General features: G+C 41.1%; 3 protein-coding genes across 6 annotated transcripts in view; 1 reads left to right on the forward strand and 2 right to left on the reverse strand.

Moving 5' to 3' along the window:
• Positions 1–6,615, reverse strand: part of LOC311305663 (cadherin-related family member 1a) — a 12,042-nt gene extending 5,427 nt beyond the window's left edge. The window contains exons 1-11 of one of the 3 annotated variants that reach the window (XM_084433476.1): positions 6,435–6,615; positions 5,939–6,034; positions 5,513–5,658; positions 5,353–5,403; positions 4,131–4,220; positions 3,963–4,049; positions 2,088–2,234; positions 1,771–1,914; positions 1,598–1,676; positions 1,314–1,414; positions 1,013–1,216 (exon numbers count right to left, since the gene is read on the reverse strand). In XM_084433476.1, coding sequence (XP_084289602.1) covers positions 1,013–1,216; positions 1,314–1,414; positions 1,598–1,676; positions 1,771–1,914; positions 2,088–2,234; positions 3,963–4,049; positions 4,131–4,220; positions 5,353–5,403; positions 5,513–5,658; positions 5,939–6,034; positions 6,435–6,486 — 1,197 coding nt within the window. In that variant the 5' untranslated portion in view covers positions 6,487–6,615. Of the gene's footprint in view, positions 1–1,012; positions 1,217–1,313; positions 1,415–1,597; positions 1,677–1,770; positions 1,915–2,087; positions 2,235–3,962; positions 4,050–4,130; positions 4,806–5,352; positions 5,404–5,512; positions 5,659–5,938; positions 6,035–6,434 lie in introns of those variants that run through there. The other 2 variants (XM_084433477.1, XM_084433478.1) reach the window with 2 other exon arrangements.
• A 20,658-nt stretch (positions 6,616–27,273) lies between these two features.
• ghitm (growth hormone inducible transmembrane protein) lies at positions 27,274–35,113 on the reverse strand. 2 transcript variants are annotated; one of them, XM_084433578.1, is made up of 10 exons: positions 34,992–35,106; positions 32,588–32,721; positions 32,394–32,496; positions 31,848–31,959; positions 31,134–31,275; positions 29,869–29,977; positions 28,081–28,269; positions 27,838–28,009; positions 27,602–27,730; positions 27,274–27,398 (listed from the first exon to the last, which is right to left on the reverse strand). In XM_084433578.1, the coding sequence occupies exons 2-9, from the start codon at positions 32,705–32,707 to the stop codon at positions 27,646–27,648; spliced, it is 1,032 nt and encodes a 343-aa protein (XP_084289704.1). In that variant the 5' UTR covers positions 32,708–32,721; positions 34,992–35,106; the 3' UTR covers positions 27,274–27,398; positions 27,602–27,645. The 2 variants fall into 2 exon arrangements, with proteins under 2 accessions (XP_084289704.1, XP_084289703.1); XM_084433577.1 differs by having other exon boundaries at positions 27,274–27,730; positions 34,992–35,113.
• A 756-nt stretch (positions 35,114–35,869) lies between these two features.
• chst3b (carbohydrate (chondroitin 6) sulfotransferase 3b) lies at positions 35,870–43,940 on the forward strand. Its single transcript, XM_084435239.1, has 3 exons — positions 35,870–36,140; positions 40,566–40,714; positions 41,154–43,940. The coding sequence occupies exons 2-3, from the start codon at positions 40,635–40,637 to the stop codon at positions 42,388–42,390; spliced, it is 1,317 nt and encodes a 438-aa protein (XP_084291365.1). The 5' UTR covers positions 35,870–36,140; positions 40,566–40,634; the 3' UTR covers positions 42,391–43,940.
• Positions 43,941–62,543: the final 18,603 nt, after the last annotated feature.

The following is a 62,543-nucleotide window of genomic DNA, read 5'->3' on the forward strand; positions in this document are numbered from 1 at the left end:
GATATTTAACATGGCTTCCCTGTCACGCGCTCAGACAGATGCGTGTGCTGTTTAATGTGTAATATGTTTCCTCAGAGCAAAACTTTCATTTTACGGTTATATATCCATATCTGTAAGTGTTACAAATTCATGCAAGTATTTCCATTTTGCACGAAGGCTCGTCCTGATAATCTGCGTTAAACTTCAGACTTTACTGAATGAGCGCCGGCGCGACAAACAGACGAAACATCATTACAACGCAGTGTAATGTCATTACAGAGGAAGACAATTAATATTCAGTGCATAAAATATAAATTTTGCTGAAATATCTGTTGTTGGATGTTAAATTTAGGTTTGAAAGTCAACGTGTAATTCAAGTATTTTATGAGAGTGGTAACTGTAAAGTGATGATAGTGTGTAATTGAATAAAAATGTAAGACGTTTCATACATGTAGAGGATAAAGAAAACACAGAAACATGTTAATGTGTCCGGAGTGAATGTGTGTGTTCCTGCAGAACATTCCTCTTATCTGTTAACAATGAGTTTGTGTTTTTCTTTTTCTTTATTATCTTAATTATTATCTTCTTTTTCAATGTAGGGATTTAAACTGTTCTTTTGCTTTATAGCTCTTTTGCATATAGCATATATATATATATAGATATATTCACTATATATGTTTTCATAGCGTTCAGTTGGCATGTTTGTTTGAAGGACAGCATTGGGCAGGATGTTGAATAGTGTGTTTTGTCAATTTGATAAAACAAAATAATTTTTATTTTTTTATTTTTTATTAATCCGATTAATTGAAGAAACAATCGGCCAACTAATTTATTATCAAAGTAATCGTGAGTTGCAGCCCTAAATCATTGCTCTGCACATATATCATCAAAATGTAGATTGGTATGCAGGGACGTTCTCTAACTGAATGGCATGTTTGTCTCTCGCCGCAGTGAATGGCTGCCGACCCCTAGTGAACGCAATGAAACTAATGTTTAATGTTGACTGTTTAACGTCTAACGTTGACTGTTGCACCTGGTCCGAGTCGTTGACCGTGATCTTCAGGCCTCGGAGAATCTCTCCCTCCGGCGGGTGTTCGTACATGGTCAGCTCAAACCGGTTCTGTGGCCCACTCTCGCCGTAGAAGGTGGGCGGGTGGTTATTCAGGTCCACCACACGAATCGTGACTGTGGTCTCGGCGAAGTCAACAAACCGACTGTCAGGTCCAATCTCTGAAGCCTTGATTTAACATGAAGAAAGTCTTATGTCATGCATGACACTACTTATAAATACATACTCAATCTTTACTGATATTCATTTTATAACTACAGCCAACCTGGACTTTTAACTCATATAACTCATTCCTCAGCTGTACTGGAAATGATGTCAGGCTGATACTCCCACTGGTGCTGTTGATGATGAAGAAGCCGTCGCTGCCTTTGGCCAACAGAAGAAGAGACAGACGTCGTACGATAGATTTAGATGAACTTTCAAAGTATTAGTGAAACTATGAAGCTCTGTAGCACAATCTAACATTATTAAGACAGAACTTGGTAGATAAATTGAACTAGATAACATGAATGCAGATGATCAAGCACTGAGGCAATAAACGCAGCTGACCATTGAGAATGGAATAATGGATGGGATTGGGGCTGTTCTGGTCCCCATCTTTGGCAAAAACAGTGAATATCTCTGAACCCTGGACACAACACAGACAAAAAGACAGAACATTGTCATAAAAGCTCAGGAATTGTAGAAATATATATGTATATATGAAATAGTGTCATACTTACTGGTACAGAGACTTCATAGACAAATCCAAAATACGGAGTCCCAACAAACAATGGAGGAGAATCCTGGGTATCAAGGACATTGATGGTTACGATGGCTGTCGAGGTCATAACCTGGTATTTCCCATGATATTTACCTCCTCCATCCTGAAACAGACATACAGAAACATACAGATGATCTGATACATACTCAATTAAATGGCCACATGGGAAACGACGTTCCGAGGAAATTCTTCTCATCTTTGAACTTCATTTTTACAACATAAAGGCATTTATGAAAGATCAAAGCAAACACCCCAAACTAGGATTTTGCTGCTCACCTTTGCAACAACAGTGACAAAATGAGTCCTGGCGAGTTCGTAATCCAGCGATTCACCAGGTCTGATGCGCAGAACACCACTGTGACCGTCGATGGTGAACTTACTGCTGGACTGCAAACGAAACGACAACTGATGAAGATTTCTTTCCTGAAATATATAACATGTCTCTCAAGATTACAGTCAGTTTGTGTTTAAACTCAACCGTTTCAGACCAATCTGTTCCGAAAGATGACTAAAACTCAAATGGCACACACTGAACCGCCACTACAAGCTGCTTGTCACGGTGTGCGTGTAGACAATCCAACAAGAATGAGATGTGTGTGACGCAGAATAAACTCTTTACAAGAAGCTTTAATGAACACACAGAGCTATAACCACTACAGCTATTAATGCAGGACACAGAACTGAGAAAACAGAAGGCGTAAATAACCAGCAGAACAGGGAACAGGTGCCAAACTAATTAGAAACCATGGCAACAAGCAAGAACTCAGGTGACAGTGACGATAAAAGTGACACAGGTGATATCTCACACAATATGATCATGAAGTATGCATGATGAAGAATCTGGTTTCTCAGAGAAACAATGATGCAATTTCTGCATTGTTTATATCCAAACATCTAGATTTTTAATCATGCAGAGGTTCTGACTGCCGCTATTAGTGTATTAGTAGTGTATGTGTAGTCTATGTGTAGTGTATTAGTAGTGTATGTGTAGTGTATCTGTAGTGTATGTGTAGTACATGAGTAGGTTATGAGTATTGTATCTGTAGTGTATGAGTAGTGTATGTGTAATACATGAGTAGTGTATCTGTAGTGCATGAGTAGTGCATGAGTAGTATATGAGTAGTGTATGAGTAGTGTATCTGTAGTGTATGAGTACATGGTAGGTGTAGTGCATGAGTAGTATATGAGTAGTGTATGTGTAGTGCATGAGTAGTGTATGAGTAGTGTATCTGTAGTGTATGAGTAGTGTATGTTTCACGAGTTCACATGTTAATGAAATCTGATGTAATATTATAATGCGTATTTGGCTTGCTGTCCGGGGGGAGGGCTCCGAGCTCGGAATTCGGCCCGACCCCAGAGTACTCCCCCCTGTGAATGTATAGATCATGGGTATCTATGAGCAGACCCATCTGAATGTGAGGTGATGGGGTGGTGGCGGGATGCTGAGAAATTTGTCATGAGACAGGAGGTAAGGCAAGGCTTTATTTATACTGGCTTCTTCTTGTGCTGATTGGATGATTACCTGAACATGCTCCTCCCGAACTTTGTTACATAAAACTTCATGTAGTGCATGAGTAGTGTATGTGTAGTGTATGAGTAGTGTATGTGTAGTGTATCTGTAGTGTATGAGTAGTGTATGTGTAGTGCATGAGTAGTGTATGAGTAGTGTATGAGTAGTGTATCTGTAGTGTATGAGTAGTGTATGATCAGCATATGTGTAGTGTATCTGTAGTATATGAGTAGTGTATGTGTAGTGTATGAGTAGTGTATCTGTAGTGTATGAGTAGTGTATGTGTAGTGTATGAGTAGTGTATCTGTAGTGTGTAGTTTCTAGTTTTTCCTCTGGGAAAGCAGCACTAGAGGCCAGACACTCGTGTGTGTGTGTGTGTGTGTGTGTGTGTGTGTGTGTGTGTGTGTGTGTGTGTGGGTGTAAGCCAGGCTAAGCCTCAACCTGCATAAATGTAATTGAAATTTAATCCAGTAGCAGCACATTTTCTGACAGCACTTTAGTGTCCCGGTCTGTTCAACAGTGTCCCACATGACTGTCCTCGACTCAGAGTTGAACCTCATCCTCAGTGGTCATTATTTTAAACTCGTTCCCCTGAGAACGGGAGAGTGACACTGACGCCACAGGAAGTAGTTTATCTTCACCTGCAGGAAGTAGGAAACACTTCCCCCGGAGCCGATGTCTCTGTCGACGGCCTGGACTCTGTAGAAGCTGCTGCCCGAGGGAATGTCCTTCAACACAGATCACAATCATGCAGACTGTGTTTTATAACACATATATATATTCATTTCCAAGCTGATTTTCACTCTTACCTCAGGGACGTCCACTATAAAGGGTCGATTTAAAAACTCAGGCTTTTCGTCATTAACATCTGTGATAAACACTCGAACATTTTCTACCACCTGGAGAAACGAGGTATAAAGTAAAATTGCATTTGCATAGTCAAAAATGTACATTACATTAGACTTCTATAATTCAATGTTAGGCTGCATAGATTAGGTCAGCCGGAACCGGGAACACTTCCCATAAATCCTGATGTACTCGTTACATCATAAGAAGAATGGCGTCTACGCTAATATTAGTCTCTCTGATTATCCCGAGGTTTGCCGCAGTCCGCCGGATCCGGGCCGATGAAGGACCTGTTTTAAGGCCAGACAGGTGGTTTGTTGAGGGTTGATTTGTAGGGAGGGACTACACGCCTGCGCACATATATTCAAACGCGCATCCCTATAGACTGAACTCGTAATACGCATGTGCACGCCATCAGCGTTCCCCACTGGTTCGCGTTTTTGAAGTTTGCGCAGAGAGAACTTAAGAGTTGTCTGTTAGAACGGTGTTGTGTTAGCGGCCCCTAAGTTAATAACTAATGATCTTTGCGACGGAAGTGAATCAATCAAACTAACTTTAGCTGGACAATAACTTTATTCTAGATCTGCTGTAAAGCCAAAACACTTTACTCTAATTTCCTATTATCTATGTAAAACTGCTTTGGAACAATCTACATAGTTAAAAGCGCTATATAAATGAAGATGACTTGACTTGACCTCTTCAGGTCAGATGCGACCGGTCTGTACTCATGAAGTCAAACACACTGACAGTGTTTCACTCTTTACAGTCAAACTGACCAATGACTGACAACGACTGAAACTGAGACGCCACTGACAGCTGAACACACAAACAATGACACGCTTTCACTTTAAGAAGTTAGCCTGTAATTAAATCCAGCCCGTTCTCATCCCAAGGCGTCATATACTGACGATTTTGACATTTCGTCTACATCGAACGCACATGGCACCCTTTAGCGTCAATATGAGACGCAGATAGATATGGGCCAGAAGGCGCCTCCTAGCGGTCTAACCCTAACCCTACCCCAGACCTAAACCTACCCATAACCGAACAAAGCTCTGTGCGTGTCATATTGACGCTAAAGGGTGCCATGTGCGTTCGATGTAGACGGAATGTCAAAAGCGTCAGTATATGACGCCCTAGGATGAGAATGTGTTGTTAAATCTTATTGTAATGGAGTTTTTTCACCTTGTTTCTTCCATCTGTGATGGTCACACATGCAACGATCTCATCCTGAACCTTAACAATCAAAACAAGTTTAATTATTAACACAAATCTCAGACTTCAGCTGGTATTCTTCCTGATTTATGTCCTTATATTGTGCCGTTGTAATGACACACACACTCACCTCTCTGTCCAGACTTTCCACGAGCGTCACATTCCCTGATTTGGGCTCAACGCTGAAACACTCTTTGGATCCCTTATCAAAGGTCATGCCGTAGGTCACGGGTTCCCCTTCCGGGTCGGAGCCGTTCAGCGTGTACACATGAGTCCCTGTGGAGAACCAGTCCAGAAGTGTTCATACTGTGCGACCTAAACCCTAAACCCACTGTCACTCATATCGCATTACAATGAGCTAAATATCTGATTTCATGAAAATGATTTAGAGAAATGAATTTCTGCACACAAATATGAATTCAGCGTGATCAGAGATTTGTCTCATGATATCTCTGTTCTGTGGTTCTGTGTTCAGTCAGTGCGTATACAGCATTAGATGTTCTTCTGCTCTCAGTTATTCTCCTCTATCTGAGAAGTAAGGTGTTCGAACACTAACCCACAGCTGTGTCTTCAGCGAGACTAAACAGCGCCATGTTTCCGTTGTTGCTGCCAGATCCATTATCATAGAAATACGGTGCGAAATCAGATTTGCCTGAAAACACAGATACTTCAAACTCAGCATCTAATAACACAGAAATACACTTCAAATGTTAAACATCAGGATGTTCACACCAAAAACCTGAGACTGCGGTAAGAAATACAGTGTTGTGTGTCTTTGTTAGATTGGCACCAGCATTCAGTGAAATCACTGACACAGAATCATCATTTGGACCAATTCTACTGAAACTTAGTAAGTGAGAATTACATGCATTTTAGATAACTACTCTAAAAATAAAACAAAAGTTCCACAGTAAATTGTAATGTTTAAAGTTAAAGGTGTATATTAAAGGACAAGCTCTGCTCAGTCCATGATACTTAAAGGATTATTGAGACACTCAGAGATCTGGATCTGATTAAACTACAGTTTCTCACACAAACACTCAGTTACTTACCTGGACACACACACAGTGAGATGAGAAGAAGTAAAGTCTGTTTATTCCTCATTCTGTAGAGAGAGAGTGAAGAAGCAGCCGCTGCCCATCTGAAGACGTCTTTAGAGGCGCGCGCGTGTGTGTGTGAGTGTGTGTGTGTGTGTGTGTGTGAGAGAGAGCGCAGGAGAAGCAGACGCAGTAATCCTGTGACTCACTGCAGCTCATGACTGAGACCTGGAACAACACACACACACACACACACACATGTCTGACCCTAACACACACATACACACACACACACCCGTGGGTCTGAACCTAACACACACACACACACACACACACACACACACACACACACACACATGTCTGACCCTAACACACACACACACACACACACACACACACACCCACGGGTCTGACCCTAACACACACACACACACACACACACACACACACACACACACACACACACACACACACACATGTCTGACCCTAACACACACATACACACACACACCCGTGGGTCTGAACCTAACACACACACGCACACACACATGTCTGACCACACACACACACACACACACACACACACCCACGGGTCTGACCCTAACACACACACACACACACACACACACACACACACACATGTCTGACCCTAACACACACATACACACACACACACCCGTGGGTCTGAACCTAACACACACACACACACACACACACACACACACACACACATGTCTGACCCTAACACACACACACACACACACACACACACACACCCACGGGTCTGACCCTAACACACACACACACACACACACACACACACACACACACACACATGTCTGACCCTAACACACACATACACACACACCCGTGGGTCTGAACCTAACACACACACGCACACACACATGTCTGACCACACACACACACACACACACACACACACACACACACACACACACACACACACACACACACACACACACCCACGGGTCTGACCCTAACACACACACACACACACACACACACACACACACACACACACACCCACGGGTCTGACCCTAACACACACACACACACACACACACACACACACACACACACACACACACCCACGGGTCTGACCCTAACACACACACACACACACACACACCCACGGGTCTGACCCTAGACCCAGTTTTTCTCGATTGTTTACACACATTTTCTGAAAGCATGCCTCATATTCTCAGAACTCTACACACAAATAAAAAAACACACACACAATGGGCAAAACCCCTCAATTCTCCTGCAAAATGAAACTTTACATTCAAAACAATGTTATTTCTTCTCAAAATGGTATTTTGTTTTCAAATGACACACACAAACCATCACATGAATAGACATTTATAAGAACCAGTTGAAGACTGATGTTCTCAATGTAAAACACTGATGAATGTAAAACACTTCTTCTCCATTCATCATAATGACTTGGGCCTTTTTTTGTTCAGTGTTACACTTACTACAGACAGTACATACATAAGTGTGTTGTAAAATATTTGAGAATATTGTTTTTATACTCAGAACACACAAATACACGGTAACAAATATATTTTATTTTTCCCACAAAAACATTGTACACAGTGTACATCCCAACCAACACAAAGTTGTACATACAGTGGTCTGCATACAAAACAACAGGAGAATTTACTGTATACAGTTACAGTAAAAAAAAAAAAAAAAATCCAATGTTGGCATCCATTGCTCCATTGAAGAGCTCACCTGTTGAAGAGCTCACCTGTGGCCCTTTATGCTAAAGCTCTGATTGCTAATTGTAAAACTGTGTGACGGGTGTTTGCCCATGTGATGAGTCAGTGTGCATATCTGAATGGCAGTGTGTTCCTTGTGAAAACAAGAGATTTTCTGCATGAAAATTGTGCCAAAAGCAGAGAATTGTGTGTAGTGTTTTGAAAAAAGGTGTGTTTTAGAACTGCAGTTTGAGTGTAAAGCAGGAATTGTGCTTGTAGTTTAGCAGAACTGGTTCAGGGGGTTGGTGAATGAGTTACATGTTGTGGTCATTGTGTCTCAAGTACCAGTATTTGTGTGTAAACAATTGAGAAAACCTGTAACATTGAAATTACTCATTGAAGGCCAGGAACCACAACACCTGCTCTTCTCCTGGACAGGGTTAGGGTTAGGGTTAGGGTTAGGGTTAGGGTTAACCCTCTCCTGGACATATCACATGGTTCTGATTCAGAAAGTTTGTTCTGTAACTTCAGAACCGAATGAAATGGAAGAACAGAACCTTTAATACATCATTATTCTGCTATATGAACATTAGCATCGGCTCCTGATACACACATCTGTCACTGATCTATTCTAGGGTGAAGGTGACGTTCATCAGGGTTTGGTGTGTGTTCACACACACGTCACGCAGAACATCACGAGAATCGCTCCGCTATATAAAGACACAGAATCTTGTGCTTATAACGAAACATAACAGACGAACACAGACGAAACAAGTGTTGGACTGGTGGAGATGCTTTCTGATGCCCTAAAATATAAAATCATAAGCCTGCCTTTATTTACTATGATAGAATAATCAGGCCACAGTTTCTCTTCTCCGGATCATCCGAAGCTCACTTTATCTGATCAGTTTATATCCGTCTGTGTTCTTACACCCTTCCTTCTGCAGAATGAATATTTCTTTTTTAAACATGGCTCATGGTTTATTAAAATGGCAGAAACAGCTATTTAATAAAAGGCATCCTACTCAACATAACATTAATATTTGGAATAAACTGATCTTCTGCCTAGTAATATTATTCATTAACTGTGTTCATGTTTTTATCCAGTCAGAATTCAGAGGTGTAATAATCTGTAATGGAGTTAGGCTTATAGAGACTACATTACTCTGGTGTCGGACTACAAACCCCATCAGTCGAGACACTGTGAAGAGGAAACCAAACTCTTCAGGCTTTCTGAATTAAGAACCGCATTCTAACATACTATTCTTATCATCTTTGCCATAGAAATATATAGGAAAGAAAATAAGAGTAGTATGCTAGTATTGAGCAGTTTAACAGCAGTGACTGTGAGAGCTGCACGAAAGAGGCTCAGTTTTACTGTGTGTGTTTGCTGTCTTTAGGGCAGATTTCTTAATATTCAACATTATTATTGATCTGCACTGACACCATTATATGAGACTGAACTGAGCTGGACGATGACATCACGGTTTTCTCCAGCGCGGCGATATATATATATATATATAAATGAACTAAATGAATAACTAATGATTTTTACAACAGAAATGACCCATCACTGAAGTTAAGCTGGACTGACGCTGTCATCTTCTAGATCCGCTGTACAGCAGAAACACACTTTGTTGGATCATATTCCTGTTGTCTCTGTAAAGCTGCTGTGAAACACTCAGAGCTGTAGAAATAAAGCTTGGCTTGATCTAGGCAGGGTTATTTAATAATACAGGTACTGATTTTAATTAATTTACTGAAGCTTGTGAGATTTAAAAAAAATGATATTGTAATTTTTTTGTGTATTATTTTTTTTATATGGCAATTATGAATTGTATTAAATTATTATTATTATTATTCTTTTTTACAGATGCTGCATGATTGTCATTGACTTTTATTGAGACCATTGGTGTCTGAAGAGATGAATGTAATGTTTAATTGAGCCGTGTGTGTTGAAGTGGCAGCGTGACTGACGGTATTGTGTGTTTTGTTTTGTGTGTTTTCTCTTTGTTCTGTTTTCTTCTGGACTCATACGACAGTGGAGTTCCCATCTTCTTATATATGGTTAACTCCGTGGGGAACAATTTGTAATGGTTTTATTTTTGTGATCATCATGCTTTGGAGTTTGTAGTGAAATTTTGTTTGTTTTATTTGTGATTTGTGATTTCTTTTTTTTTTTTGTTGCCATTTCTAATTACCCTTTGTGCTACTTTTGTATTTGAACATTGTCTAATTAACTTTCTAAAGAAACACTAACAGTGTTAGCCATTACCCTTTCTTATCATACTCACCACTAGGGGCGCATGAGCGTTAGAACCTCTTGTATTTAAATTAGTAGTAGCATAGAAGAAGTCAGTTTGTTTGGAAGAGGGAAGCATGGTGGTTGCAAGTCGCCAATAAAAGAAGAAGAAGAAGAATTTTATCCTGATTTTATCCTGATTTTATCCAAGTACCTCCAGCAACACTCATTAGAGTCCTGATTGAGAAACGTTGTTTCCAGTTCAATCATGTAAGTTTTGTTTCTCCTTATGTTGTGCATTTGTTTTCATTTAATGTATATAATGTATGTGTGGGCTCTCTAGCTAATGCTTTTCTTTTCTTTTTGTAGATGTTTTCTCTTTAAATGTTACTTTATATTTTGTGTTGTTGAATCTGTATGAGTTGTTAAGGCTCTACTTATATAGTTCTCACTGCATTAGCTTGAGAGCACTGAGATGTCGAAAATATCACTCTTATAACATCGATGGTATATTTACCATGCAACTCATGTATAAACAGCTGGTCTTCTTTAATCCAGTCTAAATGTGCTCATAACTCGTTGTAAAACTCTTTGACCTCTGGGTGGAGCATTTTCAACGTTTTTATATCTCTCAAACACATCTGTGCCAAAATACATTATCAACTCGAATGCTTTCACACAATATTCCATCAATCCATCACTGTCATTATATTCTTCACTTTATCTAAACCATTCTTTACCTAGGTCTCCCATCTCAAAATCAGCTTTCTGTACAAATTACATTTTAAAGACAACTCATGCATTCATCACCTCTACTTGCAATCCAACACTTCTGATGTCTTAACAACAGTCGTCTTCCTGCTGTTTTTCTAAAGCCCTATAAATACATTATAGTCCAAAGTATATTGTTCCATTTCATAACTTCATATACTTCTTCTACTTCTCATTAATTACAATGTTCAATTGTTATTAATGAATAAAGTTATATTTTTCTAGATATAATAAATGTATGTTGCACATGCCATGTTCCTCCGGGCCTCTGAAAGGTCATGTAGAGGTCAGTCATGTAGAGGTCAGCCATGTAGAGGTCAGCCATGTAGAGGTCAGCCATGTAGAGGTCAGCCATGTAGAGATGTGCTGCTATCTCTAGTTCTCTGCGTCTGTTATTAGACACATGTTGCTTTGTACAGTCTCACAACACCAACTCTCTCAGATGAAGGTCTTACCGCACGAAAGTCAATGTCATAGGATTTATTCACGCCCCTTTTACACTTCTTTGACAATTTACATATTCCAGAAAAAATTATTCTGAAAATCCTTCCTAACCCAGACAGCTCAAGAATGATCACTATTGTGACTATATTTAATGTTATTCGAAAATGATTTACTATCTACTTCAGTGTTCAGTATGTGTGTGTGTTTTTCCCCTTTCAATTAGCAAAAGGGTTTTTCTAGCATCATCATTAAACAATGGCCACTTTCTTTTGATTTCTCCTTCTATACTCCTAATTTTCTCTGGCTCACCATTTTCCATTCTTTCCTTGATGTTTTCTAAGAATGGAAATGGTGGCATACAGTCACAATAGGGTCAGACAATAATCTGCTTATCCCTTGTTTATATCATTCCTTCTAATATTACTGTCCAATGTCTGATTCAAACATGCCCATCCTGCATATGTGCTTGAACTCATTCCTCCTAAATACTTTACAGTCCAGAACTTATTCAGATTGAACAATTCTTCATCCTCTGCCAAATTACTGCAAATCCTCTACTATTTTTTTCATTGTTTTTCACCTATCAATGATGATTCATTAGGTTCTAAATCAATTGTTTTTTTCTTTTAGATCCTCCATATCAATCTCTTTGTCTATCACAAAGGTTGCATCCATTTTGTAGTCAGGATCTATATATTAGGGTATGTCTTCCTTTTTTCCACAGTGTCTTGATTTATTATAGTCAAATTCTTATTAAAAATGTGACTACAACCCAGAACACCACCATGACTACTGCTATGTTTCTCAATGTTACCACAACACTTGACTTAAACAAGCCTTTCTCTTGTCATTGTGTTATTCTGGAACACCTCTGTTAGCCCAGCATCTCGAGTCAGACTCTATCTCCTGAAAAATATAAGTTGAGCTCTCTGTAAGACATCTCTTAGTCATTAATCATTCGGCTCCTTCTTAAACACTCTTACGTATTTGCTTCTGAAGTTCCAAGTTCTTGTTTTATGTGTTAGAAGATTTTTTCTCTACTAACACATATTCTGTCAAGGGTTTTCTTAATTTGTACTTACGGTGTTCGATATCCAAGCCATCGCCAACAAATTTACATTATTGGTTTACAGCCTCATTTACTTGCTCTGCCATGTCCAGTCTCATTTCATATTTAGCTTTGTATCATATATGACACGTTATTGAACACTTTTATTCACGTTCAACTTTGCTTATTTTGTTCTCTTTAACTTTGCTCCATCCAGAGACACGTTATCAGTAGTTTTATTACCTCATAAATCTGCATTCTTGCTGTCTCTCACACACACACACACACACACACACACACACACACGCACACGCACACGCACACAGACACAGACACACGCGCTAGAATGAGTTTGTTCTGTTCCATTCTAGGATCTTTAACGCAGTTATCACAAATATAGGTAAGAGACCTATTTCTTTATATCGTTTTACATTCTTTTTAAATAAAAGAGCATTTTAGAAGTAATTTATACTCCTTTTTTCTTTTTTTCTTGGTCTTTAATTAGTTTAAATTTTTTTTGGTAAGATACAATGTCTTTTTCTTAAAGGTAATTCTACCTTCCTTTCTTATTCCACTAAAATCTAATTCTTCTTACTCCAAAGCTAATTTTCTAATAACTATACTGTGTTTATCAACTTTTTAAAAATACTTTACCTTTCTTAGTAATTAAATCCTTAAAAGGTTTAGTAATGTTTAATTTACATTGCGCCTTTCCCAAGCTCCACGACGCTTCTTAAAGGGACATTGTGTTGGAATTTCTCCCATCTAGTGGTGAAATTGTATTTTGCATTCAAACAAATAGCGCCTCGCTTTTTCTAATGCGTGTTGCATCTACGCTAGCCGTTATGTACCAAAAAGCTATGACAGGATGTCTTATAATAGCACTTCATCGAGTTTTCCTTCGGGTGAACTGGTTTGTTATTTCAAACAAACTGAAACTTGACACAATGAACAAACGAATGTTACAGTTTTGAACAAACTTACAACCTTGTTTTTAGGGCCTTCTCTACTTTACTCAATAGCTGCTATTAATTCATCAAAGAGCCTGTTTAACTTTTAACTATAAATGTTCTACTGTCTATATAATAAAGTACACAACCAAGCAATGAAAAAAAGCTTGTAATTAAGACCGTAACATTGACTTACCTGTCGAGAAGAAAGCAGACAACTTTAGCAATCCCGACATTAACCCTTGTTTTTTGTAATCTCCGGTCACGTTTCCTTTTACGGTCTATGTTGGACTTTTTCGACGACGAGGACTCCTTATCCTGTGACTCAGCATATGTATGGACTGTATCCGCTTCTGCTGGCTTCAGTCACGTGACGCTGGCTCTGAACGAAAACGCGTTGTGGAAACACGTTGGCCTAGTACTTTTTGTCCCTCTCTGCTATTATAGTTTTTCAAGATGGCGGAACTACATGGAAGCCTCCGTGGACCTACCCGTCCCATGTATATAAAGATAATAAATTCTTCGTTTATGAGGATAAGTCAGATAATTAGCAGAGGTATTTGTACACCATTGAGGACATATTTATGAATAAAAATATAGATTTTAGATAATAAAATACTTAAAAACCTACACATTGTCCCTTTAATAACAGTAAAGAACAAACAATCAGTTCATCTTGGATGGACTATCTCTCTCTCTCTATATATATATATATATATATATATATATATATATATATATATATATATTTGCCCAGTGCAGAAACAAAAACAACACTATTTACAGTTATATTAGTAATACTATTAGTAACACTATTTAGTAATTTCTTATTATCCAATTTTATTTACACAACCTGACGTTTGTCATTATATTGTTTATTTTTCTCTTTATCTTTTTGATTTACATTAGTTACATTATTATAATTTAATGACTCCTCAATTGTTTCATCCCATCTTATGTCCTTATGATTTGCTCTAAAGAAACTTTTTAAAGTTCCTACTGCACATTTTCCAATTACATTACTTTCTGGTGCATATACCGCAAATCTGTGTGCAAAATAATTTGTTTTCCAGATAACTTTCCTCTGACAAAGTTAGTATGTTATATTATCAACCCTAATATTCTCGGGTCTAATGCTATCAGTAACTCCTCTATTGCTTTTATAAAGGGATTTACAATAGTGTCTTTTACGGTATTTGCCCAAAGACTATCCACTGCTACTAATATATATTTATTGTCCAACTTTGACCTAGGATTTAAAGGTCCAGCTATTTCCAGTCTACACCCTTGGACGACTCTTTCTGGTGTGATTCTAACATAATGACTTCTTATAATTTTACTCTTCCCCTTCTCACACAATTTCCACACCTTACTTGAACTTGTCTATATTTATTCCTCATATCAGGAATATGTATATAATTATGTACATAATTAATTATGTATATTAATGTACCCATTATATTAATTGGATATTATGGTTGTAGTTTATGTATCTCACTGAGTTTTTTATGAGCATATTCTTCACTAATCACTCTCTCTTCTTTCTCTTTCTCAGAATTTCTCTTAAAGCCCATAGTAATTCCTCTTTTAATTCTATAATTCTATAATTTTTATTCTTGTTCAATATTTACTTTTAATCTTTATTTCTTTAAGTCTCTTCCTGCATGTAAATTGTCTGCACCTTTTATCATTTTAATGCCAAATTTCTCTCCTACTCATTCTCTTTTCTTGTCTTAATAAACACATTATCTGTAAATTGCATTGGCTCTGTTGTTGAGGACACCTGAGCACCTTTGTCTAAAATAAATTCTATTCTTTCCATTAACAAAGGAGTTTCCATCTTTTTCGTATTATACCCTTTGTCACAAATGTTTCCCTTCAACAGGCCGAGCATTTTTCAATGTATCCTTTCCTCCTTTTTAACTATTGCTCTTTATATTCATCGAGCTGTATTTCTTTTTTAATGATGCTTTTATTTTGTTCAAGTCTTTCTATATTTGAGTTTTCTATTTTACGCATCACCTGACGACTTTGCTCTGGGGTCATCTTTCCCCATTTATCATATCAAATCTAACTTGTCTTTTGTATACTATTTTTATTTTCATCCTCACAAATTCCCGCATTATGTTCAGCCAGGCTTTTGTATTCTATTCTTCTGGTTTCAGTCAAGTCATCTTCATTTATATAGTGCTTTTAACAATGTAGATTGTTCCAAAGCGGCGTTACAGAGATAATAGGGAATTAAAGTATACTAAGTGTTTTAAGTATACTAAACTTATTTCCATCTGTCTCGCTTCAGAACGAGTATTATGTCCTTTCCTCATTCATCTTGACACTTTGTGCTATCAAAGGATTCATTTTTGTTTCTATATTAATTTATTCTGAGATTGCTTTTTCCTCACTATTCTCACATGCTGAGACATTAAATCATACTCAGCTATATTTTCCTCTTATTTGCTTTTTATTTACAGTATTCAGGATCGTTACTAATTTTATCCACTTGGGATTTTCCGACCTACTTCTCATAGTTACCTTACTCTTTGTTTTCTTTTTTGTAACTTTTTTTTTTTTTTACAATATTTCCATTCACAGATACAATTTATCCTTTTTTTCCCGAAATCAGCAAGCCACGTAAACAGACGCCAAAATAAAGGTCTTTAAATACTACAGGTGCTCCCACCTCATTGGTCTCCTACCCACCCTCTAATAAACCAATAAACGAGCTCCTTTACCCTGCCACACATGGTTTCCAGCCGATGCTCTGGAGGTAAAGAGGGGAAATTAGGGAAACGCTTAGCCCCAAAGTTGCGAGTTTGAAAATAGCGAAACAGATGAGTAACAGGGAGTTCATAGAGAGATGACAAATTGGTAAAACTCTACATATAAATCTCTAAATTGTGTAATACCCTTGTCATACCACAGTGAAAATGTCGAGTCCGAAAGTGATGGAGGAAATAAATGGTTGTTATTCATAGGACCCAAGGAAGATGCATCTACAAATTTAAAGTGTCGTCTAAATTGATACCAGATTTTGAGTGTGTTAAGAACCACTTGATTATCAGTATATAGAGAAGGTTTTGTAGGTAAAGAGGAATAAAGTAGAGCAGGTATAGAAGATCCCTTACAGGATGATAGTTCCAATTTACACCAAGAGGATCCAGGGGATTTTAACCAGTAGCAAAGTTTATGGATGTGAGCCGTCCAATAGTAAGTTAAAAAAATTAGGTAATGCAAGTCCCCCACTAAGTCTGCATCTCTGCAGTAGAGTTTTATAAATCCTAGGTGATTTTCCACCCCAAATAAAAGAACAAATTATCTTATCAAGCGAGTCCAAAAAATTTTTTGGCAGAAAAAGAGGAATTGACTGGAATAAAAAAAGACATTTTGGTAAAATATTTATTTTAACAACATTGATCTTGCTGATTAATGAAAGGGAGGTTACCCCATCGTTGAATATTGGATGTAATCTTAGAGATAAGGGGAGTGAAATTCGCAGATGCAAGGCTAGATAAAGAACGAGTCATGTTAACACCTAGGTATTTGAACCCTGATGGACTAAACCGAAAAGGCAAGTCTGACTGTTGCATATGACATTCAGCAGTATTAATGGGAAAACACTCACTTTTCTCCAAATTTAATTTATAACCTGAAAAGGAGCTGAAGTTCTCCAGAATACTTAAAACAGCAGGGATAGAAAGTGTAGGATCAGTCATATACAATAACAAATCATCCGCATAAAGCAATAGTTTATATTCAATTCCATTACGGGTGATTCCTTTGAATAATCTTAATGTAATTGACAGAGGCTCGATAGCAATAGCAAAGAGCAAAGGTGATAAAGGACAACCTTGGCGAGTTCCACATCCAAGGGCAAAATAATCAGAATAAACATCATTAGTATGAACACTGGCCTTAGGGGACGAATAAAGGAGGCGAATCCAAGAAATACATTTTTCACCAAATCCAATTTTTTTTTAAACTGCAAACAAGTACTCCCACTCTACCCTATCAAATGCCTTTTCGGCATCTAAAGAAATCACAAGCGCAGGAAGTTCAGCCGAGTGTATTGTTCATGGGAGTTCATGGGAGTTTGCCCAACCAATCCACATGTGCTTTGTGGATTTGGAGAAGGCATTCGACTGTGTTCCTCGTGGCGGCCTGTGGAGGGTGCTCCGGGAGTATGGGGTCCGGGGTCCTTTGCTAAGGGCTGTCCGGTCCCTGTACGACCGAAGCAGGAGCTTGGTTCGCATTGCCGGCAGTAAGTCAGACTTCTTCCCGGTGCATATTGGACTCCGGCAGGGCTGACCTTTGTCGCCGGTTCTGTTCATAATTTTTATGGACAGAATTTCTAGGCGCAGCCAGGGGCCGGAGGGTGTCAGGTTTGGGGACAACACGATTTCGTCTCTGCTCTTTGCGGATGATGTTGTCGTGTTGGCCCCTTCAGACCAGGAACTTCAGCATGCACTGGGACGGTTTGCAGCCGAGTGTGAAGCAGCTGGGATGAGAATCAGCACCTCCAAATCTGAGGCCATGGTCCTCAGTCGGAAAAAGGTGACTTGCCCACTTCAGGTTGGTGGAGAGTTCCTGCCTCAAGTGGAGGAGTTTAAGTATCTTGGGGTTTTGTTCACGAGTGAGGGAAGGATGGAACGGGAGATTGACAGACGGATCGGTGCAGCTTCTGCAGTAATGCGGTCGCTGTACCGGTCTGTCGTGGTGAAGAAAGAGCTGAGCCGCAAGGCGTAGCTCTCGATTTACCGGTCAATCTACGTTCCTACTCTCACCTATGGCCATGAGCTTTGGGTCATGACCGAAAGGACAAGATCCCGGATACAGGCGGCCGAAATGAGCTTTCTCCGCAGGGTGGCTGGGCGATCCCTTAGAGATAGGGTGAGAAGCTCGGTCACTCGGGAGGAGCTCAGAGTAGAGCTGCTGCTCCTCCACATCGAGAGGGGTCAGCTGAGGTGGCTCGGGCATCTGTTCTGGATGCCTCCTGGACGCCTTCCCGGGAAGGTGTTCCGGGCGCGTCCCACTGGGAGGAGACCCCGGGGAAGACCTAGGACACGCTGGAGAGACTGTCTCCCGGCTGGCCTGGGAACGCCTCGGTGTCCCCCCGGAAGGGCTAAAGGAAGTGGCTAGGGAGAGGGAAGTCTGGGCATCTCTGCTTAGACTGCTGCCCCTGAGACCCGGCCCCAGATAAGCGGAAGAAGATGAATGAATGAATGAATGAATGAATGAATGAATGTTTTAAAAAATTCTATCGAAAACAATAGAGTTTGAAATGAGTTCGCAGAATTCTTTGTCTGCCAAAAGGAGAGAGTTAAATCTCCAAAGTGGTGGGCTACGTTTATAGGTAGAAAGTTGAATATCTAATAATAAAGGTGAATGGTCAGATATTACAATACCTAAATAGTCTGAAGAATTTACACATGAATTAAGTGTACTGTCAATAAAAAAGTTATCAATCCTAGAATATGAATGGTGCACCTGGGAAAAGAAAGAGAATTTTTTAATAGAGGGGTTACGAGATCTCCATGGATCAATAAGACCATTCTGTTTCATAAATTCAGAGAATGTTTTAGACATAACAGATTTCGAGGATTAGACCGATCCAAGATTGGGTCAAAAACACAATTTAGATCCCCACCGAGGATCAGCAGGTGTGTTTTCAAGAAGGGGATGTTACTCAGCAATCTGTTAGCCAATTCAACATCATCGAAGTTCGGGGCATATACATTTACCAACAAAACCTTTTTTTACATCAGGGTACCAGAAACCATGAGGTATCTGCCATTCCTATCAGCAATAACATCAGTGGATGAGAACTGAACTTTTTTATTAATTAAAATGGCGACTCCCCTAGCTTTTGATTTAAAGTTTGAGTGGAAGACTTGACCTACCCAAGGGCACTGTAACCTACAATGATCTTTAACGCGAAGGTGAGTCTCCTGCAAAAATACTAAATCAGAGTTTAAACGTTTCAAGTGTGCAAAAATCTTAGATCTCTTAACAGGATTACCCATACCTCTGATATTCCAACTGATGAATCTGAGAGGTGTGCCTGACCCAGCAATGCTGGGATCTATATTGCCATTAACTATTTGAATAAATAAAAAAAAAAAAAAAATGTAAAATGGTCATATAGAGCCGAGGTGGGACACCCTCCCCCAACAGCAGATACACCTCTAAACACAAATACACACAAAGTCCCCATATAACCACAGAACAAAGGAGACAGCAGTGTTTCCCACAATAACCAAAAGTTGTCCACAATAGCGTTGAACAACCCGGAGACCATGCAGAACAAATAAAAGTAAGAGAGAAAAAACCTCCCGCCGATCTCAACACTATTTAAACATATACGCATGAATACAGTAAAGCACGTGAAAATACAAATGAACAATTAACAGTAGGCCCTCAGTCCTGTGCAAATAGATGCAGAAAGCATAAAATGAGGTAGTGCTGATCAGATCTGAAGTACAAAAATACAAAATATGGTATAGTCTTGTTAACAATATCCAGTAAGATTGAGGAAAAATAAAATAAAAATTACCTGCTATAACCAAGCAATAGTGACACTAACCTAGTAAGTGCAGCAAGCCAGAAAACCACCTAATACTGAACAAATAGAGAATTAAGTGAATCCACAACCTCTAAGGAATAATAGAACACAGATCCGAAAAGCTATTGGAGCTCACCTAGGAATCAAAGTTTTAACAAAGTCTCTGGCTTCCTCCGCAGAAACGAAGTCCTTCTCAACACCGTTGTATGTGATGCGAAGTCGCGCTGGATGAAACAGACCATATCGAGCACCGTCAATGCCCTGAAGTTGGCGTCTGACCTCGTTGAATGCAGCCCGAGCCCGAGCTATCTTGGCAGTGTGGTCAGGGAAGACTGAGACGGTCACGCCTCTGACTTTAATCTGTCGGAGCTCTCTAGCGTGGTGCAAAATGTCAACAGTCACTGTAATAATGAAATCTGCACACAATGACTCGTGGACGATCACCAGGCTTGGGTTTGGGTTGGAGGGTCCGGTGGGACCGGTCCAAAAGCATTGGGTTAGGGTTAGAACGCTTCCTTCAGTAAGGCGGCTACAGCAGCAGTGGGACAGGTGTCAGGACCCTCCGGTACTCCCACTATCCTAATCTTGTTACGCCGTGATCTGGACTCCAAGTCTTCACATTTATTTTCCAGCTTGGCTACGTTAGCTGTGAGGCGCTCGATAGTAGTTTTCATCTCTGCGATGTCATCGGAGCACTCGGTGAGTGCGTGCTCCATCTCTCCGACCGTACCTTTTAGCTTGGACATGGTAGCATCGGTAGCAGCTTTATCATTCGCCAGCTGAGACTTCACCGCTTGCAGGTCGAGCTTAATAGTAGGCAAAGCATCCCCGAGTGTATCCTGGAGTTCCGTTTTAAAAATATCAGCAATATCTTTCCTCACCGAGGCCAACAACTCGAGCTTGAGTGCAGCGATATCAAGGTTAGCATGCGTCGAGGCGACCTCGACCTCTGAAGCAACAGATGACCCACTCGAGGATGTGGTCGCGGTTTGAGGACTAGGCAGCAGTGGTGTCTGAATAGTTTTGCGAGTTTTAGATTTCTTTCCAGCCATCTTACGCAGTCCGGAGTTAGACTTCCTAGCAAAAAATACTGCGGAGTAAGACTATACTAAATATGTGACGAAAAAGCGCAAAAGAATTACAATATTAACCGAAATCGGCCGGAGCTTCCAAACTCACGTCCTACTCCATTAAATCTCCGCAGCGCCCCCCCCCCCCCCCCCCTCAGTTACCTTACTCTATCTGTTTATAGGTATTTCATCCTCTATTGATAACATTACACTTAATGGTGGAATTTGGTCTTTAGATGCATTATCTCCTTTCATTGCAAATATTTATCCTGTCCCTGTTAAACTCCTCACATTGTCAATAGCTTTTAGCTTTTGCTATAGCTATATCAACTTAATCGATGTTATAGCTTCTCAACCTAAATTCACATTTTTAGATGTTTTAATTATACGATCTGTATAAGTCTTCTCTTCTGTCTGTTTGCTGGCCTCATCTGTTAACTACGGCTCCAATAATTTTTCTCCTTCACTTTTCTTTGGGTTTCTGAACTCCAGCTGTCCGACTGGATTCCTCTCCTGAAGTCAAAGGTCCTCTTCTATCATCCTTTCTCTGCTTTGCCTCTACACTCTCCTAGTTCTCAAATATCTCTGAGTTTAAGAGCTTTTTATTGTTTCCAGCATTCTCTTTAGTCTCTATATGATATTTAATGTTTTTATTTTTATTTTTTACATTTCTCTCACTATTCTTCTCTTAAATTCATAACCTACATGATTGTTTCATATTATTCTGTTTTCCTGACTTTAACCATCCCTCTTTTCTTGAGCTATCTTTAAAGCAGGAGTGATCGTCTGTCTTCACTGCCCATAAGTCTCTGTCAGGAACTTTCTCCTTATCCCAGTTTCTTATCAGCTCTCTTTTCACGGCTAGGATTCCTATGTAGGTCCTTCTTTAACTTCTACTTTTGAATTTTAGTTATTCTTTTCAACTGCAATTTTTCTCCTTTTTTTATTTCGTAGTCTTTTTCATATCCCTAACTTTCACTTTCTGTATTTATTGATGAATATAACTCATCATTTTCCTGCTCTCCGTCTGAGCTGTTTCCAGAAGTCCCAGACCTGTGTCTGTCTCTCGATAACTTAGAGACTGCTGTTAGGGCAGTCATTGTTGTTACTTTTATTTTATTATACGTTTGCTTAAACTCCTCTCTATTTCTATTATTCAACAAGTTTATTTTAAAAGATTCCTCTTCTGAATTCTCTATTATTCCTGTTATTATTCCATTAATCCCATTAAGGTTAAATTCATTATTATAACCTTTCTACTAATTTCATTCTGAATTGAGGACTACATTATTATTTCAGCTTTTGACTCAGAGCATTTAGTAGTACATACTTTTGTTCTACAATCTGCCATCACCGCTTATGCTACACAGTTCCAGTGGGATGCACCAGAATTATTCTTACTGTCCCCAGGGATTACACTTTTAATCTCCCTTTTTCATTTTCTATCTCTTTTAACGCCTGTGCTCCTAACAGGTTAAAACTGCACTGCAGTTCCTTCAATAATCATTTGTTTGTTTCTATTAAAGACAACCATTCCCTGTATAGCCTCTACTTTAGACCATAACATTTATATTTCTACTTTTTCCAATTTGTAATCTATTATTTCTTGTTTTTACTTCATTGATTCTTCCTTCACTCTGTCTCTATTTTGGAAGAGCTCCTCTTAGTATTTTCAAAATTAATTATTTCTCCCTTATATTTCTTGATTTTTGTTTTGTTTTTTTCCTCCTCTGCCTGTTCTCCTGGTATTTTGTCTAATTTAGTATCGTATATTGTTATTGTTCCTACTTTTGGTATTTTTGACCCTCAACTTCTTTGTTTTTACACTGAATATATACAGTGCTATTTTTAAATTTTTACTTTCTGTGCCCACAGTATTTCTGCTGAGGCTATTGTTTCATTAAATTCTTCTATTCTCAATGGTCTCTGGATGGAAGCAAAAGTGCTAATAGATTACGTTCTGTCTCTCTCGAACTGATGTATTAACTCATATATCACTATTCTCCACTACAAGTACACGAGGATCACTCGTATTAGCTTGGATGAAGAGTCTGGCTCTGTGTCCCTGCCCTTCACAGAAGCCCTGTCTCTTCGGCTCTCCTAGCCTATCTGAGACCCGCCGTATGAGATTTATCTCATATCTTTATCGGCTAAATGAACCTTCACAGCCCTTTTTTGCTTTTACAGTTTATTATTTGTCATGCGCGCACTCAACCCTTTCTGGATCATTTCAATAATTCATCTTAGAATTATTCTTAGTCTAATCGAGTTTTATATCGAGTCCTTTCTCCTATTTAACCCTATACAGTATACACTCTTGTGACGTTTCTTGTATTTTGAGCAATTGGTCACTGATCCTGGCCAGAAATCAATGATCAATCCCCCCCGCCCCACGTTGGGCGCTATGTCGTATGGTGCGTAATTTTAAACTCCTACCTAACTTTACCTAACCTGAGAATAATTCAAATAAGTCAAATCTGTCCTAAATAATAAGCATTTGATTTTCCATACTTACAATATTTAGATCACAGAAGACTTCTCCGTGGTCAGTTCAGCCCAATCTTTTGTTTAACAGAGACTTATGGCAGGCGAGCTTCTTAATTTCAATTATAGATATATATATTTTTATTAAATACAGGTTAACTAGTTTACATAAATTGTACTAATATATAAAATAAAAATAAAAGTAAATCAAAACCAAATCATTTACAAGCTTTTAACTTCATGAGGCACAATGGCACGGCATCTAACACCGGAGACGTCCTCGGTGGATCTGCGTCTGATGGACATCTCGTTCCAGTCCTTTTAAAGTCCATCAACTTTCTGACATCTTCAGAAATCCCTCCTGGAAACGCCCTAGGACTCGGTCATTAAAGCCTTTCTCCTCTTCATTCTCCTCCGTCAGACGTCGTCGTCTTGCATTCTGTGTCTCGTCCGCAACACATAGACGGTAATGATTGCATTCTTCTTCTTTCTTTAGCAAAGCTCTTTCAAATACATTTTCAAATTCTCTCTACTCTGCCATTTGCTTAATAAATGCTTACAACATTTAGTGGGGTATGTTTTTCTTTATAAACTATTTTCTCAATAAATGATTTTACAAAAACTATTGCAGTGTTTTTCTTTATAAACCATCTTCTCAATAAATCAATTAACAACAACTTCTGGTGTCTTGCTTTATAACAACACTTTCATTATATAAGGTTACCATTATGGTTGACTCCAATACATAAGTGTTTCATACACAAAAAGGCATTTTTATAACTTTGCATATTCCATAACAACATGCTTTCAGAGAGATTACAAATATGAGTTGAAGACTTTGCATATGAACAAGCTCTAAGACTGGGTAACTTCAGAGCCGAGTTGAACTCTGACCCTTTCAGCACAACGCAGATGAGGGATAGTTTCGGTAACGAAGATTTGGTCAATATTTTTCAAAAATACAGATACTTTGTTTTCTTTTGCATATTCTGTCATACTGAGAAAACAACAACCCTGGGCATCTTTCTTCTGGTGTTCTTCACAGTCAGTGTCTTCTTATTGTCCGTATATTAAGAACTGTTTACCGCCAGTAAACGGTCGGTGTCTTAAGGACTGTTTCACAGGCGCATGTGCAATAATTGTTTATGGTTCATTGAACACGCATGAAAAAATATTGTCTAACCCATTAGGACAAAATTAGGGTTTTACTAAATTATCTTTAAAATACAGTAAGCTGAAAAAAGGGACATTTGAGTTTATATATGTGTATCTGTAGTGTGTGTGAGAACAGTGTGTGTGAGAGTAGAGCAGGATCTGTAGTGTGTGTGTGAGAGTAGTGTGTGTGAGAGTAGAGCAGGATCTGTAGTGTGTGTGTGAGAACAGTGTGTGTGAGAGTAGAGCAGGATCTGCAGTGTGTGTGAGAGTAGAGCAGGATCTGCAGTGTGTGTGAGAGAGCAGTGTGTGTGAGTAGAGCAGGATCTGCAGTGTGTGTGAGAGAGCAGTGTGTGTGAGTAGAGCAGGATCTGCAGTGTGTGTGAGAGCGTAGAGCAGGATCTGCAGTGTGTGTGAGAGAGCAGTGTGTGTGAGAGTAGAGCAGGATCTGCAGTGTGTGTGTGAGTAGTGTGTGTGAGAGTAGAGCAGGATCTGCAGTGTGTGTGAGAGAGCAGTGTGTGTGAGAGTAGAGCAGGATCTGCAGTGTGTGTGAGAGCGTAGAGCAGGATCTGCAGTGTGTGTGAGAGAGCAGTGTGTGTGAGAGTAGAGCAGGATCTGTAGTGTGTGTGTGAGTAGTGTGTGTGAGAGTAGAGCAGGATCTGCAGTGTGTGTGAGAGAGCAGTGTGTGTGAGAGTAGAGCAGGATCTGTAGTGTGTGTGTGAGAACAGTGTGTGTGAGAGTAGAGCAGGATCTGCAGTGTGTGTGAGAGTAGAGCAGGATCTGCAGTGTGTGTGAGAGAGCAGTGTGTGTGAGTAGAGCAGGATCTGCAGTGTGTGTGAGAGCGTAGAGCAGGATCTGCAGTGTGTGTGAGAGAGCAGTGTGTGTGAGTAGAGCAGGATCTGCAGTGTGTGTGAGAGAGCAGTGTGTGTGAGTAGAGCAGGATCTGCAGTGTGTGTGAGAGAGAGTAGAGCAGGATCTGCAGTGTGTGTGAGAGTAGAGCAGGATCTGCAGTGTGTGTGTGAGAGTAGAGCAGGATCTGCAGTGTGTGTGTGAGAGTAGAGCAGGATCTGCAGTGTGTGTGTGAGAACAGTGTGTGTGAGAGTAGAGCAGGATCTGCAGTGTGTGTGAGAGCAGTGTGTGTGAGAGTAGAGCAGGATCAGCAGTGTGTGTGAGAGTAGAGCAGGATCTGCAGTGTGTGTGAGAGTAGAGCAGGATCTGCAGTGTGTGTGAGAGGAGTGTGTGTTTCCTCTGAGCTTCAGCTGATATTGTCTAACTCCCTCTGCTGGTCTGTCACAGAAACTGCACGATCACATGAATCCACCAGCTTCTGTTTCTGAGGCTACTCCTTTTTTCTTTTTGCAGACCTGTGGATACTGACAATAACTTCATATTAATGGGGTTTAAGTGTTTTGGCAGTGATTGTGACTTGCAATCACTATTGAATATTTCCTAATCTTTTAGTTTTTTAAAGTAAGTGTCATCTGTAACCAGTGCTGATGTTCCCATCCGCTGGCGATGGCTCCTCTCAGGATTTAATCAGAACACAGATGGCGGAGGATTAATCGCTAATCTCACGGTCATCTGCCGCTGGTCAGAGAACAGATAAAACACGAATGTGTCGATGCGCAGATCCTCTCACAAACATCACTAACATGCCTTCACTATCACCGCTGTGCGGATCTGTCCCAAAAATACCATCATAATCTGGATTGTAGGTCATGGTCGATAGGTAAAATGATCAGAAAACACTGAATTTGTCTCAAAGAAACCAATGAAAGGGCAAGCTAACATGAGATTAGTGCTTGAAAGCATATCTGAAGTTTGGGGATTCAACATCATTCTGCTATAACGTTCAGTGATATTTCTAATGTCTTTAGATCTCACTAGGGGTGTAGCGATACCACACACACATCACGATGCTCAACTCATGCTACCGTATTATTGCGATACTCCAAAACATATGGTAAAAGTTAAAACACATACTGTTGTAATGTAATGTACTGCAAATTGATTAAAATGCTAAATTAAGTATTATATTGGGTGTGTAAATGAATAGGCTTAGAGTTGGTGCTGGAAACCCGATGACGACACCAGAATAGAAATATTGATGATTCTGAAGCCGAAACTACAGGATTATTATTCCTATAATCACTGACCAGATATTTCAACTGTCGGACACTTTTTACTGGTGACATCAGACATTTGGCATATCAGGGCCACAAATATTCACCCACTGGGTTATTATACATTATAATCACATTATATATGGTAGTTTAATGTAGTACTGACACTAAAACACTTGCATTTTCTGACAGAGACATTTTCATGGATAAATTTGTACACAAATTGTAAATTGTCTTATAAAGTGGCGCTTGATGTCTGTTGCAAAGCAATACACTGAACAATTAAGATGGAAAATGTAAATGCAAATAAAGTTTATTGAACCACGAGTGTCAAACTCTTAGAACACAAGAATCAGTGAGACGAGCGTTAGGGTTAGGGCTAGCTGACCCATTCTCTAGTCGGCTGTCAGCTAATCTGTAAAATAAATAGACACAAATATTTGTTGTTATAATTACACCAAATGTGGAACTGAGAAGATCTGCATTAACTCGCATCTGTGAAGAAACATTAGATCACTGTCCGACGCTTGACATGGAATTCATCTGAAAACAAGCCAAAGGTTTTCTTCTGCTTTTAAACAAATGAATGCAAAATAAATGATCAACACTTTTAGCTACATCATCTTCTCCAGGCCAATCTCATGTCGTCTTGTCTCGATGAACTACTTCCTTCTGTTTCCGCCGTTGGCCAGAATCATCACCATCCGCATGAAGATGTTGAGCGTGTCCATGTAAATGCCCATGCATCTGCAAGAGAAAAACACGTGAGCGTGACGTCGTTCACAGCGTGTGGACAGGCATGTGTGATGTCATGAAAGAGACGTTTTCTTCCACTTGTCCACAGACACACTCACGCATTAATGGGGTCGTATTTCTGAACGCCATAAAGAGGGTGCGTCTCGGCGCGCTTGATGACCTTCTGCGTGTCGTACAGCAGAAACATGCTGAACAGCAGCAGTCCTCCGTACACGGCCACGGAGTAGAGCCCGGCCCCGAGCGCAGAGCTGGGCGGCAGGAACATGGAGCCTGTGGAGAACAGCAGAGGTCAGATCCTGCGGGCTCATGGGAAACACCAGTCCAGCGCGAGAGAGCCGTACCCAGAGACGAGGCGAACACGAGCCCGAAGCCCACGGCCAGCGGCCCGCCCATGCTCAGGAACTTCTCGCTGGGAGCGCACATGGCCACCGTCGACAAACCTCCCACAATGCCTGCGGTGTACCAGGCGGCTCGCATCACCAGGGGTCCGCCCAGCAGAGTCAGCGGGGCCACGACGGCCCCCATCACTCCTGCAGACAGGGATACACTTCAGTACACTTCATTAGAGTCATGTGACACAGGGATACACTTCAGTACACTTCATTAGAGTCATGTGACACAGGGATACACTTCAGTACACTTCATTAGAGTCATGTGACACAGGGATACACTTCAGAACCGGTTCAGGAGCGTCATGTGACACACACACACAGGGATGCACTTCAGAACCGGTTCAGGAGCGTCATGTGACACACACACAGGGATGCACTTCAGAACCGGTTCAGGAGCGTCATGTGACACACACACAAGGATACACTTCAGAACCGGTTCAGGAGCGTCATGTGACACACACACAGGGATGCACTTCAGAACCGGTTCAGGAGCGTCATGTGACACACACACAGGGATGCACTTCAGAACCGGTTCAGGAGCGTCATGTGACACACACACAAGGATACACTTCAGAACCGGTTCATGTGACACACACAGGGATACACTTCAGAACCGGTTCAGGAGCGTCATGTGACACACAGGGATACACTTCAGAACCGGTTCAGAAGCGTCATGTGGCGCACACAGGGATACACTTCAGAACCGGTTCAGGAGCGTCATGTGACACACACAGGGATGCACTTCAGAACCGGTTCATGTGACGCACACAGGGATACACTTCAGAACCGGTTCAGGAGCGTCATGTGACACACACACAGGGATACACTTCAGAACCGGTTCAGGAGCGTCATGTGACACACACACAGGGATACACTTCAGAACCGGTTCAGGAGCGTCATGTGACACACACACAGGGATACACTTCAGAACCGGTTCAGGAGCGTCATGTGACACACACACAGGGATGCACTTCAGAACCGGTTCAGGAGCGTCATGTGACACACACAGGGATGCACTTCAGAACCGGTTCCTGCTCACACACAGGAATACACTTCATTAGAGTCATGTGACACACACACAGGAATACACTTCATTAGAGTCATGTGACACACACACAGGAATACACTTCATTAGAGTCATGTGACACACACACAGGGATGCACTTCAGAACCGGTTCAGGAGCGTCATGTGACACACACACAGGGATACACTTCAGAACCGGTTCAGGAGCGTCATGTGACACACACACAGGGATGCACTTCAGAACCGGTTCAGGAGCGTCATGTGACACACACACAGGGATGCACTTCAGAACCGGTTCAGGAGCGTCATGTGACACACACACAGGGATGCACTTCAGAACCGGTTCAGGAGCGTCATGTGACACACACAGGGATGCACTTCAGAACCGGTTCCTGCTCACACACAGGAATACACTTCATTAGAGTCATGTGACACACACACAGGAATACACTTCATTAGAGTCATGTGACACACACACAGGAATACACTTCATTAGAGTCATGTGACACACACAAGGAATACACTTCAATACCACTTCAGGAGGGTCATGTGACAAGAGCTGCGCTGTTTGTCCACACAGGAGTGAGGACTTCATGTGAGAGCTCATATTGAAATGTTCTGCAGTGCTCAACTAAAGGAAAGCATTGATCTGAACACAGACTACAGCGCCCTCTAGGGGTCAGTGAAGGCATCGCACGTTCTGCTCACTGTACCTGCATGCAGGGCCCAGGCCAGGTGTTTGGGCAGGGGACTGTTCTCGTACGAGATCGACCTCACCAACATTCCTGCGCCAATCATAGCAGCGAACGTCGCACCGATAGCCTGCGGACCATTAATGCGTTAGTCACAGCACTGATCAAGTAGTTCTAATCTATACATTCAGCAAAATACAGGAAACGCCACTTAAATGTTCAATATTCCTCTCAATATGAATATTAAACTACAAGCTGGCTCATTATAATACTTCAACAGGTACAGTATAATAAGAGTACGCCTGACAGTAAGAATTGATGTCATGTAAAATGTATTTAAGGGTCATTTTTCTGAGATGTGAACAGAGGTGTACAGGTTGCACATCACTGAAAACACAAAGCACTCATAAATGTTATCAATAAGTGGAAATTGGTTATTTTTGCGTTTTCCCAAGCAATTTTGTTCTTCCGGGTTGAAAAGCAAAGTCGAGGCGACGTCAGGGAATGTGAGGTAGAAGCGAGCCTTCGGAGCGTGTGATTGGCTGTGGCACGATTCTACCTCACATTCAGCCAATCACACGCTCCGAAGGTACTTCAGCTGACCCTCGAGATAACCTCTGCATTTATTCATGAGAAAGAGCTCGTTCAATCCAATCACTGCGCTGGATTACTGCCGCCATGAGTTCAACAGCGCTCATAATGCGGATCATATCGTTCATATCCGGACCGGAGCGAGCACGCTTCATATTTCATATACTCTAGTGCTCTAGACATGAACCAGCACCGTGTGTGTGCACGTCTTCATCAAGTGAGATATATGTGCAGATAAGGACACTGATACAGCCGTACGTCTGATCATGAACGCGCCGACACGGTGGGTTACTCTGATACACACAACACAATGATGTAGACGACAAACAAATAACTATACCTTTCTTCTTCTGTGTTAGACTGATGCGTGTTTGTTCAGAGACTGCTCGTAAATGTAATGAAAATATTATTATTAGACCTTTTAAATGATCTTCCGTTTCTCCTTGTTATATAGCGTTAGAGTTTTAACCCTCAACTCAGTTTTTTTCTTTCTCAGAGGTCATATTTTAATATCCATGTGTCTGTTGCAGATCTCTGTTTCATTGGTTGTTGTCTCCCCTCTACTCTCCCACTTTTCCACTTTTCTTGAGACTTTTTCCAACTCGGAGGTGTGAACAACCAGGCTAACACAGGGATTTCATGAAACTTTAAAAGGCAAAGAATAAAAAGTTGAATTGATAAGATCTGTTGCGTACCATCCAGGAGCCCCTCATCATGAGTCCCATGAGCGCCGGCGTTCTGCTGACGGCCACCGCGGACAGAGCCGTCAGACACACACTTCCAGAGAAATACATGTATGTGGAGTGGATCCTGTCCTTCACATACTGAGGCCAGATCCTGTAAACACAGCTTCAGTTCATCAGGAGAAGGGAAGATCTGTTCATGCTCTACCAATCAAACACCAGTCAGTGATTCAACGAGAACTCCATTCATCAAGTACAAGTTCATCAGATCTTTCTGCTGGCATAGCGAGATCACTTCTGGCCTTCGTGCCATTCAGGGGCCGTTTACGCGACATCATTTTCAACTAAAAACCGAAAACTTTCTATGTTATGTTCATGTTTTCTATTTTGGCCGCATAATCATTTACACGACAACGGCGTTTTGGGGCCTAAAAAAGCAAACTTTTGAAAACAGGATTCAAACTACAAGTTTTTGTAAATGATCCCATTATCGTCTCCATGTAAACTACAAAAACGGGAATTTGTGAAACCAGTGACATCATGTGTGTTACGCGTTCAGTCAATACAGCGTTTCGAGTCGTTTTTGCGGATCGGTCTGAACGGAGATCGTTTTGACAATATTGTCTCTGTACATGAAAAACACAAAGCAAATAACTTTAGCATTTTTACTCCATCGCTATCATGTAAACATGCCCTTATAGTGTCTGAATGTGAAAGTGACTTTACACTGCTTTCTCTATGGCTCCCATCTCGTTGGACATCCCGAAGCCGTAATAGCACAACGCTCCCAGTCCCACAGCGGCTCCTCCTGCCAGGATCACCCGGCCCATGTTGTGGACTGTGGAGGAGAGACACGCTAGCATCACTCGCATACACAGCTTTGAAGAATGCTTTCGTTAGGGTTAGGTTAACCTTTCGTTACAGAATGATCAGGGCCTTGTTTCTCAAAAGATGATCGTAGATTTATTAGTGGCAGTGCTTCTACGATCTACTTAGGCTTACGATGCTTTTGGGAAACGCAGCCCAGACTGGCATTAACATCCGTCTCAGCTGATCCGATCACAGCTCTATAAATACAGGAGTGAACTGTATCTGTAACTGTACAGGCGTCTCCTCTCTAACGAGCCTAACGACGAGAGGGTCATAATGTGTTAGAGTCCAGCTGTGATCAGATCTCCTGAGACAGATGTTTTATCCCAGGGCTGAACAACAGCAATAAAAACAAGTAAAAGTGGAGGAATTCTAATAGAAGAACAGGTGAACAGAATTCACTTTTAATAGCGGTGTCAGTAGCGGGTTCGAACGCCGCGTCCTGGAACTGCTCTCTGGAAGTCTTGCTCCGCCGGAACCCCAGTCTCGTCTTGGTGGAATAACCCTGATTGGGAACAACACAAAATTTAAAACAGATCCCACATGACTGGCTGTGTGTGTGTGTGTGTGTGTGTCAGTCTCGGTGAGGACAGTACCTGTGTGGGTCTCATCAGGGGCCGGCAGGAGCTGCGCAGGGCGAACGGAGTCTGACCAAGGGCTGACCGGAGCCCAGCCACAGGGACCGAGCGCAGGCATGACAGCCGTGAGACCAGCATCACTGTCCGCTAACCTGTTTTAAACACGCAGACATCAGGCCCGGGTTAAACACGCAGACATCAGGCTCAGGGTTAAACGCGCAGACATCAGGCTCAGGGTTAAACACGCAGACATCAGGCTCAGGGTTAAACGCGCAGACATCAGGCCCGGGTTAAACGCGCAGACATCAGGCCCGGGTTAAACGCGCAGACATCAGGCCCGGGTTAAACGCGCAGACATCAGGCCCGGGTTAAACGCGCAGACATCAGGCCCGGGTTAAACGCGCAGACATCAGGCCCGGGTTAAACGCGCAGACATCAGGCCCGGGTTAAACGCGCAGACATCAGGCCCGGGTTAAACGCGCAGACATCAGGCCCGGGTTAAACACGCAGACATCAGGCCCGGGTTAAACGCGCAGACATCAGGCCCGGGTTAAACGCGCAGACATCAGGCTCAGGGTTAAACGCGCAGACATCAGGCCCGGGTTAAACGCGCAGACATCAGGCCCGGGTTAAACGCGCAGACATCAGGCCCGGGTTAAACGCGCAGACATCAGGCTCAGGGTTAAACACGCAGACATCAGGCCCGGGTTTAACACGCAGACATCAGGCCCGGGTTAAACGCGCAGACATCAGGCCCGGGTTAAACGCGCAGACATCAGGCCCGGGTTAAACGTGCAGACATCAGGCCGGGGTTAAACGCGCAGACATCAGGCCCGGGTTAAACACGCAGACATCAGGCTCAGGGTTAAACACGCAGACATCAGGCCCGGGTTAAACGCGCAGACATCAGGCCCGGGTTAAACGCGCAAACATCAGGCTCGGGGTTAAACGCGCAGACATCAGGCTCAGGGTTAAACGCGCAGACATCAGGCCCGGGTTAAACGCGCAGACATCAGGCCCGGGTTAAACGCGCAGACATCAGGCCCGGGTTAAACGCGCAGACATCAGGCTCAGGGTTAAACGCGCAGACATCAAGCCCGGGTTAAACGCGCAGACATCAGGCTCAGGGTTAAACGCGCAGACATCAGGCTCAGGGTTAAACGCGCAGACATCAGGCTCAGGGTTAAACGCGCAGGCATCAGGCTCAGGGTTAAACGCGCAGGCATCAGGCTCAGGGTTTAAACGCGCAGGCATCAGGCTCAGGGATAAACGCGCAGACATCAGGCTCAGGGTTAAACGCGCAGACATCAGGCTCAGGGTTAAACGCGCAGACATCAGGCTCAGGGTTAAACGCGCAGACATCAGGCCCGGGTTAAACGCGCAGACATCAGGCCCGGGTTAAACGCGCAGACATCAGGCTCAGGGTTAAACGCGCAGACATCAGGCCCGGGTTAAACGCGCAGACATCAGGTTAAACACGCAGACATCAGGCCCGGGTTAAACGCGCAGACATCAGGCCCGGGTTAAACGCGCAGACATCAGGCCCGGGTTAAACGCGCAGACATCAGGCCCGGGTTAAACGCGCAGACATCAGGTTAAACGTGCAGACATCAGGCCCGGGTTAAACGCGCAGACATCAGGTTAAACGCGCAGACATCAGGTTAAACGCGCAGACATCAGGCCCGGGTTAAACGCGCAGACATCAGGTTAAACGCGCAGACATCAGGTTAAACGCGCAGACATCAGGCCCGGGTTAAACGCGCAGACATCAGGCTCAGGGTTAAAACGCGCAGACATCAGGCCCGGGTTAAAACGCGCAGACATCAGGCCCGGGTTAAACGCGCAGACATCAGGCTCAGGGTTAAAACGCGCAGACATCAGGCTCAGGGTTAAAACGCGCAGACATCAGGTCCGGGTTAAACGCGCAGACATCAAGCCCGGGTTCACAGACAGGGCTTAGATTAAACCAGGATTAGACCTCAGTTCAATTTGGACATTTAAGTAGCTTTTATAAACATGCAAGGCAAGGCATTGGCACTGACATAATTTAAGAAAAGTTGTTTTCAGTTAAAACATCATAAACGTGTATATCTGGACTAGATTAATCCTGGTCTGTGAGACCGAGGGAAGAGCTGATACGGTTACTCGTTTCTTACAAACAGCAATGAGACAGAATAAATACAATCTGTATAAACGGCAAGACAGGACAAAAGAAAGTATTACAAACACGTTCAATAGTATGAATGTTAGCTTTGCCAAATGAGTCCAGTGGCTCGTAAGTTATGTAAAACAATCCTGTAGAACGACATTTAAACTTTCTTCTTCTTGTTGTTGTTTAATGGTAATCGACTCCTGGGGAGCATTATCGACGACATTTACACTGTAATTAATGTAAAACATTACGTTTAAACGTAAAACTCACCAGTTGGTCTGTTGTCTAATTTCACCTTCGAGATGCGTCTTCACCACTGACGCAACACGGTAAACAACTTCCGGAACCTTCCTGAGTGACGTCACAAGACCGCGACAGCCGCGCAATGCACTGTAGGTCTTTGAGTTGTTGAGTTAACTTTTAATCATTATGTTCCGCTTGTTTATTTCATTTTTTAATATTCATACACCAGAATAACCAGAGGGAAGATACAAATAAATAAAGCACTGTCTGATACTGCTAAGAATGACCAATAATTTAAATAATTATTTGTAAATGATTTACAAATATATTTACAAATAAAATATTTTCACTGCTTTCCTTTTGATTTATGGATTTTAGCAAGTAAGAAAATGTAATGTATTATAAAATAATCTTTCTTTACATCAGTCATTAATCAGCAAAGCTAAAAGCATATCATTCTATCAACGTTTACACAATAATTAGAAAATTCCATTATACATTTAGATTTTAATCAATTTTCATGTATTATTCGATAAAGAGACAATTGGACTAAATACAATTTTTAAATTGATTCACATGTAATATAACATGGAAACCTGTTGTTTTATTTAAATATGAGCAAACAGTCATACTCTTTTCAGCAGTAATTTATTCCAATAATCAGACACAGACACATCTTGTTCAAACAATGAGTGATTTATCTATTATTATTTCTACGAGGAAATACATATTGTATCTTGCTGTCATTATGATTAGAGTAAGAATCTTATAAAATAAATCAATAAGTGGCGTTTGTGCAGAAGTAGACTCGCTGACGTCATGGCTCACGTGACGCGCGGCTCTCTCTCTCTCTCTTTCTCTCTCTCTCTCTCTCTCTCTCTCTCTCTCTCTCTCTCTCTCTCTCTCTCTCTCTCGCGTTGATGTGAATCGCAATCTCAATGCGAACCTTTAGCGTTTAAAACCAAATGCATTTCGATCCGCTCATATTTGGTAGTTTTATTTGTATTCCACATCAATTCCAGACCTGTGTTTTGGTCATTCCTTCATTTAATAGTTTTAATATGTTACAACGCCGGCCGCGAATGATTGTTGAATGATGGATTCTCATGTTTTAAAACTATTGAACATTGAATTTCACACACCGTGATCTGGAGACTGTGACGAGGACACACAATGGTACAGTATCATCAGATGTTTCTTTGATCTGAATGGCATGATTTTCTGTGATATAATGACATGCTTTAGAATTGTCAGTGATACTGTAACAGAATCAGTGTGACGCGATGCGTAAAAACAGCGCATTATTCAATAATCATATTATTATGTATATCAGTGAATAGATGATAATCATATCTTACATTATCCGTTAATAATATCTGCATTTACTGGAGATTTGGTGAAAAGATTCTGAAGCGATGATGTTTTTATCACAGATCTATGATTCATTTCTGGTTCTGATCAAATCTGTAATATTCTGTCAGTCAGTCTCTCTAGTGTGTGTGTGTTTGTGTGGGTGGGTGTGGAGTGTGTGTGTGTGTGTGTGTGTGTGTGTGTGTGTGTGATTCAGTGTCAGTGTCTCTCTAATGTGTGAGTGTGTGTGTGATTCAGTGTCAGTCTCTCTAGTGTGTGTGTGTGTGTGTGTGTGTGTGTGTGTGTGATTCAGTGTCAGTCTCTCTAGTGTGTGTGTGTGTGTGTGTGTGTGTGTGTGTGATTCAGTGTCAGTCTCTCTAGTGTGTGTGTGTGTGTGTGTGTGTGTGTGTGTGATTCAGTGTCAGTCTCTCTAGTGTGTGTGTGTGATTCACTGTCTGTGTGTGTGTGTGTGTGTGTGTGTGTGTGATTCAGTGTCAGTCTCTCTAGTGTGTGTGTGTGTGTGTGTGTGTGTGTGTGTGTGTGTGTGTGATTCAGTGTCAGTCTCTCTAGTGTGTGTGTGTGTGTGTGTGTGTGTGTGTGTGTGTGTGTGTGTGATTCAGTGTCAGTCTCTCTAGTGTGTGTGTGTGTGTGATTCACTGTCTGTGTGTGTGTGTGTGTGTGTGTGTGTGTGTGTGTGTGTGTGTGTGTGTGTGTGTGTGTGTGTGTGTGTGGAATGTGACACTGATGTGAGAAGATCAGAGATATCCTCCAGCGCTTTGAGTTGGTGTTACTTGATGACAGTCAGTAGTTTGGATTTTGAATAGATGGTGTGAGAAAAGAGTGAACACACACTGAGGTTCACACACACTGAGGTTCACACACACACACTCACGTTTCTAACGCAGGACAGAACTTGTTTCTTAAACACCATCTGTTGCTGGACACCGTCTCTCACTGTTATTATCTCACATTTATCACAGGTTATGCTGAACGCTGATCTAATGCTCAGATTCCTGAAGTCTGCGATCTCTCAGTGAGGCTGAACGTTTGGTCATTATGAACGTTTGGTCATTATGAACGTTTGGTCATTATGAACGTTTGGTCATTAGTAAACGACAAACTTATACATCATTCTAATGCTGTTTTACTCTTACTGTTGCTATTAGTGTTGATGTAGTGTTGTGCTAATGTCACTCCTGAACTAACTAACCAGAAACCATGACGACGAACTCGTGGAAACAAAGAGTGTGACAAATACAAAAAGAAAGAAAATATATTCCATTCTTTTTTTATCAGCAACATGAAATTATTACATTACGTCAGGCTTTCCCAGACTGGGGTTCGTGAGTTAGATGAGAACTATTATAACACTACAATAGAGAAAAACTAACATTTTATTTGTTTACTTGAAATGCATGTTATTAACCAACATCAGAGGACCGTGAACTTAATTTTATTATTATTATTATTATTATTATTATTGACTACTTTTTATTACTAACATAACTTATTACATTCAAATCTAAGTGCTTACTTCAAGTAAATATATTAGAGATTTGGGGAATCCTTGCATTTCATGTAAATATGAAATGACATGAATTGTACACAGTAACCCTTCTGAACGGATGTAAACGTTTTTTTAGGAAGGAAAATGTAAGATAAAAAAATAGTAGGGAGAATAGATAAATTATGAATAATTTACTGTCATTTTGAGAATAACATGTAATCATGTAATCAATAGAAAAGTAACTGTAATCTGATTATGAGTTTTTTTAAACATAATATAATATAATTAAGTAATTTTTGGAATCCGATTACATAATTCCTGATGTGTAATTCCCTGCCGGCACTGTTCCTGTGTCTGAGATGGGTTAGGGTTAGAGGTGTAGACCCTAACTCTGTTCCTGTGTCTGAGACGGGTTAGAGGTTAGGGTTAGAGGTGTAGACCCTAACTCTGTTCCTGTGTCTGAGACGGGTTAGGGTTAGAGGTGTAGACCCTAACTCTGTTCCTGTGTCTGAGACGGGTTAGAGGTTAGGGTTAGAGGTGTAGACCCTAACTCTGTTCCTGTGTCTGAGACGGGTTAGAGGTTAGGGTTAGAGGTGTAGACCCTAACTCTGTTCCTGTGTCTGAGACGGGTTAGAGGTTAGGGTTAGAGGTGTAGACCCTAACTCTGTTCCTGTGTCTGAGACGGGTTAGAGGTTAGGATTAGAGGTGTAGACCCTAACTCTGTTCCTGTGTCTGAGACGGGTTAGAGGTTAGGATTAGAGGTGTAGACCCTAACTCTGTTCCTGTGTCTGAGATTGGTTAGAGGTTAGGGTTAGAGGTGTAGACCCTAACTCTGTTCCTGTGTCTGAGACGGGTTAGAGGTTAGGGTTAGAGGTGTAGACCCTAACTCTGTTCCTGTGTCTGAGATTGGTTAGAGGTTAGGGTTAGAGGTGTAGACCCTAACTCTGTTCCTGTGTCTGAGATTGGTTAGAGGTTAGGGTTAGAGGTGTAGACCCTAACTCTGTTCCTGTGTCTGAGACGGGTTAGGGTTAGAGGTGTAGACCCTAACTCTGTTCCTGTGTCTGAGACGGGTTAGGGTTAGAGGTGTAGACCCTAACTCTGTTCCTGTGTCTGAGACGGGTTAGAGGTTAGGGTTAGAGGTGTAGACCCTAACTCTGTTCCTGTGTCTGAGATTGGTTAGAGGTTAGGGTTAGAGGTGTAGACCCTAACTCTGTTCCTGTGTCTGAGACGGGTTAGAGGTTAGGATTAGAGGTGTAGACCCTAACTCTGTTCCTGTGTCTGAGACGGGTTAGAGGTTAGGATTAGAGGTGTAGACCCTAACTCTGTTCCTGTGTCTGAGATGGGTTAGAGGTTAGGGTTAGAGGTGTAGACCCTAAAGAAAATGTTCCTAAATTCACAGATTTACACAGCAAATACACAGCTTTATCATATTATTTTAACTGAAAAGGAATTTTTCACATCATGATGAGGTGATATTAATTTCATGAGCTTTATGATCATGAAACGGCATTTCTGTTTATATTAGTTAGTGATTCAGGCGGAGGTTGCTGCGAAACAGACTGTGACTATTTAAAAAATAGCTTTATATTTTAGGAAAGTTTTAAGCTATTAATTTAAACCCTACCTGTGGGATCAATATTTGTGAGTGATAATTAGTCAAGTCACCCACATTTATAAAGCGCTTTTACCAATATGGATTGTTTCAAAGCAGCTTTACAGTGATAATAGGAGATTACAGTAACAGAGATTGTTTAGTCTTTACAGCAGCTCTAGAATAAAGTTATTGTCCAGATAAAGTTAGTTTTGATAGATTAATTTCTGTCGCAACGATCATTAGTTATTAACTTAGCGGCCGCTAACACGACACCATTAATGCGCTCCGACCCGCTCATCCGCACAGCAGTGCCTGGTGGCTCGAGAACGCAAACCATGAAATAGGTTCCAAGGTGCAAGCCTTGAAAAATTTTGGGGGAAAAAAGTTATCTCTGTTATCCAGGCGCAGGTCCTTTATCAGATCTGGAGTGTGTGTGTGTGTGTGTGTGTGTGTGTGTGTGAGTGAGTGTGTGTCCAGGCGTAGGTCCTTCATCGGCCTGGATCCGGCTGACTGCGGTAAACCTCGGATAAACAGAGAGACTAATATACCTATGCACTAGCGCGTCTACACATCGGCGACGGCCGAGTCTAACCCTACACCCTAGTGCATCTACACATCGACGTCGGCTGGGTGCTAATACCTGTTCCCCTAACTAGCTCTCTTGCTGCGCAGCAATGATCGACAAACAGACTTCAGCAAATGTCCTTCAAATGCTTTAATCACGTTTTAGTTCCTGAGCAGTTCTCAGGGAATCTCTCTCAAGCTTACAGGCTTCCATACGTGGACCGCCCGCAGCGTGTTCTGGGATTTGTAACGGTTTGATTCTCTCAAGTCTGCATTCGATGCATCCTCGATATCAAGAACTCATCCGGGTTCTTTCATGCGCACTCTGTATTTCCGTTCTTCAGTATTGGAATTGAACTTCGACAGTTGATGATGATGTAGTACGAGAACACAAGGACACAAGATCGCTTAAGAACGCATACTGAGAAACAGCCATTAAGAACTAATCAGGGTTGCAATGGTAACAAACAAGGGACACAGGAACTAAACACAAGAGAACACAGAAACAATAGGAACAGAAAATAACTTCAACCTTAAAGTCCTTCAGACAGGAATCATGACACATGTGTTATGTGTTTTATTTCAGAGTCAGTTCAGAGGAGAAGATGGAATGATTTGAGAGTGATTCACCTGCTGAACACAATCACACACAAGAATGCGCATTAAATATACAATTTCTGTCATCTTTATTGTGACTCTGGTCATCATAGAAAAGGAAAACAACATTATTTCAAAGTAGGTGCTTCTCTCAATCTCCTCTATTTATTCTTCTGTATGTGTGAATAACAGTCAAAGAGCACTTTAAAATCAAAAGTTGTCTGGTGTTTCTATTGTTGGAGAAATTGCTTCTTTGAGAAGAGACGAAACATTAAAGGTATATTTCACCCAAAAATGATCATTCTGTCTCATCATGCGGTTCCAAACCCGTTTGACTTTCATTCTTCTGTGCAACACAAAAGAAGATATTTTGAGGCTGTTGGGAACCAAACAAAACTGGTTATCATTGTATGGACAAAAACCTCCCCAAAATATCTTTGTGTTTTGCAGATAAGAGAACATCATATATGCTTGGAAGGACATGAGGGAGAGTAAATTATGACAGAATGATCATTTTTGGGTGAACTGACCTTTTAGCACTAATAGCGATTATCACGGTTTCTTCTGTCTCTTTCAGGGTGTCTGATAAACTGAGCACACAGCTAACCCCGCTTCTGCTCGGCCCGTCTCTGTCCGCTCCACACAACGCCTCGGCAGACCAACACCTGGATCATCTTCTGGAGAACGCCTCGGTTGACCAACACGAGGATCCTCTTCTGGAGAACTCGACCTGGTCCATCCAGCAGAGCGTGTCTCCCGCATCTGCATCAGGAGGACAGAAACACATTCTTCTGCTGGCCACCACTCGCACAGGCTCCTCTTTCGTTGGGGAGTTCTTCAACCAGCAGGGATCAAACATGTTTTACCTGTTCGAGCCGCTGTGGCATGTGGAGCGCATGCTATCGGTCGAGTCTGGCGGGACGAATGCCTCGGTCGCTGGGCCGGCGTATCGGGACGTTCTGCATCAGCTGTTCCTCTGTGAGTTCTCACTGCTGGAGAGCTTCATCGAGCCGGCGCCGCAGGATCATGTGACGGCTTCGCTCTTCCGCCGCGAGTCCAGCCAGTCGCTGTGTGAGGATCCCGTCTGCACGCCGTTCGTGAGGAAAGCGTTCGAGCGCTACCACTGTCGCATGCGGCGCTGCGGGCCGCTAAACCTTACGCTGGCCACTCAGTCCTGCAAGCAGAAGGAGCATCACGCCATTAAATCCGTCCGCGTGCGACAGCTAGAGACGCTACGTCCGCTAGCTGAGGATCCCAGACTCGACATGAAGTTCATCCAGCTGGTCAGGGACCCTCGCGCCGTTCTCGCCTCTCGAATGGTTGCCTTCTCCAGCAAGTACAAGATCTGGAAGAGGTGGGCCGTGGACGAAGACCTTCCAGTGGACGAGGACGAAGTGAGAAAACTCAAAGGAAACTGCGACAACATCCGTATGTCTGCTGAGATCGGACTCAAACAGCCACCATGGCTTCGCGGACGCTACATGCTAGTGCGCTACGAGGACATCGCACGATTCCCAATGCACAAAGCTACAGAGATGTACAGCTTTATAGGCATTCCCTTCACCGCAACGGTGGAAGAGTGGATCCTACAAAATACTCAGGCATCTAAGGAGGTCAGTGGAGTTTATTCCACCCAGAAAAACTCCTCTGAACAGGTGGAGAAATGGAGGTTCAACATTCCCTTCAAACTGGTTCAGCTGGTGCAGAAAGTGTGCGGCCCCACCATGACTCTGTTTGGCTACAAGTTTGCGGAAAACAAAGACATGTTGATCGATAAATCAATCAGCCTGATCGAAGAGAGAACATTCTTATGATACTACTCAGACTTCATGAAGAAGACTGCTGAGATACTTGAGGATCAGGGCTTGACATTAACACCCACCAAATGCGGGTGGATTTCAGCAGTGGCGAATAACGCAGTCACTCCTACTAGACACTTTGGCGGGTAGAAATTTATATGAAATTATAACTTATTATTATAAATTTATTATAAAAAAAAAAGTTGTCCCTAACCCTAACCCTAACCCATACATATCGATACTGAAATATCTGAAACTCTTCCAATACAAATTTTCTGCAGAATAGACACACGATACCAGCTGAGGTTTCTCGCTCTCTCGTCTCTCTGACAGTGAGTTACACACAAACCCGCCTCCCCTCACTCACTCGTTTTCATATTGTTGGTGTTACAGGGCTTGAATTTTGGCGTGGGATTGTGTGTATTGTGCATACTTTGAATCATTCCCACAGATTTTGTGCTCAGACCCAACTAAGGATCCATGCGTCAGGTCTTAAATTACCTGCCATAAAGTCCACTGCAATTGACAGAAATTTCCGGCTTTCCAAAAATTAGATGCATTTGTGCAGAAGCATTGATGCATTGAGGTGTTGAGGGACTTGATCTACTCCATCTGTGTTTGATCATCGCTTTGAATCTGATCTGGATGGATTCTTTGACAAAAATGTCAATTTTTACACCTTTTTGCTCAAAATGTTGCTTTTTTTAAAATTAAACTTACCCACATTCAAGTGTTGATAAAAAAAGGAATGCATGAAGTTAGAATAAAACATTTCTTTTTTTTTAAATATTCTGGGGGCAATGAAACGTGTGAAAATGGTCAAAAATGCTGGTGATGGCTGGCAACTTTAAAAAAAAATTGTCAGGGAAAGAACTAATATACGTTTTGCCAAATTATGAGTTAATATTCAAAAATATCTGTATGGCAGTTTCCCTCATGGTATCGATGTCAAAATGGTGGCCAGTGAAAATACAGAGTGGCCAGTAACTTTGGAAAACCACTTGCCACAGTGGCTGGTGAGCAAAAAAGTTAATGTCAAGCCCTGTTGAGGAAGTTTGTGACATTATTGAAACATCATGCGAAAAATTAATTACATAACTTCCTTAAGCAGTACTGAACAATGAAATATTATTTATGTATTTGAATGATGGCTTAGTCAAAAGTGATGTACTCATGTAAAACTTTTTTTTATTTTTTTATGTATAGTTAGAAATGATTATTGAGTTGAAGTGAGGGATTGCCTTGGGACATATAGCAGGTCTTTTCAACTGTATATACTGTATGTGTGTTTGTTTTGAGGGAAATGTTTCTGGCCTGGTTTTGTGTCTTCAGATATTCTTTCCTTCTATCCGTTGCTGAGATATCAAAGACACAAGGATTTAAATGAATAATTTCCTAATTATATTTATACTCTGTCAGGCCAGTTTGTTATGAACAACATATAGTCTCTTGTAATACAACTTTTACATTTCCCTTAAGAGATTAATACAATTCTTATAAAATAATTTTACCTTATCCTAAATTCTTGATGTGTTTTCTGTTGTAAAGATTTTATTAAACAAATAATAAACAGGTGCTTTAGTTACTATACTTTGAGTGGTAGCTGAAAGTCTAAACATAAGGGATGTGTGTACTAAGATCTCTTTCAGTGCTGTTGCAAAATAGGACTTGAATCCAATAATGCCAGAACTGTTTTCTCCACAGAGTTTTTAAGTTGCATCTAAATCTGTAAGTACTAATTAGTGTCTAGAGTCCAGGAATACACATAACCCTTAGTGATGGCCCAGAAACACTTAGTAGTATGGCACTGCCCTAACCAAACTCTCTTTTTCATTGTATCTGTGCCCTAGGTCTGCCAAACTCCTGTCCCGTCCCGTCATCTGCTAGCACTTAGCATCGGCCTTCGAGGAGGAAGAACCTGCGTTCTGTAGCAGCTAATCAGCTGTTTATTACTGTGCGTCGGCTATTTAGAGCGCCAGTGAAACTCCAACATGCTCATTTACGCAGAACCCCTCCTGTATGTGGTACAGATGATTTACTCAAACTGACCTCACCCTCCCACCCACACGCAGTTCGGCAGATCTCAGAGGAATGGCCCCATGCCTCCATTCACTCACATCAAGCTGAACATTTAAGCTCAGTGTGTGGAGATGCAAGCTTAGGTACGACATACACAATTTCAAACTTTTACTTTTGATCTATAGCTTATGTGACCAAATATATGGCATCTTGCATCAAGGAATTTATAGCTCAAGGACATTTTAAGCTTCATGAGGTCTAAAGGACCGGCGTGGTTCATGTGGGCTGTGTGTAAAGGGTGGAGCATGTGTATATGGTCAGAGCAAATATAGAATAGCACAACCGCTCTCCACAGTCTCAGAGGAACCTTTTTTCCTTGCAAGTAAAAAGAGGCCATTAAGCATCCAGACCACCACATCAGATAAGAAGAGAGCTGTAATATAAACCCCTTTGACAACAATCTGTCAGTGCACTGAAAAAACTCTATATTAACATGGTTTTATCCGTCAACATTACTGAATCTACTTATACCAACAAAGCTAAAGTTTATTGGTTAAACAAGGTGGAAATAGCTAACTATTGCATGTTACCAGTTTTAACGATATTGTGTCGTTCAGGCAAATCAGTTTTTCCATTGAAGTGTAACAAAGTTTGATGATTAATCCGATTGTAACAATTTACATTTGATCTGCTCCTGCTTTTAATTACCATTGATACTTTTACATTTAGTCATTCAGCAAATTATTTTATCCTAAACGAATAACAAATGAGGAAGATAGCATGCAATTTGATAGAAAAGTCACAATATTTTTTGTACACAATGTCAAGTTAAAAGTAAAAACAAAAAAAAGCTAGATAGGTGAAACTCAGAAATGAAGAGGGTGACCTTGTTTAATTTTAACAAAAATGTGAAGAAAAGCCAACTGTTATTCTGTCACAGAGTCAGAGTACTTGCATCCTTGTGAGACCTGTAGCCATAACTGACTCATTTACAACTAAGGGGAATAATTCATGAAAGACAGTATTTGTCAGATAATTAATAACCAATATGCTCTGTGTCTTAAAGCATAATAGAAGGAAACAGATCCAACCATGTTGTAATGATTCACATAGAACAACTGCAATAGCTACAGTCGAGTTTCACTCATTCCCACATTTGTCCTCAGTTGTACAGTAAGTGATGTCAAACCTCAGGACCGGCCCGCGTCTGAGAATGAGCCATCCGGAGAGAGAAAATAGCCACACGCACCTGAGCTTGACTGAGTATATAAACAATACTATTGATTCACCTGGTCTTATAAGAGTTTCCCTCAGGTTAAAACATCCCCGTCATAAAGTTTTTACCAAAAGAATGAAAAGCAGCCCTAAAGCAGCAAAAAAGAAATGACATGGATCAGACTTGAAAACCACAAATGTTTTTTGCTCAGACATCTCAAGGACTTTTTTTTAGCTGCCTCCTTTTCTCTGTTTGTCTTTTTGCTCAGAATAGATTTTGCTGCAAACATTTCACATTCCTTTGAGTGTGTGTGGCAAATGCCATGCCACTGGTTGGTGTGTTAGTGTCTACTTCATGCCCAAAGTTAGTGAATACATCAGTTATTGTATCACTGTTTGTCTAACTCTCAGTTTAGAATATTTTTTAAAGCACAGGAAAAACACAACCTCTCCCTGCAAAGATTTAATCTGCAGTCTGTTTGTTCCATAAGTGTATTGTACTGTCTTTGAGGTCCTAAAGAGTTTAGGATTGATGTTCAGAAATGAACTAAAGCAAAGCAGGGTCAGTATCATAACTTTATCAAAGTTTAGTTTTATGTGATGAACTATGAGAATTTTTAAATGTTTTTGTACTGAACCAACACACACATTATTCACTACCTTATTGCTACTCCAGCAAAGTTTGTGTAAAGAGAATTTTTTTTCCTGATTAATTGCTCAATGTTGATCTGAAGTCAACTACTCCTTGCTTACTTAAAGTCCCCCTGCAGTCAATAGTTTTATCCCTTAAAACTCATTTTTGATCACCAAAATGACAAAAAAAAAAAAAAAAAAAAAATCCAGTGAAAGTAATTTTCTCATAATAGCTTGAATGTAGCTCTACATCCTTGCTTAATTTATCCGCGGATTCATGAATATGCAAATAAGCCCTGCCTCCACTCACTCACAGCAGTTAACAGAATACCTGATCCACTCGCTCAACTTTACTGTAGTAAACGCTGCTCGATGGGAAGTGGAAATACTGGTTTAATTCAGCCATATATGTTTGAACCAGAAACTGATTCAGAAGAAGTGGAAGAGTGAATTATACAGGGTCGTCTACAAAGTTGATGTATCAGAATGGTAATGCATTTTATGTATCGCTCTTTACAACGTTGGACACATAACGGTAAATAATATGATTAGCTTTTTGCTTGATTATGTTATCAAAATGCTAATAATGTGTTGCAGACAGCTGCCTTCTTAAAATCGATATTTTTAGAAACACTTTGAACAACTCAGAACGTCAGTGGAGAAAGGCATAGTTCATCATAACATTGTAATATACATCATATTCATAATTCCCCCACTATATTGCTAAATGTACCCGATTTTTCATATCAACAGAAAAATATACTGTGATAATCTGCTTCTCTACTTCAGAGAATAGTTAATGATATGTTAAATCCCTGCCCCCCTCGCGACGGGATTGGTTACAACATGCTTGTGACGTTGAGAACGGGCAATTTCAAATCGCGTTTTTGTTAAACTGCAGTTTTAAGGAGAAAAAATATCATCAGTGGTTTTGACTGATGAATTTGCACATGGTTTGTCTTAAAGCATATTTAAAACACCACATACACATATAAACAACATTAAAAATGTGATTTTCATCACAGAGAAATCATTGTCATCTTATGTCCTGCATCACATGATTCTCACAAGGCTCTGAATATGTCATTGTGCTGCTGTGATTTTCTTCAGTGTCTTCAACACTGTGCCACATGTAAACTGAAGACCTCACGGAGAAGGGACTAAAGTTATTAAACTGGATATGTCAGAGTCTCATTAAACCCTCTCATGTAGTAATTTAGTCCTTATATTAAAATCAAGAGAAGGCACGGCTGAGGTATTTGTCAGACATACTAGACACTAGACAGACGTAGTGAACTTCATCCACCTTGTTTACGCTTTCACATCCGTTCTCACACATTATATCATTACACAACACATGAACACAACAAGGGTCATTTGTAATTAGAATGTGCAAGTCTTCTGGAGTCATCCTTTTATTTTTAGCTGTACGAAACAGCTTGTTATGCTGCTTGATATTGCAACTCATGAAAGGCAATCTAATAGTTTTACCTGATCTTGTCAGTTTTATAATTTAGGTTCATTTTTAATGAATTTAACAAAAAAATGAAAATGATATTTTACTCATCTGATTGACCTAGTTTTCTAAGCCGTGCCTATTAACACACAAAACAAGCATGTCTCATTAATTAAAGAACACAAATTGCACAGAATATTTCATATTTAATGGTATTTAATTATTTGTTATTCGTTTTCATTGCATAAACCATTTTGACCAGCAGGCCATCTTGTGGCCGTTCTGAGAACTTTGCAACAGTGAATTATTTTGTGAAGCATTTGGTTCAATTGATTCAGAGTTTAGAAAAGCTTTGTTTCTCCCATAACTATGCTATATAGTAATATTCTAGTGATTAGGACTTGCTGGATCCAGTTAAAAACCCACAGCATCATCTTCTTCTTCTTTAAATTTATTGGCGGTTGGCATACCAATTTGGTGCATTACCGCCACCAGCTGTTTGGGGTGTGGAGCTTCAATGCGGATTTAGACGCTTATATATATATATATATATATATATAAAAAAAGAAAAAAGGTTTATTTTTGGTTGATCCTAAATTCTATCAAATAGACCTGTTTCTTTTAGGTACCACATTAGAACTGGCCATGCTGATGGTTTTAATGTAGAAAAAGAAAGTAAACCCTCTACTGATAAATGTGTATATCCTAATTATTTGACTTTTTCTAACAGTATGATTCTCTCAGTGCTGTATGCTTCACACTCTAGCAATACATGTTCTACAGTCTCTCTTTTGTCACAGTTTATGCATAGTCCTGTTGCGTGTTTCCCTAAAGGGCTGAGATTGTGATTGAGACCTGTATGTCCAATTCTTAGTCTTGTGATCACCGTTTCTCCCCTTCGCTTTGTCACGATTCACTGTCACTGTCATCGTCACTGTCTTCTGTTAGTTCCGTCAGTACAACATTTCCCATCATCCTCTCCGGCTCACACCTGCACTCAATCCATCATTACCCGCACCTGCCAGCAATCATCATCGTCTTCACTCATCGTCTTCAGCTGTTGTCTTCATTGTTCTCCTGTGTATTTAATTTCCCTCCGTGTCACGTTCAGTGTCACACTCACTGTTTTGCATCCTGGATTATATCATTGTTGAAATAAATCTTCTTGTTATTTTTGTATGCCTGTTGCCTCCATCATCATTGAGAACCAGCGTTACAGAATAACCGACCATACTACTAAATGGATCCTGTGGTTAGTGATGGCCAAATGAAGCGTTTCGAAGCATTATTGCTTTCTGATACAATTGTGTCGAAAATGGTTCATTACTCGAAGCTTCATTCAGATAGAAATTGCAGCACCATCTCCTGGTGAAGTAAATGTAATGCAACAAAGCTGACAACCATAAAATGCAAGTAACGCCCCGTTTATTACGTGTTTTTACCGAGGCGATCAAAGCTGAAACAGTGTTAGTGCTGTGAAACTCAGTTATGTAGGTGAATTTTACAGATACTGATGAATTTCATGTGTTCACCTTGATAATAAAACATGATGTGTGTGTGTAATTATTTCTTTAGACAAGGACAGAAGATCAGACCAGCTTAAAAAAAAGTTGGAAACCATCACAGAAATTCTAATGGTTTATATTAAAATAGGAACCATTGGCTTTTACCATTTAAACCACTACATTATTCTTTTTTGTAGTGTGTTAGGGACATATTCCATTAGGATTTAATGCCCCCACCAATACAACCCAATTACACATATCAGTAGACCCACAGAGACCACTATAATTCCCATTACAACCAATAAAATTCCCATGAAAACCATTAAATCCAATAGAATTTCTGTAATGGTTTCTATAGTTTTTTTTTACCTTCACTTTTATAAGAAATACAGCCGCCAGGTTTCAAACCTGTCAACACTGGATTGGGCTGTCAAAGCAGTCAGGTGGTTTACTACAGGAGTGAACCAGTGTGTTTGCTTCAGAAGTCATTTTCACGTGACTAGTGACGTAATGATACAAGCTCCGAAGCAGTGGTTCATTGCAAGGACCGTTCGAGTTTGAAGCAAGCTTCGGAGCGTCGGTGTCAGACGTAACATCACTACCTGTGGTTCTTCTGATTCTCCTGGAGCAGGACCAGCTCTCTCTCAAGGCCCACACCACGGCTTTTCTCGACCTGGCGTGCCTTACTTCCTTTCCTGACTTTTTATTGAGTTTTTTTTTTTACACAGGTGTCAATGGGAAGACGAAGGCATGCCTGCCTGGTGTGGGATCTTGAGAGAACTTCGAGGCCTTCGTTGAGTGGGTATTATTCCACTGTGGTTCTCAATTCACCATCGGCCCTTCCAACAGCGATGAACTTGAGACCACCCTTCCTGAGTCCCCTGTTCCTATCCCTATCCTAGTCCAGAAACGAGAGTCTTCATGTTATGTCAACTGAGCCTGAGAATCATAACCTGTGTCTTGTCCACAGAAAACCGAAAACCCCACCTGTTTCCCCACTTCTCAACAGTGCTGACTGCTGCCTGTAGCTTCTTTCCAACAAATGCTGCATTATGACCTCTTACCCATATTGCCCCATCATCTGCATATAAAGACTTCCCAAGGCTAGCATGCACTTCCTTGTGGTACCCCATTTTCTATAGAGTAAACATCGGAGTAAGATACTCCAATTCTTACCTCTATAGTCCTGTCCTTCAGAAAATTCATAATCCAGTTGAACATTCTTCCACCAATTCCCATGGATTCTAATTTAATAAGGAGACCCTCTTTCCATAACATATCATAAGCCTTCTCCACATCAGCAGCTACCAGTTCCTTTTTAGCCTGAGCCTTCCTAATTTCATCCTCCAAACATATCACAGGGTCCATGGTTGACCTCCCTCTACAGAAACCACTCTGCTGTGGTATTAGCAAATTCCTACTCTCTAATATGTAAGTTAACCTGTCAGTGACCATTCGTTCCATTATTTTACAGAAATTAGATGTTAGTGCGATAGGTCTATAGCTAGTTGTTTCGCCTTTATCTTTCCCTGGTTTCCCAATTGGGATAACAACAGAGTGTTTCCATGCTGACGGCAATACCCCTGATTCCCACACCTTATTATATAGCTGCAGGATCACCAACTGCGCTTGATGAGTTAAGTTTTCAACCATTTTATAACATATTTCATCCTTACCAGGGGATAAACCAGGGATATCTTTATTTGTTATCATAATTTCGTTATTATATTTGATAGCTGGCAATGTGTACTCCCTCCTAATTCCTCCCATCCTTCTTATCATACCCCACAGTTGACTAATATGTGTTTCTCTCCCCATGTTATTGCAAAATTGCTTCCAGTAATTTTCGTTTAGCTTTTCTAATTGCTCGTCTAACTTCTGCTTGTGTCTTTTTGTATTCTATTAGGTCATTAAAAGAAAAGGATCCTTTAACTTTCCTAAAAGCTCTGTTTCTTGCCTTAATTGCTTTATTGCATTAATCTGACCACCAGGGGACTACCTTATGTTGTTTTAATCCACTTCCTTTACCAATAACTTCTACTGCAGTGGAGTGCATGATTTCTACTACGTTTGCATTAAAATCATCTATACTATCATATCTGTTTTGACTCATTCCTTCTAACCTCATACTACATGTCATATTATAAAGTGCCCAGTTGGCATTTCTTAATTTCCATCTAGGGAAACCTATTTCCTCCAAATGAACTGGTCCCACTCCTATTTCACAGATTATTGGGTAATGGTCACTACGTACTGTGGTATCGGTGTACAACATCCCACTTACTGACTCTTGCTATTTGTTTAAATACCAAAGTGAGATCAATTGGAGATTCCAACCCTCTTGCCAACTCAGAGCAACTTCTGGAATAAAATGTTATATCTGTGCAGTTGTGCATCATGGGTAGGGTGGGAGAAACCAAGTGTGGAGGATGAAGGGGATAATTTGTTGTTTTAAAATTTAACCGTTGTTCAAAGGTTATGTACAGTTTATATGATTGTTAAATATATATTATATTAAAAATATTTTATATTGATTAGGGGAAGTACAAAAATCTAATAAAATTGAGGTTCATTTGTTTGGTGAAGTTAATTTGGGGTTACCTACTTGACTATTAGTCTAATGGTTGTGCCCATGGGTTTAAAGCTTCACACTTTGGCTGCACTTTGTCAGTAGTTGAAATGGTAGTTGAATGAGGTTGCTGGATGAGACTGATTGAAAGCGAATGGATTTTTATTGGGAAAAGTTAATCAAAAGGTATTTGTTCACACCCTATCTTCATTTTTATTTGAAATAATTGCCCTTTTTTTGTATATTTGAAACTACTTTTGTTTTTCAACTATTCTGAAACCTCTAACCAATGCAATGTATGTATTTTGAGTTTGAGTAAATGGCTTGAGCCAATTTTGTAGGCTGTTGGTCCTGTTGGAGCGTGTGCAGTTAGGTAATGGTCTGGACTTTGATTTTACCATTACATATTTAGATAAACATAAAATACCAAGTAAAGAAAAAAGAGGGTTAGGATTGTACAGAATTATTCATCAAAGTTACTACACTGTGGGTGTGGGTGTGTGTGTGTGTGTGTGTGGGTGTGTGTGTGTGTGTGGGTGTGTGTGTGGGTGTGTGTGTGGGTGTGTGTGTGGGTGTGTGTGTGGGTGTGTGTGTGGGTGTGTGTGTGGGTGTGTGGGTGTGTGTGTGGGTGTGTGGGTGTGTGTGTGTGTGGGTGTGTATCGCCGTTATCCTGTGACTTATGACTTTTTTTTTCGCGTTTATTTTGTCCTCTCAGTAGGTTTCTTTTAGTGTTACATTTGAGCATTAGCATTAGCATTAGCATTAGCATTGCTCGGAACAGTGTTGGGCCTGTTTTTTTTTTGTTATTTTATTTATTAGGAATGTGCTTCTGGTTGGTTATATGTGGTTTTGAACTAGTGTATGATATTCATTTTGTTTGTTTATGTTTTGATACTATCCGTGAGTGAGATATGTAATTTCTTATTCCCTAAGTCTGTCAGTTATAAGATTGTATTGGCTGTTTGTATAATAATATATTATTAACATTGTTTTTGTTTCTTTTATTTGATTTGGGAGTTTGTATAAGTTGTTTGTCTGCTTGTGCAGACTTGGGCATTCTTTTGAGTATTTTTTTTTTGTTAATTGTGATCCCTGATCTTGAGTTTTCAGTGTGTGGGCGTTTGTGAAGTTTTCTGTTGTTAGGTGCTGAGGGTTGAGGGTACTGTGTGCAGTGAAGAACACAGATTTTATGTAAGTGATATGAGCTTTCTTTAGTTTTTTGAGTGAGTGGCTGTTTTCCTTGCACTTTATCCCTCATCCTTATCTTTTGTATTTATAGTTTTTCATTGTGTTTTTTTTTTTTTTTTTTTGAGGAAAAGACATAAAAAAGCTCCACTTTTTAATCTTTGCCAGTTTTTAGTAATGGTTTTTGTATTATGCTTTGAGTTAATGACTATTTTTGTGCTTGTATTTTTGCCGGTTTTATCTGATCCTTTTTACAATAATGACATTGTTTTTGTCTTTTGTCCTACTTATGTTTGTCGCATTTAGTTGTTTTTCAATGCATATTTTGTAAAGCAGATTTGTCCCTTGTACTTCATGTTTTTCCTGTATTAATGCCTTCTATCGTCTTTGTGTTTATAGGAGCATTTTTTATTTATTTGAAAAAATAAATAAATTAATGTCATACTCATGAAATTTATTTGACGACTTTTGTTTTTGTATTTATGGCTTGGCCATTTGTTACCCTTTAAGCCTTGTTTAATTGTACCTTTTTCCTCCTTAATGTTCATTTTGTATTCTGACCATTTTTGTCTGATTGATCCTTTGCAATGATGGTATTATGCTTTTTTTTTATTTCTTTTTTTACCTTTCACTTATTTCTTCCATTGTCTGCCTTTTATGATATTGTATGCCTCTTGTATTGTAAAGCTTTGTATGAAAACCTGTATTTTTTTTGTGTGCCTTGTGCCAACCTATTGTGTCCACATGCTCCTTGTTGACTCAAATTTGATGGCTGCTACACACTCCAAAAAAGTTGGGACAGAGGCATGTTTACCTGTCACATCACCTTTCGTTTTAATTACACATTTTATTAATTTGGGAATTGAGGATACTAATTGTTGAAGTGTTGCAAGTTGACTATTTGCTCAATCTTGTCTGATACAAGATAACTGCTCAACAGTCCATGGTCATCACTGTCCGATTCTCCTTTTCATGATGGGTCATACATTTTCAATAAGAGACAGATCTGGACTGCAGGCACATCCCTTCTATGGTGCAGAGTGTGTAGAAACCACTCAGATTTAGCATGTGTAGAATGAGGCCTGGAATTGTCTTGTTTCTCAGGAAAGATGTGATCTTGATGGCTTGATGGTTTATGTCTCTGTACAATCCAAATATATGCCTCCACGTCAGTGGTACCTTCCCACATATGCAAGTCACTCATGCCGTTTGCACTGATGCACGCCAATACCAGGACAGATGTTTGCTTTTGCACCTGTCACTGATGAAAGTCTGGTTGGACCCTTTCGTCTTTGGGGCTGAGAACTGTATGCTTGTTTTTCCCCAAAACAAGCTGAAACATGGACTCATCTGACCATAGCACACATTTAGACTGTCTTCTAGACCAGTGGTTCCTAATTTCAGTCCTCGTGACCCACTGCTCTGCACATTTTGTATGTCTCCCTTATTTAACACACCTGAACCAGATCATCAGCTCATTAGGAGAGACTCCATGAACTGAACTGAGTGTGTCAGATAAGAGAGACCTACAAAATGTGCAGAGCAGTGGGTCACGAGGACTGGAATTGTGAACCACTGTTCTAGACCATCTGAGATGAGCTCAGGCCCAAAGAACTCGCCGGCATCTCCGCATAGAATTGATGTATAGCTTTCTCCTTGCGTAACAGATTCAAGTGGCATTTCTTGATGCAGCATCAGACTGTGTTAAGTGAAAATTGCAAGAAATTGTAAATGTGAGTATTTAACAGAGTAGCATGATGGTTTCTCATGTAATGCCATCTGAGGGCTCGACGGTCACGCACATTCAACAGAGGTCTCCTGCCTTGCCCTACACAGACTGAGATTTCTCTGGATTCCCTGAATCTTTTCACAATATTATGTATGGTAGATGGTGAAAGACATCAATTCTTTGCAATCTTGCATTGAGAAATGTGATTTTTGAATTGTTTGACAATTCTCTCATGATATTTGGCACAAAGTGGCGAGCCATGACCCATCTTTGCTTGCAAAGACTGAGAAGCTCTTTTAAACTCAAACACGAATCCCTCAGCTATTACCAATTCACTTGCTCATTGTGGTTGGTTTTGAAAGAGTTGGATATTCTAACTTGAATAATCTATTCACTTTTATTTTGCCTAAACCTATTCACAACTTTTTTGGAGAGTGTTGCAGCAATCAAAATCAAAATTTATTTATATTTACAAAATACTAATATGTTGGTCAATGAAAAAATTGGAAAACTTTTCTTTGTAACTTTTGTCAGTAAAAAAAAAAAGTTTCAAGAGAATGAACAAATCACAGATTCTTGATTTTAATGCATTTTACTAAATGTCCCAATGTTTCTGAAAATGGGGTTGTAATACTAACAGAGGTGCATTGAACAATGTGGCTGTTAAAGTTTTAGGGGTGGTTATTTATTGATGCATTTATTGAATGTTAATGTTAACAATCGGTTGAATATTTTATTTTTATTTATTTATTTTTTTAATCATCCTTGAAGTTTGTTCTTGTTAATGTCGATGTGTACTCTGTGTGAATGTGGATTGTAATTTGTAAGTTTGCCTGTCAGCATTTTCTTGTACTCCTCTGCATTCTTTGCATTTATTTAATCTTGTAATACCTCCATAACTCTGTTCTCTTTCCCCTTTAAACTACTTGTATTTATGCCTTTGAAACCATTTTGAGAAGCACTATACAACTAAAATTGACTCAAACAAATAGGACAAAGTGGCTTTATGCCACTTTATTTTAGCCTTTGTGCTCCTTTGCATCATTTTGTATTTATGTCCTTGTGTCTCTTCAATGCACCATTTGTTTAAGTTTATGACTGCCAACTTTTTTTGGCCTTTATGTCCCTTTCCATTAATATTTTTGTATTTGGGCACTTTTGTGCCTTTTTGTATTATGATTTTTATACTCTTTTTGTATCCATTAACACTGATATTTGCTGTTAAACATGTCTGCATGATTTATATACGTGTTCCCTATACCTTTTTGTTCCATGTATTTATGTGCTCTTTTTATTTTATTTTTTATTTCTGAGTTTTGAGATTTGAGACCCTTTCCATTTGTCCCTGTCCTCTTTATATTCTTCTGTGCCCATATATTCTTTTTTTTAATTAATTTTTTTTTTATTATTATTCCCATTTATACCCCTGTATTTATGCCTTTTGTCCTACTTGTGTTGTCTATTGTACTTATCATGAGCATTTTTTTTTTTACTTTTAGCTTTTTATAATAATTATGACACTTTCTTTAGTATTAATGTCACACGTATGAAATTTAATTGACAATTTTTGCTTTTTGTATTTATGGCTTGCTATGCTTTTACGGCTTTAAAGTCGGCATGAAACGGAAGTTGAGATTGTAATTTTTTTTTCTTGTAGGGCGGAAAAAAAATGTAGGGCGGGGCTTGATTTCGTTTTTCGGGAATTTATTGGATCGTTGGAGGTTGGGCATTGCAAACAAAATGGAGGCAGATTTGAATGCCAGTTTACATTCAGTTGTGGAGGATTTCTCTCCACCGGACTCCCCCACCGTTACCCTCCCATGAAGGATTTTTTATTGAGGAGCCCGGCGACGAGGACGAGCAGCTAAATTTTCTGCAGGAGTCAGCCCATATTTATATGAGCCTCCCGCGGAACGAGACAAACACCGATAGCCGCACCCTCATCGGCTCTGGCCGCACCCTTTCGCCATGGCACGTGACCGAAAGAGAAGAGAGGTCTTTTCGAAGGGGGAGGGAAGGGTAATGTATTTAATTAAAGATTATAAGGGTACATGAATTTAAAAAAAAAATAATGAAGTGCACAGATAAATCATTTATAATAAACACTACAATATTACATATAAAAAGAAGATTTGTCAAATTTGATTTCATGCCGACTTTAATGCTTTTTCTAAGTCCCTTTTTTCTTTTTTTTCTTTTTTTTTAAAGCCGCTTTGTCCACTTGATAATTAAAGTTTATGCTATATTGTATTGTTTAACCTTGCATTGGCACTTTTTTTGTATTTATGCACATTTTATGATTTTTTTTTTTTTTTGCTTTTATGCCCTCTATATTTCAATCTGTCTGTCTTTTTCCTTTTTGTACGGTATTTATTTATTTACTTACTAACTTCCATTTAAACTTTTTGTTCTGTGTGCCTTTTATAATTTTGTTCTGTCTTAGATTAGCTTAGACAGGACCATAAAGTTCACAAGCATAACAGCTGCATGTCTCAGATTATTCTTCCTTTGCATTTCTTTTCACCTTTTGTGTTTGTATTTATATAGTGATGGTTTTTACAGTTTACATTTATGCCTTGTGGTGTTTGATTTAATTTTAAAGTCTTTTACTTTATGTCCCTTTTGTTTTATTCATGCCCTTTATGCCTTAATGCTCCTTTATTTTTTGTCTCTGCACTTATGTCCTTATCGTGGTACCTGTGCCCTTATGTGCATTTGTACTTAAAAGATTGCTTAAATTTTAATTGTATAATCACTTACTTTAATTTTTGACCATTGGTGTTTAAAGCGGTTTTGATACAATTTATATTTAATTAGTAAATTAGTGACTGTATTTCACCCCTTCAGTTCCAAATTCTCACAACTGACTTGATTCTAGCCAATAGCCATATTGGCTCATCTTGGGATTGACTGAGACCTACATTTGATCAAAGAACAAAATGACACCACCTGTCTCTACCAACTTCACCAAACCTTGGAGGAGCTTGAGAACAGATGTGACACTTCTTGGAAATTCTCCTCTGTGCAATCATTCTTTGGAATTTTATACTAATTCTAACTGAAATGTGATGTATCTTCCTCTAGGTGAGCTGGGTGTGTGGTTGTTCTCCCTTCAGAATGGAAGTCCACATGTTGACCCCACCGTCCACCTTGAGGCTCAAGGTACAGAATTTCAAGCTCTTCTAACCTTGTTTGACCTTTTAGTGGCGGCTGTTTCATCAGCTCACAGCTGTGTCTTAGTTACACCACAATCAGAATGTTCTTAGTACTCTAGACATTTAATAGTTCCTTTTTAATAATTGTTTCGGACAATGCCAACCCTAACCTTCAACCTTGAATTGAAGGCTAACCTGTGAAACATTGTGTATATTGGTCTCTTTCATGGGTCAACAGTTTTATGATGACCGCCAGCATTTTTAGTAATGATTTTTGTATTTGCTTTGAGTTATTATGCCGGTTTTTATCTGTGCCTTTTTATTTTTGCAAATAGGACCCTTTCATTTTGTCCCTGTCCTCTTTGTATTTATCTCTGCCCATATTTCTTTTCTATTTGCTTTTGTATTTTTCCCCTTTAAACCATTGTCTTTTGTCCTACTTATGGTTGTCAGTCACATTTAGTTGTTTTTCAATGCATATTTTGTAAAGGAGCTTTGTCCCTTTGTATTAATAATAATCTGTATTAATGCCTTCGTCTTTGTCTGTAGCACAGGAGCTCTTTAATTTCTTTTTCTTATGGGTTCTTATGACCCTTTTTGTCTGATTGTCCCTTTGCAATGATGGTATGATGCCTTTTAATAATTTTATGCATTTGTTTTGCCCTTTTTTATTTCAAACCTTTCACGATATTGTATGCCTGTTGTATTGTAAAGCTTTGTTTGAAAGTATGAAAACCTGTATTGTTGTTGTTGTCAACCTATTGTGTCCATGGCAACCTATTGTGTCCACCTGCTCCTTGTTGACTTAGTCATTTAGTCTCTGTATATGTACTTTTAGTTCTTTGTCCATTTTTAAAGTTATAAATTCTGTTCCTGCATGTTAATTTCCTAAGTATTTGTTATTTTGATGTTATTTACAAAGTTTTATTGTTACAACTAGATCCAGTTCAAATTCATCCTTGCTCCAACCATCATGACAGAAGAATGGAACTTCAAACATGGATGGATGTAGCAGCATGAAGCCTCTCATTAGGCGCTTTTCCATTACCGATTTGCACAAAACGTTTGCCATTTTGACAAAAACCATTTCGAAAAGACGCCGTTTCCATTAACTGATGTTATGGGACTAAAACGTAATTTTTTCCTCTCGCGATAAGTAAAATCATTCCAAAAAACATTGCAACGGACGTTAGTAGGTTTATGTACTAATCCCAGCCACCGCACTAGCCATTATTATTAATCGAAGGCGATGTACCGGTATGTGTGTTTTCAAAGCATTAATGGTAAGGAACGACCCTTATTATACTGGTGAGCGGCACATATTTCTGTTTCCATTGCAGTTTTGCAAAATATTTCTTTTTCGAATTGGCTCATGCGAGCGTAAAAACTTTTTTGCGATAAATGCGAGTTTTTGCGAAATTGACGTGTTTCCATTGGGCGTATTTTCAATTCGCAATTTCAATTTGCGCAATTTGAAGGGTAATGGAAACACGGTTACTGATGCGCCTTCTCCCACCTCTTCTACCCATGCCATCTAGTAATTTGGCCCTGTGTCAGTGCTCATTTCAGCCCTTGGACTCCTTTATTGGCAACCCTTTGCAGCTTAGCTCCACCATGGTCCTTCATCCCTCAAATTGCATCAGGCTCCCTCGTCCCTCTGGCTCCAGCTTGGTCAGTTATCCTGGTTACGCCACAGACTTCAGATCCACTGCCCTATAGATCTGTGTCTGCCCTCCAGTGCAGTGGTCTTGCCTTGGGTCTTGGGATCTGCCTAGGTCCCAACCTCTAATAGCGCCACCTGTGTTAGTTGTCCCTCTGGTTCTGCTTGGCCTGCTCACCAAAGGTTCACCTATCCTTCTATCGACTGTGCTGTGGCCCTGCATTCTGGTGATCCTGCTGGGGTTTCCTGCCATTTACTCTCTAGCTGCTCCTTCTCTTATCTCCTCTGTGGTGGTTCGCTCTTTCAGCACCTGCCTTCGTCACGCCTTGCCTCTCCAGCTCCACATCTCATAGCCGCCAACCCCACTCATCATGTTGTACCTTTTTATTCATACTACTTTCATCTTTGTGGTGCTTATTTTATGTAGTTTTGTATTCCTGTTTAAGTGGACTTAACCCTAACCCTCAATGCTACTTTTCTGTCTTTTTTGTATAGATGTTAATGTTTTGTATTTATGCTGTTGACTCACTAGTAATGTATTTTTCTTTTATTGTAAAAGTGTTTAACAATTTGTTTCAAGAAAAAAAATTAAAGATTTAAATAGTATCTTATTGATTATATTTATAATTTTAGGGGCAGGGGTAGAGTCCCAGGGGTAGAGTCCCAGGGGTAGAGTCCCAGGGGTAGAGTCCCAGGGGTAGAGTCCCAGGGGTAGAGTCCCAGGGGTAGAGTCCCAGGGGTAGAGTCCCAGGGGTAGAGTCCCAGGGGTAGAGTCCCAGGGGTAGAGTCCCAGGGGTAGAGTCCCAGGGGTAGAGTCCCAGGGGTAGAGTCCCAGGGGTAGAGTCCCAGGGGTAGAGTCCCAGGGGTAGAGTCCCAGGGGTAGAGTCCCAGGGGTAGAGTCCCAGGGGTAGAGTCCCAGGGGTAGAGTCCCAGGGGTAGAGTCCCAGGGGTAGAGTCCCAGGGGTAGAGTCCCAGGGGTAGAGTCCCAGGGGTAGAGTCCCAGGGGTAGAGTCCCAGGGGTAGAGTCCCAGGGGTAGAGTCCCAGGGGTAGAGTCCCAGGGGTAGAGTCCCAGGGGTAGAGTCCCAGGGGTAGAGTCCCAGGGGTAGAGTCCCAGGGGTAGAGTCCCAGGGGTAGAGTCCCAGGGGTAGAGTCCCAGGGGTAGAGTCCCAGGGGTAGAGTCCCAGGGGTAGAGTCCCAGGGGTAGAGTCCCAGGGGTAGAGTCCCAGGGGTAGAGTCCCAGGGGTAGAGTCCCAGGGGTAGAGTCCCAGGGGTAGAGTCCCAGGGGTAGAGTCCCAGGGGTAGAGTCCCAGGGGTAGAGTCCCAGGGGTAGAGTCCCAGGGGTAGAGTCCCAGGGGTAGAGTCCCAGGGGTAGAGTCCCAGGGGTAGAGTCCCAGGGGTAGAGTCCCAGGGGTAGAGTCCCAGGGGTAGAGTCCCAGGGGTAGAGTCCCAGGGGTAGAGTCCCAGGGGTAGAGTCCCAGGGGTAGAGTCCCAGGGGTAGAGTCCCAGGGGTAGAGTCCCAGGGGTAGAGTCCCAGGGGTAGAGTCCCAGGGGTAGAGTCCCAGGGGTAGAGTCCCAGGGGTAGAGTCCCAGGGGTAGAGTCCCAGGGGTAGAGTCCCAGGGGTAGAGTCCCAGGGGTAGAGTCCCAGGGGTAGAGTCCCAGGGGTAGAGTCCCAGGGGTAGAGTCCCAGGGGTAGAGTCCCAGGGGTAGAGTCCCAGGGGTAGAGTCCCAGGGGTAGAGTCCCAGGGGTAGAGTCCCAGGGGTAGAGTCCCAGGGGTAGAGTCCCAGGGGTAGAGTCCCAGGGGTAGAGTCCCAGGGGTAGAGTCCCAGGGGTAGAGTCCCAGGGGTAGAGTCCCAGGGGTAGAGTCCCAGGGGTAGAGTCCCAGGGGTAGAGTCCCAGGGGTAGAGTCCCAGGGGTAGAGTCCCAGGGGTAGAGTCCCAGGGGTAGAGTCCCAGGGGTAGAGTCCCAGGGGTAGAGTCCCAGGGGTAGAGTCCCAGGGGTAGAGTCCCAGGGGTAGAGTCCCAGGGGTAGAGTCCCAGGGGTAGAGTCCCAGGGGTAGAGTCCCAGGGGTAGAGTCCCAGGGGTAGAGTCCCAGGGGTAGAGTCCCAGGGGTAGAGTCCCAGGGGTAGAGTCCCAGGGGTAGAGTCCCAGGGGTAGAGTCCCAGGGGTAGAGTCCCAGGGGTAGAGTCCCAGGGGTAGAGTCCCAGGGGTAGAGTCCCAGGGGTAGAGTCCCAGGGGTAGAGTCCCAGGGGTAGAGTCCCAGGGGTAGAGTCCCAGGGGTAGAGTCCCAGGGGTAGAGTCCCAGGGGTAGAGTCCCAGGGGTAGAGTCCCAGGGGTAGAGTCCCAGGGGTAGAGTCCCAGGGGTAGAGTCCCAGGGGTAGAGTCCCAGGGGTAGAGTCCCAGGGGTAGAGTCCCAGGGGTAGAGTCCCAGGGGTAGAGTCCCAGGGGTAGAGTCCCAGGGGTAGAGTCCCAGGGGTAGAGTCCCAGGGGTAGAGTCCCAGGGGTAGAGTCCCAGGGGTAGAGTCAGGGTTAGGTTAGGTTAGGGTTAGGGTTAGAGTTATAGGGTTAGAGTTAGGGTTAGGGTTAGGGTTAGGGTGGGTTAGGGTTAGGGTTAGGTTAGGGTTAGGGTTAGGGTTAGGGTTAGGGTTAGAGTTAGGGTTAGTTAGGGTTAGGGTTAGGGTTAGGGTTAGGTTAGGGTTAGGGTTAGGGTTAGGGTTAGAGTTAGGGTTAGAGTGGGTTAGGGTTAGAGGGTTAGGTTAGGTTAGGTTAGGGTTAGGGTTAGGTTAGGTTAGGGTTAGAGTTAGGGTTAGGGTTAGGGTTAGGGTTAGGGTTAGGGTTAGGGTTAGAGTTAGGGTTAGGGTTAGAGTTAGGGTTAGGGTTAGGGTTAGGGTTAGGGTTAGGGTTAGAGTGGGTTAGAGTAGGTTAGGGTTAGAGTTAGGGTTAGGGTTAGGGTTAGGGTTAGGGTTAGGGTTAGGGTTAGGGTTAGGGTTAGGGTTAGGGTTAGGGTTAGGTTAGGGTTAGGGTTAGAGTGTAGGTTAGGGT

Source organism: Rutilus rutilus (genome assembly GCF_951802725.1).
Source record: "Rutilus rutilus genome assembly, chromosome: 16".
NCBI classification, from domain to species: Eukaryota; Metazoa; Chordata; class Actinopteri; order Cypriniformes; family Leuciscidae; genus Rutilus; species Rutilus rutilus.

What these genes read in the sequence shown, in the direction of transcription:
- ghitm (XM_084433577.1), bottom strand. Translation starts at nt 32,707, where the DNA reads ATGCTGGTCTCACGGCTGTCATGCCTGCGCTCGGTCCCTGTGGCTGGG. An exon ending in TACTGACACCGCTATTAAAA is followed by an intron (nt 31,960 to 32,393) that starts GTGAATTCTGTT and finishes TCTCCTCCACAG; the next exon opens with TCCACAACATGGGCCGGGTG. An exon ending in TGATGAGGGGCTCCTGGATG is followed by an intron (nt 29,978 to 31,133) that starts GTACGCAACAGA and finishes AATGGTCCGCAG; the next exon opens with GCTATCGGTGCGACGTTCGC.
- chst3b (XM_084435239.1), top strand. Translation starts at nt 40,635, where the DNA reads ATGCGCATTAAATATACAATTTCTGTCATCTTTATTGTGACTCTGGTC. An exon ending in GAAAACAACATTATTTCAAA is followed by an intron (nt 40,715 to 41,153) that starts GTAGGTGCTTCT and finishes TGTCTCTTTCAG; the next exon opens with GGTGTCTGATAAACTGAGCA.